This window comes from Neomonachus schauinslandi, chromosome 14 (genome assembly GCF_002201575.2).
Source record: "Neomonachus schauinslandi chromosome 14, ASM220157v2, whole genome shotgun sequence".
In the NCBI taxonomy this organism is placed as follows: domain Eukaryota; kingdom Metazoa; phylum Chordata; class Mammalia; order Carnivora; family Phocidae; genus Neomonachus; species Neomonachus schauinslandi.
This window is the reverse complement of record NC_058416.1, coordinates 48,581,245-48,645,970: the sequence shown is the minus strand read 5'-3', so window position 1 is coordinate 48,645,970 and position 64,726 is coordinate 48,581,245. Positions and strand designations below refer to the sequence as shown.

The window sequence follows — 64,726 nt, the reverse complement described above, 5'->3', positions numbered from 1 at the left end:
GCAGCCCGGGGCTGCGGGCCGGGGGCGGCCGGGCCCGGCCTGCAGCCGCCGGGCGCCGGGACTCGATGCTGACCGCCCGGGCCCGCCGTTGGCGCAGCGAGTTCCTTACCCGAAGTGACCGGCGGCGGGAAGAGGGGGCGGGGAGCCGGGCCGGGGGCAGGAGCGGGGGGCGGCCCAGTTTTCTAGGCTGCGCAGTTTTCGCGCTTCCGCCGCCACCACCTGACATTTCTAACCAGTATTTTTGGGCTTTCGAGAATTAAAAAAATAGAACAAAACAACCCTCCCTCCCCCACCCCAAACACCGTCCGGGCTCTCTGGACGCGACTGCATTGGGTTGACAGCCGGTGAGTCGGGGGACAGGCCGCCCCGACCCGCTTATTGGGCCGGGAGGATGGCTGGGGTGGGGGCACCGGGGTGACCCTTGTCCTTCGGCAAAAGCTTCCCAGGGACAGGAAGAAATCCGGTATAGGCGAGAAGGCCCTAGAGATCTGGCTTTGTAAAAACTCTCAATTTAAAACTTTAAGTCAGAAATTGTATTCTTTCTGAAACGTCGCTGGAGCAGCCGGGAGTTTTGGGAACTGACAACGTAAGGAGCTTAAGTTTGCAGGGGTAAAGGCGTGTCGTTATGCGGGTCCTCGCCCGGGTCTCGCAGCTCCCCTGGAAGCAGAGAGCGACTGGGTCCCCAAACATCCCTTCGCATTTGGCAACAAAGCCTCCGCCCCCTGCCCAATTGGCTGCTCTATTCTGGCTGGATTCGAATCGCGAATAGTAGTGTGGCGCGCCCCAAATAAATCAGCCCTGGGGACAGGTCGCGCCCCAGAGCCAGCACCTCTTCGAGGACGAGGAGGGCGGCTCAAGGACGGAAGGCTCACTCCGGAGGGGCTACTCCTTTCGTCTAAATAGTCGGGAGAGAAATAATTTCGTTTAAGATTATCACCCCCCCCCCCCAAAGGAGACAGGCAGAAGGAAAAGAAAAAAAAAAAAACACGAAGAAAATAGAACTTTTAAGAGCCTATTTACTGGGGAACCATGGGGGACTTCTCCAGTTCTTGGGTTCCTCCCTAGTTTAGGGTACACTTCCCTCCGTGTCCCCTATTCTCCCCACCTTCCCGGACTAGCTGGGGTGCTCAAAGGAAACTCAGAGCGCCGGACCTGGGAACCCCTAGGGGGTGGCTTTGAAAATGTGCCGCTCCCCCCTGGGAGTGGAAGTTTTCCCCAGGGCCAAATCCAGTGCATTGGGAAAATGATAAACTGGATGGGTCAGGCTTCCTTGCCTTTCTGTCTGAAGAAACTCTGCGGGTTAAACAGTTTTGTTTTTAAGCTAACTGAAAAGAAAAACATTGTACTATCCATTCCCTCCTTTAGTTGGAAAACCAATCTAAAAAAATTGTGACCGTGCAAAGGAGCAAATTACAACCTCCCACTCTTGTTTTAGGCTGTGTTAAAGAGAGATTGGGAATCTGGATGGTAAAATGCCGGGTGCCTTCTCGAGCCCTTAAAAGCCGCACGCTGTGGTCAGTGTCTGCCCCGCTGCTCATCTCTTTCCCAGCGGTGCAAGGGCCAGCGCACCCTCTCGCAGCTGCTCTGGAGCTGCGGGAAAAGCAGGTCCCTAGGGCTTTAGCTATTGTCCAAGGAAATTCACACAGACACCTTCATACTTGCTAATATAAAGAAACACACACAACAGGAACCAGGTTCGGGGCTAGGTCTCCGCAAGGGCTCAAGGCTTGGAGGCCGTTCGCAGCTTGGAATCTAACTTAGCCAGAGGATTTTAAAAAAAAAACTCATCTCCATTGGAAATCACCTCACTGAGATATGAATTAAAAAAAACAAAACTGCTTTTAAGAATAAAACTGAAAAAGCATTTCAAAAACAGTTGGACTCAAAAGAAAGGCAAACGTCTACAACGTTTCTGTATCTGCTTACAAATGAGCTTCTGAAAAACTCAAAATTTGGTCGGAACTCACGCAAAACCCAAAAGAGAAAGGCTTTGGAAGCTGTGGTCGGAGTTAAGTGGGAGGCAGACGCCGGGTCATCTCTTCTGCTAGTACCGTTCGATCGAACCTAGGTTAAACTTTAAAGCCCTGAATCCTGCTCCGGTCGCCAATCTCTCGGTTCCAGAGTTTTCTACCTTCACTCCTCCCGAACTGTGGCCACATTGAAACTGGGAGCCGCCACAGTGATTGGGGGAAGCAAAGAGGAATATAATAAAAGTGACTAAATTGGATAAGAACGGTTTATGGACCGTCGTAGTAGCAATTTAAAATTCAGAAGCGTTTAGCAGCAATTTACAACGAAGAATGGAAAAAAAAAAAAAAAAAGAATTCTCGCCAACTTCTTCGATTCAGTGCTCTTCCCCTCACTGCCAGGCCCTGTCCCCTTCTCCCCCTAGGATACACAGGCTCACATTCACAATTATATTGAGAGGAAACATACTTTTAACGATGAGGTCTCACAATCTCTCAACTCTGCTTAGGCTCCTCTCCCTTCCCCAACTGGAAAAACACACACACACAAAAGAGCCCAAATGCTTTCAGGGAGACTGACCTTTAGAAAATCATTTACTTCGATTTACCTGGGGGGGGGGGGGAATTGTAAAATCCATCCTCACAAAGCAACTCCTCCTGCCCTAGTTAAAATTCTCTCTCCGCGGCCTTCTGGGGTCACGTCTGTCGGAAGAAATCTTTTTGTGAGTGAAAGGGAGCGAGACATAGATCACCGCTGCTGCGGCGGACGAACCTGCGGCCGCGCGCCTCGCTGCTGACAGATCCGCGCTGATAACCTCGCGACGTTCATTTCCAGTCCCTTTGCCGGCTCAGGACCGTATCAGTTTGTACACAGTTGTGATAACCATTTGGAGGGAGCGAAGAAGGGGTGTGTATGTGAGGGTGGGGGTGGGGAAGCGGTATTTCCCGCTGGGTCCAGTGAAGGTGAACCCCCTCCCCCCTTTCCAACGACTTATCCGAGACTTACCTGAAGTTCTCCAGGATAAGCTCAGAGCAAACGGGACACCAATACTTGGAAAGCATCTCGGGGCGCAACTGGGGTGGAAACACTTTTCATTACGCGCACCTTCGGGGACTAGCCTTTACGTATACCACGACCCCGAATTAAAAGTTCCCAAAGGTTAGCTGGTGAGTGTCGACGTGAACTCCCCGAAACCTCCTAGGGATTTAGTCTGTTTCTAAAAAGCAGGGCAGAGATAGGGAGCTGGGCACCTGAGTTCCTTCTTTTCCGTATCTTTGGAGCCTCGATCCCCGACGGTCACCAGGACCCGAGCCCCAGGGTCTCGATTAGAGGTCGGGGAAAATTTAAGGTAGTTCACATACAAAGGCAGAGCATAACGCTCTTCTAACGTGGATGAAGGAGCGGGGAAGGCCCGTGGAGCAAAGCACTTTCCCCCTCATTCTGGGGGCACGTTGACCCGATAGCTGGCGCGTCCTTCCCGCTGCGGTGGCTGCGCAGGGCTGTACACAGCCAACTCCTCTCGTGCCAGCACCCCCCCCCCGCCCCCGTGAGTGCGTGTGTAACTGGGGGCGGAGGAAAGTGCTGCGCCGCCGGATGGGTGTGGGTCGTCAGCCAGGTCAAGCGTTCCGCCACCTCCGCCCCTCCTCGGGCGTCCCAGGGCTCGGCGCCCCCTCGATGGACTGGCCCCCTCCCAGGAAGGTACTCGCAGCTCGGCCCACACCCGCAGGCTGCGCGGCGCTCATTGTCTGCTGGGGTGGCGCGCTCCCCTCCCCCCGCCGCCCGCGGTCCCCTCCCCACCCTCTTTCTCTCCTCCCCTCGCTCCCTCCTCCTCCTCCTCCTCCTCTTCACCTCCAGCGCCCAGCTGCTCGCACAGCTCAGTTCCGACCCACAGCCTGGCACCCTTCGGCGAGCGCTGTTTGTTTAGGGCTCGGTGAATCCAATCAGGAGCGCAGGCTGCAGTTTTCCGGCAGAGCAGTAAGAGGCGCCTCCTCTCTCCTTTTTATTCACCAGCAGCGCCGCGCAGACCCCGGACTCGCGCTCGCGCCGGCGCCCACAACCTCTCTCCGCGCTCGAGAGCAGTCTCCGCCGCGGCCGTTCTCCATGCGCAGCGCGCACCCGAGGTTCGGCTGCTTTCTCGCTTGCTCGGGCTCCCCTCTTTCCTTCCCTCAACCCCCCACCCCGTCGCGAGCCCCTCCGCCCCGGGCCATCCGGCCCTCTGCGGGCCCCGTCGGCTCTGAGGGTGTCTCCCTCCTCCTGTAGCGGCTGGCTGTAGCGGCTCCCAGGTTCCCGGGACACCGCGGACCAACTTCTGCTGTTTCTTCCTCTCCCTGAAGCGCTTATCTGCGCGCAGCCTTATCTCCGAATTATCTGGCGCAAAGGGGCGGGAGCCGACAGTCAGGCGAGCAGAGAGACTTCTTTCTTGCTCTCTAGCCCGGGTCTGTGTGTGGGTATTAATTTTAGTATGGTTATCTCCGAGGAGCCGAAGCGATTTGGAAAAGCAGCTCGGAGGAGGCCCGTCCGGCTGCATTTCGCCTTCCTACCCCACTCCTTCCGAATCTCCCCGTCTTTCTTCCTGCTCTCCCCTTTGGGGTGGCCTCGGCCCCAGGGCGGTCTCACGCCCCCCCCCCGCCCCCCGCATTTCCCCCTCCTCCTTTTCTCTGCGCTCCGCTCCACCCCGCTACGTCCGACTCCGGAACGGTCCGGCCTTTCCGTGGCTGCGGAAGATCTCGGGGTGGGCGGGGGTGGCCCAGCCGGCGTGAGCGCACGCGCTGGTGGCTGCAGCCACGAGCCTTGTCGAAGGTGTGCAGCGCCACGGGGAGGAGGGTTGGGCGTGAGACTGAGGCCCCGCGGGCACCCAGCAGTGCCCGGGCCCGGAAGGTCAGAGACTGGTCTCCGCCTCGGCGCCCCACCTTCCCTGGGCGCTGAGTTGCACTTCTCTGGAGCTCGCGTTCCGTCCGGTCAAGCGCAGTCCGGGAAGCTCTGGGAAAGCCAGTGTGGGAGAACGCGGCGGTTTCGTTTTCGGGGACAGGTTGCCTTCCTTAAGCTAATGATTTTCGCGCGGGCAGACCTCACACCGAGGCATTCCGGGCGGGGGCACCCGTAGGGAGGCGGGAGAAGGCAGCGCCGACAAGCACAGCTGCTTAAAAAAATTCTTTTGTGTGTCGGCCGAGAGGGAGCCACTTTGGGGGCGGAATGAAAACCTTGGCCAGTCTCACCGTCACCCCTGGGACCTGGCGCGCGCAGATGGAGGATGCTGCGGAGGGGGTGGGCGGGAAGGCGAGGGGATCCGGGCGGTGCAGGCGAGGGAGGGCGGATATCCCGGTCCTGGGAGGACCCTGCGGCAGCCACCCAGGCTCCGTTCCCTTCTCCTTACCCAACTCCCGCGCCTGGGGCAGAAATGGGATTTTAGAGGAATCCCATTAGCTAGAAAAGTGGGAGTGAGATTTTGTGCGGCCTGCGCTTTTGTTAATCCTTCTTGATTTTCTCCTCCCGTCCCTGCCTCCCCTCACCCCGCCTCAGGAGCTAGAAGTTAGCTTGGAGAGGCGCCGGACCGTGGATGGCCTTGACTGACGGCGGCTGGTGCCTGCCGAAGCGCTTCGGGGCCGCGGCTGCGGACGCCAGCGACTCCGGAGCCTTTCCAGCGCGGGAGCCCTCCACGCCGCCTTCCCCCATCTCCTCCTCTTCCTCCTCCTGCTGCTCCCGGGGTGGGGAGCGTGGCCCCGGCGGCGCCAGCAACTGCAGGACGCCGCAGCTCGACACGGAGGCGGCGGCGGGACCCCCGGCCCGCTCGCTGCTGCTCACCCCGTACGCCTCGCATCCCTTTGGGGCTCCCCACGGACCTTCGGCGCCCGGGGTCGCTGGCCCCGGGAGCGCCCTGTCGAGCTGGGAGGACCTACTGCTCTTCACTGACCTCGACCAGGCCGCGACCGCCAGCAAGCTGCTGTGGTCCAGCCGCGGCGCCAAGCTGAGCCCCTTCGCACCCGAGCAGCCCGAGGAGATGTACCAGACCCTCGCCGCCCTCTCCAGCCAGGGGCCGGCCGCTTACGACGGCGCGCCCGGCGGTTTTGTGCACTCTGCAGCCGCCGCCGCAGCCGCCGCCGCCGCGGCCAGCTCCCCGGTTTACGTGCCCACCACCCGCGTGGGCTCCATGCTGCCGGGCCTGCCGTACCTGCAGGGGGCGGGCAGCGGGCCCGCCAACCACGCGGGCGGTGCAGGCGCGCACCCCGGCTGGCCTCAAGCCTCGGCCGACAGCCCCCCGTACGGCAGTGGAGGCGGTGCGGCCGGCGGCGGGGCCGCGGGGCCCGGGAGCGCCGGCTCGGCCGCTGCGCACGTCTCCGCGCGCTTCCCCTACTCGCCCAGCCCACCCATGGCCAACGGCGCGGCGCGGGACCCCGGGGGCTACGCCGCAGCTGGTGGCGGGGGAGCGGGCGGCGTGAGCGGCGGCGGAGGCGGCAGCCTGGCGGCCATGGGCGGCCGCGAGCACCAGTACAGCTCGCTGTCGGCCGCGCGGCCGCTGAACGGGACGTACCACCATCACCATCACCACCACCCGAACCCCTACTCCCCCTACGTGGGTGCACCGCTGACTCCCGCCTGGCCCGCAGGACCCTTTGAGACCCCAGTGCTGCACAGCCTGCAGAGCCGCGCCGGAGCCCCGCTCCCGGTGCCACGGGGCCCCAGCGCAGGTAAGGGGTGCGCCGCCGCGTGGGAGTGGGGGCCTGAGGCGCTGGGGTGTACGGGGGTGTGGAACAGCTAGTTGACTCGGGCCTTGTTCCTAGGGTTTTTCTGTCTGGGTGCCTAGAGGTCGGCGCGGCCCCAGGGAGGATTTGCAGAACTCTGGCAGGGCCACCCAGAGTCTGGCAGTGTTGATGAGGTGCTTTATTTTGCGGATTGTTTTCAGTTCCTTTCCAGGCTTAGGGCGCGTGTAGGTCTCAGTGCCTTGGAAGAAGCTCAAGGGACTTGAACAGTGAATGGGGTGGGTAAATCGGAGCAAAAGGTCCTGGGAAGGAACTGATAGGGCCCGAGACCTGTCACCGAGCCTAATTTGCCTAAGTGGAAGAATGAGACTCTGTTGGGGTGGGGGGGTAAGTTAGGAGAATGCTGGGCACTTGATTCACCCTCTTCTCAAATACAGTCTCACCCAGTTCAGCTCTCCAGAGGGGAGGAATTGTGTTTTTCTCCTGGAGAGTATTTAAGAGCTCCACGGTGGAAAAGGAGCTAAGGCGGGTATCTGGACTGGCCAGCCTCGTGCCGGAGGGAAAGCTGGTGGAGGGGTCCTTCTGCTTGACATCAACTGGGCCGAGGTGTCTGGAGCTGTGCTGCTGCTGGTCCCTGTCAGGCTGGGACCCAGGGATCCTGGAGGTCCCCCATCAGTTCTTGCTCCAGAGTTCAACCCACCAGTTTTTTAAGTTTTCCATGCCACCCATACTTTCCTTGCAGTATTTGGGGGCAATGTGGAGTGAACTGGGAAAACACAATTGTCAAAATATCTGGAAACACCCCATTCTGAAAAATGTTTTCTGCTCAAGCAGAGGAGGTTATGAACTATTGTGTCTGGGGCTTCTTTTTTCGGCTGCTGCAGCATTCTTGGTCCTATGTGCTTTTGTGGGTCTCTCTTAATTTTGTATTTAACCCGTTTGATAATCTGACAGACTCCTAAGACAAAACCTTTTTTTGGGGGGGGCAGGGGCTGTTTGTTTGAGGGGAGGTGTGAGAGTCAGAGGTGGCAAAGAGACATGGGTCAGCCTAAATTATCCTACCTGGTGTCTTCACACTCCAGGTCCGGGCTCTTCCCAGCCTCAGTGCTCCGTTTTGGGACAACAGATCTTTCAGGGGCCCTAACTAGTAGGATGAAGTGATGAATTGCCAGCCTTGTGTTCAAAAGACATACTGGAAATGCCAGTGACCCGAAAGGGAAGGATCTGACTTGAACAGCCCTCCTGGTAACATTGGGAGGGGGACAACAGGCTTTTGGTATCTCTACCTCCTAAGATTCTGGTCTCAGAATTCCCTCCTCTTCCCTCTGCGAAGTTGGCCCTGGAGACCATCTTCAGCATTGTGTACAGTGGGTGTGGAGGACCCTGTTGAGTGAGAGCAGAGCACTGTCACCCCGTTGTGCAGCATGGGGACCCATAGCTGGTTCTCTGGCTGGAGCTGAGAGACCGAGAGATGAGGAATCTCCAAAGAATGGGAAGGGTTAGGGTGAGGCTTTTGTCAGTCAGGAATCCAGCAGGGAATCTGAAAGGGCCTGTGAGTTGAGTAGGGGGCAGCTCCCATTGGAGCGAGATCCTGCAGCTTCACCTGTTCCAGGACACACCTTAGTGTGGTCTCCAGATCCCTCTCCTCCAGTCTTCCGGCATTTCACAGGACTGAGAGAGTAGTCCCAAAAGACATCATCAGAGTCTTCCGATGTTTAAAGCAACTTGTTTTGTATAAAAAATCTTTCCAGAGGCAGGAGGGTGCCGTTGTAGGCGAGTTACCAGTTTCATTTTAAACCTAGCTTATTCTTCACCAACTTTTCACCTTCTAGATGGGACATTGCAAAGTTAGGAAAATCATCTGTAGATCCAGAGTATGTTAAAAAAAAAAAAAAAAAACCAAAATGGGAAGGGGCTTGGGAACACCCAGCTTTTGCATAAAGAGTCTTTTAAGAAGGCGGGAAGCTACTGAGAATCAGCCAGTCTGGGGGTGGGGGAGGCGAAAGACCTAATTTTGGTTGTCCTCACAGGTGTTCTCGGGGTAAAGAAACCTTGACCTCCAACCCCTCTCCTCCCAGCTTCCTAGCTAGATTCCCTCCTTCTCCACTTTGATTGTTTTAAAAAAAAAACAGCAACCATTTTTGAAGGCACTCTTTAATTGCTTTGGGCAAACAGCAGGGCTAAAACCGGAGCACTGAGCTTTTTCAACGTACACAGTGTGGAGGCCTCTGGGAACCTGCTCCATACACCTCTCCGATTCTGGTGGTGGGTGGGTGGGAGGGAGTCCTGGGGTGAGTCTTCACAGCGCTTCAGTCCCTGAGCCCAGCGCCCTCCTAAGCTCCCGCTGAACTGTGTTCCATTCTTCGGGTCCTGGGACGGCATTTGCTGGCCGTGCCCTTCTCCCCAGAGCTTTTTATTTTCTACAGGGGACCCAAAGCAGTCGTGTTAGGAGGCGATGATGAGTAGGGGGAAACTGATGAACAAAGGTCCAGCACAATTAGGTTTCCTAATTGTAAGTTTTTCTTACGTTAGTCCGTTGTAGGATTGTAGCTGCTGGGTAAGTGGTAGGGAGAAAATGAGAGCTGGAAATTTGATTTAATTAGACATAAGCAAACTTACTAAATTTTATTTATCCAAAGTGGTCTTTAAGTTTTGTCTTTGGGTTTTTAGATGACTAAAGAGATTTACCTGGAGAGTTCACACTGTCTTCTCTAGGGAGTCTTTATTGTTTCCCGCCTGGGGGAAGGAGGCCAGGCGTAGGGCTGTGTTCTCCAGGGAATGCCCCACTCCTCTATCGAGAGGGTCTCTGATAGGTAACATTTTAAAGTCAACAACTAAGACAAATACCTTGTTTAACTTCAGTGTCCTTGAAGTCCTGAGCATTTTACTGATTACCGTAGTCAATAGTGGCTTTTAGGTTGGAGAAGAATAAATCTTTGTGATGTGTTGTAAGTTGCGGTATCCCTGTGACAACTTTGAACTCCAGTTATGTAGGATGCTAGTTTCCTTTAAACTTAATTCTTGAGGAGGAAGGAGAGGAAGGAGACCTGTTTTGTAGGGTAAATAGTATTAATGGAATTAAAGAGTATTCACGCCAAAGACACATTTAAATATCTTTACAACAAGTAGCTGATGGTAGAAACAAGCTGTAAACTGCCCGGGAATGAGAAAGAATAGAAAGGTTTGCTAGCACACATCTTCAAATAAAGCTTTAAAATGTAATGTTTATTTACTTCAAAAATTCAGAAATGCTTCTTAAAGCAAGCCAGATTTGGACATTTAAATCCTCTATAAATAACCCTAAACAGAAAGATATTTTTAATTTTTATGAAGTCTATTTTAAAAGTACTCAATTAGTACCTATCTCATTTTAGACAGTATTTATTCATTCATATTTAACAAATTTAAGCGGAAGTAATAAATGTTACAACCATTTACTCGAGATTTTTTCCTTATTAACAGATTTAGGCTAGTTGTAAACACCAAAAACTAACCAAATAGCAAAGTGACACAATTGCATAAATTGAAGTTTAGTGTATGAAAATATGAAACAGTTTTATTGCGCACCGAGACGGTTTTAGTAATGTTCTGAATCAATAAAATATCAACTGTTTGTAGAAATTTTGCAGATAGAAGCAGTTAGACCCATGTGGAACTTAAAATATTTTAGCGTTTTGGTCCTTGTAGCATGAAAAGAAAACTTAATATTTATCTCTGTGCTTGTTAATGTTGGTGCTTTTTTTTCCCCTGGGGAGACCTGAGTCACTTTCTAGCACTTGCCCAAGAACAGTATTTCTAATTTCACTTGTCCATTTTTTTTTTTTAATTGGAGAAAAGGGTGACAGATACGGTAAATTCTTTAAAAAATAATTACTTGGGATAAAAGTAATAAGGTAGCCTGACTGTGTCCCAGGATATTTGCAGGTTTGGTGCAGGGGTCAGTGATCAGTGTTGATATTGTATGGTTTGCTCGGCTTGGCAAGTGGCACACTGTAATTATGATGGATTTCAGTTTTGAAACGCTTGGGAACAGCCGGAAAGGAGGGGTCAGGGGACCCAAACCGACTTCCCCACAGCTCATCTCAGCTCCGAGGTCCTTGGAGACTGAAGGCAGATGATTCGGGCTCGGCCTCCAGCACCATCTCCTAGTACTTTCCTGGGGTTTTACTGGGCGCACCCGGGGCTGCAGAAGTATTGGACAAACGCTCAGCAGATCGATAGCGACAACGGGCGGCTCCTGGCTTGGCTGCTGAGCAGCAGAAAGATCGTGGGGAAGGGCGCGGGCGGGGAGGCGGGCAGCACGTCGCCAGCACTGGGGCCAGGAGTGCCGGAGGTCTTCCCGGGAGCCCGGGGAGGGGCGGGAGCGGCGCCGCCTCACCGGGCCTCTTGTCCCCGCTCTCGCCGCAGACCTGCTGGAGGACCTGCCCGAGAGCCGCGAGTGCGTGAACTGCGGCTCCATCCAGACGCCGCTCTGGCGGCGGGACGGCACCGGCCACTACTTGTGCAACGCCTGCGGCCTCTACAGCAAGATGAACGGCCTCAGCCGGCCCCTCATCAAGCCGCAGAAGCGCGTGGTGAGTGCGAGCGCCGCCCTCCCCTGCGGCCGGGCCCCGAGCGGCGCTTCTCCTGTGGCCCCGGCGCTGCCGGCTCGCCCCGGGCGCCCCCGCGGCAACAGGTGCGGCGCGGCCCGGGACCGCCGGGGTCTGCCCGAGAGCGGGGACCCAGCTGTCCCTTTCACATCCGCGAGCGCCCGAGTGGAGGTTGTCCCGAAGAAACCAGCCTTTGGGGAACGAAGACAGCCTTTCCCCACCTTTACACCCAGGGCATGATGTCTATAAATGGGGGAGGAAGAAGGTGTAGGGAGCTATACCATTTTTTAAATATACAAAAGTCTGTGTTGACCTATCTCTACCGTACTTGTAAATGCACTAGAAAAATTCTGGAAGGACACAAGAAATTAGTAATGACGGTAACCTCCGGCTAAAAAAACTGGGTATACCAACCCAGATCACCTGAAGGAGGGAGATCTTTTTCACTTCACTATGTACTGTTTGCTCTGGTTTGGATTTTATTCTTGAAAAACCTCCCTCCCTTCCCTATAGAATATGACAATCACAAACCCACACTCCCTTTCTCCCCACAGCCTCATTCAGGGTTCCTTTGATTCTGTTCCTTATACCTTTGGGTCCCTTCTACCTCTTCTCCTGGGAGTGAGACAGATTTTAGCCCCAAATTCCATCCGTCTTTTGGATTGTCTTTGAGTTTGATGAAAATTTACTCTACCCTTTGTTATTTTGAAAATCTAGCTGTTCAGAACACTACATAGAACTTGAGGGGGAAAAAAGAAGCAGTCTTACGTGCTTCTCAAGTTGGGATCCAAACGCCTTTTTTTACTGTGTTTTAAATTATGGGAATTCTCATTTTCTTCAGGGATAAATCTTAGAGTTAGGTGTGGTTTTAGGAGGGGGCATTTACTGCTGTAGTGATTAGAGAAAATAAATGAAAGTGTTCACAGGCCCCACTGTAGGGTTAACATTTGTTTAACCAAGCACTCATACTCTTAATTTAACCTTTTAAAGTAAAATATTTTACAGTGAGATGCCAGACATCTTAAGTATCCAAGTAATCTATTTAATTGTTATACTCTTAATTAGCAGGAACAAATGCTACACATGTTGTTTGTGTTAAATAGATTAGGGTGATATTGCATCACAATGGAAGTCTGACACCTTAAAGAGAAGCAATTAGTTTTATGGTTGTTTTGTTTTTAATGCATTTAAAATAAAGTGGCTGAGGCTAATTTAATGTATGTGCCTTAAACTTGTTACAACTTCCAGCTTAAAATTGTCTTCAAAGGGCATCCCTTTCACTTGAGTATATGACTCCCTATGGTTTTCATTTCTTGTGTATCATATTAAGAAAAGAAAAAGTAGTGGCCAGAAAATATTCCGAGAAGTTTGTTGTTTTCATGTCTGAACAGTGAGACTTTTTTTTTTTTTTGGAAAGGTATATTGAGCTGAGTTCTAGCTGAGTTCAGCACGGTAACCTTTTCTTGAGATTGAGGGGAAAACTGGTAGAAGAGTAGCTGATTAGGTTCTAGTTGCATTCTGAATTTGATCTAGAAACATCCATATTTAGATAGTGCCATCTGTTTTGTGCACTTACCAGAAAAGAGTTTTTAACATCTCTTAATCTGTTGGTTTTCCTTGTGTGTGGCAGGTGTCTTGGCCGTGACCAACCAAGGTCAGCCATTGTGCTTTGTAAATGGGTTATAAATGATACCAATTGAAGGGCGTGTTCATCAACTAGTTCTTGTGGGCTTCTTATTTATGGTTTTGATGGATCTAGCTTAGTTCTCAGAATGCTGAACCCAAGTTTGTTTAGCCAGCAGTCCAGAACCAATCACTGTGAATTTGAACTTGTAATACATTGCAAAATAAGAGATTTATGGTGTAACTTGAATTCTTGTCAGTGATGAATATAACTGAGATCACTTGTTACAAGGAACTTTTATAACCCATTCACCTTCATTTCTCATGTTTATGGAGACTGGCTTCACTTATGATTTGCAGTTGACAGTCATAAAGTTCTTTGTTATAATGGCAAATTCTGATAACAAGGTTACTTCACGTTGGCTTCAAATTCCACTGGAAACTGTCATAAATGACCTGTTTATAAAATGAACCTTCTTGTCCCTAGTTAACTGATTTCACATTTATGAAGAGAAAGGGGTGCTCTCCTAGGAAATTATTTTTTCCATAAAAGGAAAAAGAAACAAACAAATCCCGATGTGTAAGGTTTTACATGTTTTTATCATTTTAACAAAAACAATCCCGCAAATGGTTTGCCTGTCAGCCAAGCATGTTCATTTCAGCCAAAAGTGAAATCGATCTTAGCATTGACTTAAAAATGTTGTAGTGCTAAGAGGTTTACCACTGTCTTTGTTTTTACGATTTGTCTGTAAAGCATAGTGCTACAGTAATAGAATAGGATGTGAATTGTAAATGCAAAATTCAATTTTATCTTTTAAATATGGCAGCAAAGGGTTTGATAAATCTGTCCTTTAACCTGTGAATATTCAGTACACCCTCAATTCCTATTTTTGTTTTACATTCTTTAAAACTGTTCTTTTCTGAAATTAATCGGTGTAACTAACTTCCCAAATTCTTCCAATATTCAGTACACCCTCAACTCCTATTTTTGTTTTACATTCTTTAAAACTATTCTTTTCTGAAATTAATCAGTGTAACTAACTTCCCAAATTCTGTCGAAAAATCATCCAATTTATTTTGGTCCTTGGATTTTCCCTCACAGCTTTTTTACTGAAGTCATGGTGCTGTTTTTTTAGTTGCCTATCTAGGTAATTAAAAAAAACAAATTTAGATTTTGGCATTTGGGGGAGGAACTTAACAGTACTAGCTTAAACTCTCCTTTATAACGCACACATAATAGTTCAGATGAGAGAAATTCCTCTGAGGATGTGATGGGCATAAAAGGAACATGGAAATCAGAATGACAGTGCCTTTTCTGATACCATTTAATCCTTTGTATGAACAACAGTTGGGTACTGGACTAACAGGGTAAAGAAAATATATCCTTATCACCGTCTGTAAGACAATGCCTCCGTTAAAACAGTGCCATAAAATTTGCTTATCCTTTGTAAAATGAATAATGCAAAAACTCAGGCGGCAGGGAACCATGATAATTGAGATGTATCAGAATATATTTCTTTATAAAAATTTTGTATATTTTACAAGATCCGTTTCTATCATCTATCTATCTATCTATCTACCTATCTATCTGTCTACCTTTCTACAGTTTTTGGATTATTCCTCTGCACATACCTGAGAAATAGACCTGATTATCTCTGGCTTCCAGGTGAAGTAGAGACTGCCCAAAGCCACTTAGGACACCACTGGGGCCGGAGGGGGGGGGTGCTTGTGATTGAGTTTCTTGACTCTTACATCTCCTCTGACAACAGTGAGCACAGTTATTGGCCAACGTTGTGACTCAGTCCCGGTTATTCTATAATCTGCATGAATATGCTGGAGCAACCCAAACATACATGTGGGATGGAGCACCCTATGTGAAACTTCAGTGTCTTGGTTCAGGAAGGTCAATCGAATTATAGTTTACATTTTTTTTCTCAGGGGACCTTTCATTTGTTTTTAATAAAAGGTCCATGCTTGTTGATGACAAGGAAAGGATACATTGATGCATGTAGCAGATACATAGTCACTTATATCTGTACACTTAACTTTTCTTGTGCTACTTTTTAGCCTTCCTCCCGGCGGCTTGGATTGTCCTGTGCCAACTGTCACACCACAACCACCACTTTGTGGCGCAGAAATGCCGAGGGTGAACCTGTGTGCAATGCTTGTGGACTCTACATGAAACTCCATGGGGTGCGCCACCTGTTTTGCTCATGTGTATAAGTGTTTAGTCTCTCATTTGTACATGGTGTCGGTTAAAAAAAATCAGCCAGGGAGAGTGGATGAAAGTGAAGAATCTGATGTTTTATATGCACGTTATTTAATTGAGGATGTTATTATAAGATAAACGATTACCTTACATACCAGTAAGAAACAAAAAATGCTGCCAATTAAACTGTCACATCCATGGTAAGAATTTTAGAAATACTAAATTTTAGTAATTTTAGAAATACTAAAAGGTGAAAAATGTGCATTTTAGAATCTAATGTAGTAGTAACCTAGTAACCTTTTAAAAAAAACAAAACAAAAAAACCTGTATACTCAAAGGAAAAAAAAAGCATGGAACCAACTAGAAATGCACACAACTAGTTTATATCTTAACTTTAAATTTTTTTAATGCAATCAAGTCCATTTATGCAAAGGAGCAATAATATATTTGGTAGTTGTAGTTAGCAACATTCTGTCCTTCATTTGAAGGATAGCATGAAATACTAGAAGCACATCAGTCTTAAAAAGGAAATTAACCTTGTATGTGTAGGAGGAAGAGAATACACAATCTCTTTGAAATAAAAATATGTACCCAGTGGTTTTACTCTATAATTGAAGTTGTTTAAAACAAACAGTAAGTTGAAGGAATAAACTTTCCCTGGCAAGTCATCTCGTTTTCTCTGAAGGAATCTGCATTTGATGGGGAAAGTGTAGTCTTTGTATAGATTGGGATCTATTGAGCATGTATAAAAATTGGACTGAAATTTATGCCAACTTGAGGGCTTTCAGTACTTGATGTTGTTTGGTTGAAGTTGGGTTTTTCTTCAATATAATATTTATTTATTAAACTTAAGGCGTATATGAAAATTTTTCTAGGTGCCTCGACCGCTTGCTATGAAAAAAGAGGGAATTCAAACCAGGAAAAGAAAACCTAAGAACATAAATAAGTCAAAGGCTTGCTCTGGTAAATACAACAGAATGCTATTTGATTGTAAAGTATTGGCCAACTGTAAGAGTAGAGTATGTGTATATTTATGAGGTTAATTTTGACTGTTGCAGGTAGTAGCAATAATTCTGTTCCTATGACTCCAACTTCCACCTCTTCTAACTCAGATGATTGCAGCAAAAATACTTCCCCTACAACACAACCGACAGCCTCAGGGGTAAGTGTTAAAAAGCAGCATAGACTCTTTCTAAGCTAGGAGGTTGCTCTTTAGTATATTATCTCAAATTTTATCTTATCTGGTAGTACAATAATCTAAACCAACAGTTCAGTTTAGTTAGCTGATACCTAAGAATAGTTTTCAGAGGAGATTACATTTGAATGTCAACAAAATGACAAACTTAAGTACTTTACAAACTCTTAATTAAGATCTGTATCATTTTTTTATGGTTAAATTAACCCAAGTAAAAGCAAGAAGTTTTGGTTTGAAGTGCTTGAAGTTGTTTTATTTCCAGGTTTCTGTCTGAGCTGCTATATATATGTATTTCTGATGTAGATCAGAACTATGAACTCAGAGGTTTTATATATCTCCGTGACCGTGGCCTTTAAATTGCTTTTGCTTATCATAGCGACTCCATCTTTTTTCCCTTCTCCTTCTCTTCCTTCCTTCCTTTAAAAAAATCATTTAAAAAAGCAAAGTTCATCATAATGTGTTCTGTGCTGCTGTATTCACTGATCTTCCTTTACCCGCTGGCCTCTTGCTGGGGGCCCTTGCCTTCTAACGCACCTTCATGGTACCCCAGCTTATTTCAGCCTTGCCACAAGCCTGGGAGCAGTTCGGTTTGTGAAATTTGTGAGTAATTCATGCCCCTAAGGATAGGGATGCCAGGGCTTTGTAAGGATCCCAGTTAGTTTCTGTTAAAAGTGTGATTCCTACCCTAAATTTGTTCTCCAAATTTACCTGGAATGCTCTTGAAGAACAGCTGGGCCTTACCCTAGACCCCCCATGGGATCTGGGGCGAGATCTGGGCCACAGGACTTTACAGCAGGCCCTGGTGATTTTTTTAGGATTATGCGGAGACTAGTTTAAGGCAAAACACCAGCATTAAAACCCCTATTTACTTAGTAGTTGTTTTTTTTACATTTAGCTTTGCTCTGTTTGGGGTACTTTGAAATGCTACGGATTCCTGGGCCCCACCCTGGATTTTCTGAGTCAGAGTCTCTGGGGGCGGGGCTTGGAGAGTTGTGTTTTTGAACTAGCGCTCCAGGTAAAATTGAAGCTTGTTGCCCTTGAGGTGTCTTCAAACCAGGGTTTGGGAACCACAGAGCTGGTTTCTTCATCATATTTCAAATGGCTTAAACAAGCAAAAATGAAACTTTAAAAAAATTAAATGTGATATTTCTGTTGGTCCTCCATCCCAAATTCTTTTGGGCTTTTTCTTTTGCTTTAATGACACAAGAAGTATGTTCAGAGTTTCACAAGGCAAAAAGCCTTTCCGTTGTTTCGTTTGTTGACAGATGTTAAAGAACGTTTCTAACCTTTATAAAGGTGGACTCTGGTGTAAGATGTTGTTGTTCTTTGTTTTTTTTTTTTTTGTACAGAAGGCTTGGTGTAATTTTAAGGGACTCGAGTGGTAAATAGAACAGTTACTTGTGTGGAAATGGAAAGATGAAGATTATTTAAAATATTCTTTATTATGCCCTAAGTCCTCAGCAGCACTTCGGTAGCAGCTAAGTGAGGCAGAACAAGGTCCTGGTTTTTGAAAGCACTGGGGAAGCAGCCAGGTTTTTGGCTTGGGTGTCGGTCTTTTCTAGTTGAAATGGAAATTGCTGCCAGCTTCAGGTCACTTTTGTTTGTTAAGGCCAGCTGAAGCCTGGAAAAAGCCAAATTTGAAAGATAAATGGCGCAGAAATACAGGTATTTCCCCAACAATGGACTTTGGGGACTTGGCGTTCGTTTTGCTTTCATGGTTTTGTGATGTAAAATTTCAAAATGGGGCATTTGCGAGTCTGATCGGTCTTCCTCCGAGGGAAGAACAGTGGAAGGTCAGTGACGGGGTCTGGCTCTGGCGCTGGCCTGCCAGGAAGAGGGACCTCGGGAGCTGTGCCGGCCGGCCTCTGGCTGCTCGGCTGGGCATCTCTCACCTGAGACCCAGCACGCGGGAGACCGCTAGCCGGCCCTTGCTTTTTGGTGGAACGCGCCGTTCCCTGCTAGGGCCCAGGCGGCAGAGCAGTAAGGATTTGGGAGGTTGGTGGAGTTGGAGAGCAGCTCCATGCAAGGTTTTGTGCTGTGAGTCCCCAGCACTCCGTAGCCCAGGCAGCCTCCACAGGAGCCGGCTGTGTGAGCTGCTGACCAGACGGGGGTGGGTGGGTGGGTGTGTGTGCGTGTGCGTGTGCGTGTGTGTGAGCTTGCAGAGCCCAAGCGGCCTCAAAGGCTTCCCAACACCTTCCCAGGGCAGGGGGCGCGGATTGCCCGCCCTCCTCCTCTCCCTACAGGGACCCACTCCCCCAGGGTTCTCTCACCAGGTTAGTGCATCACAGATGTCTCCAGCAGCCCCGACTTGACGTGGCTGTTGTGGGGGACCAGGCGCACATGACAGAAGCCAGTCTGCTGGCTGCCTTTGGAAACTGTCCCCCTCCAGGAATACTTGTTGTCTACCCAAGCGGTGTCCCCAGGTGACTACCGAGGAGTACCAGCATGTGCGCCCCATGGTCCCTGAGTACCTTCAGAGCCTCTGTGGGTGGGTTGAGGCTTGGCGTGTGCGGCCGGGGGCCGAGGGGCCGTGAGGGGGCCCTGGCTGGGGGAGCTGTCTGTGAGGCACTGGCGGGAGCATTTGTGAAAGGTGGCTGTGCTGACAAGGTGTGTCATTTTCCCATTTGGTCACAGTTTCTATGATGTTGGAAGGCAGCAGGTGTGGTGACTGGATGACTGTAGGATTTGGGGAAATGCTGTAGGTGAGGAAAATGTTCCATCGGCATCGCAGGGTTGTGCCTGGTGCGCAGCACACAGCCAGCATCCTGGTTGGCTCAGCGTTTAAGTCTCCTTTGATGATGGGTCCGTCCCATTGATCTCCAGTGGCGCCTGTGGCTGACGTGGTGGAAAGTAGTAGTTCAGCGTTACTTCACTTGCATAGGGTCATCCGAGCTACAAAACAGGGTGATCTCAGGCATACTCCCAGTGGAAGACAGGAACTGGGGGCCATGTGATGTAAGTGGCAATAGCTGCTTTGCCACCTTAATGACGATTGTAACAGCAAGGAAGTCAGATTGTTGGAGCAGTCCACAGCAAACCTGCTGTCCTTTTAAGTCCCCCCTGAGAAAGCAGTGTAGGAGATGATCAGTAGGCATTCCCAGCCCGCTCCTTTAAAATCCTGACGTTCTGCCCTCTCCTGCATATGGGGGCACCAGGTTCCTGAGCTAGCCTGGCAGGAGCTGAGTATTGTAGAGGGAGGGTAGTCTTCTGCTGCTGTGAGCAAAGGCTTGACAAGTGTCTCGGGGCCACAGAAACCATTTTTTGTGGTGCTCTGAGGCCTCATGTCTTCCCTTGTTATAAAGCTACAGTGTCTTAGCTTTCTGTACTTGTTGCTAATTTTTGTTTAACTCAGACTCAGTTTCTTGTTGTTGTAGGTTTTCTGTGTGGTGTGTGTGTGTCAGGGACGGAGGGCAGTGTTCCGGAAGGCTGACTGCCATGCAGCCTCATATTGAAATAGCCCCTGTCTTGTTCCTTTCAGATTTCTTGTGTTTAAGAAATGTGTTAAACTTAAATTTTGATAGACAGTTGATCAATTTTTGTGCCTTTTGAACTTAAAAGATTTTGAACTTAAAAGATTTTCCAAGAAAAGTCTTCTATGCTGAAATTTTCTTACACATACAAGTTTACTGAAAAATACGTATTTGGTTGACTTAAAATAGATAACATTTTCTTTGGCATTTATATTCTCTGGTGGATTGTAAGAATACTTAAATCTTTCATTGAACTCCATGTATTGACTAAATTACATTTTACTGGTTTGTTTTTGTTATTTAGGAGGGAAATACGGGAACATGTTCTATTTTAGCAATTCCCAAATAAGATTATTTATTTGCCAAATAAGATTTAATAAATCTAGAAATATTCTTATCCCTCCTATGATTTGTAACTAAAGATTAGTAAAACTGGAGAATTCTTTACATATATGTAAAATGTGTGTGTAATAGATGTATGTAGTGTATAATATGTATATATCCTATATAAGCTTATATATGCGTTTCATAGCTCAGTTCCCAAATTTTATAAATGAAAGGGTATTTCCTTTGTGACAGGAAGGATTAATTTGGGGATGAAATTAGCAGTAAGACTTAATATCTGAGAATAAGAAATCACTGAACATATTTGCCTGCCTAATAACTCTTCTAAAAAATTAAAAGCTACTTAAGTTTGTATTAAAACTGCAACTATAATGTTGAAGTCATCATTAAACATATAACGTTGGAATAAATGGAGAACCTTGCTTTTTGGTCATTGTTCGATTTAAAAAGTACTGTGCTCCGGGAGGCCCTATTTACAATTGAGTAAAACAAGGTACCTGACCTCAAATTGTTGATAATGTGGTGGTAGGGGTGGGGAGCACGTGTAGACGACAGAGCTCACTGCTGGTCAGATGTGGAAGTGCCTTAAATGAGGGACACCTTGGGGTAGGAGTCGAAAGGAGGGAGCGGTTAATTCGGACCTCAGAGTTGGAAATGGCTTCACAGAGTGCGTTTGAACTAGTGGAGTAGGATTTTTGCAGGGCAAAGGAAACACTGGGCTGGAGCTCTCCAGGAAGAAGAGCATGGGCATCTATGGTACTTAACGTTAGTGTCCAGTGTTGCTGGAGCATAGGGTTTGGAGCCAAAGCAGGAGGTGAGACGGGTGAAGTAAGTGGAAGGTACACCTTTGAAACTGGCTCACATCAATATAAAGGCAGCCTTAAGTGGGGCCCAAAGTACCTTCATTTCTAAATAATGGACCTTCTCTAATCCCCATCTGTGGTGACAAATGTGTTTCTTTTTCTATGCTAGAGTCCCACAAAGCATTCTCCACAGAGTATTTTGATAACTGATGTAAACAAACGGTAGCATGCTCCATTTTACCAGCAGGGTTTCCCCTCATAATTAGTAAGGAAAGGACTCCCCCTTGGAGCTGGTGGCATGCACTGGCATCATGGCGTATGATGTAGGCCTGGGCTTTTGTTCCTCTGTCCTCAGGGCTTCTGAGGGCAAGATGGTTTGGGGTGGTGCCTGGTGAATCTTCTGAATGGAGACATATTAGGCATGGTGTGTTGGTGGTAGGAAATGTTTCCGCACCTTTGTGGTTCGTTGCTGGTAATAGACAACTTCCACAGAGAGGCAGACGTCCGTCCTCAGACTGAGACAAGGACCTCATCTCAGATTTGACGCTGGCTGGTTCTGCGCCTTTGGAGTGGGGTGGGGGGGCTTACCTGCTGATTGGTCATTTTCTTGATACTAAATAGGTGTCTTCATTCCTCCCTCATTTATTCAACTCTGGGATGCTATGTGCCTGGATAGACCTGTTTCCCGACTGCGGACCCTCCTTGGTATAACTTTATTCAACGACCGTGTCAGAAGAAATACTTCTCTGAGCTGTGTGGTGCTAAATCTTGGGCTATAAGTGGTTTGAAAGAGTTAATGTGCACCCCTAGTGCTTGTAGGGTCTCTGGGTGTGCTCAGAAGGCCTTCTGAAGAAAGGCTAGGTACTTTGCAGGTTAATATCTAAAGTTTTTTTTATAGATTTTATGTGTTAATATTTGCATCCTATGCTGAACATTGGAAAACACCACTTTATAGTCACATAGCTTACTTCTGTATTAGCAAATTTATACTCCAGTGTCTTTCTCCAAGTGATTGGATCACACTGGATTTACTATGGCATTATGGTTGGTGACAAAACAATAATTCCTGCTATTATTAATTATTCCTACAGTAGTTAAGTAGCTGAAAGGTACATTCGTGAAGGACTCACATATACAGTATAAGTTGTTTTTCACTCTGCAGAGCAGTTCTGACTCAAGAGGCTCCTCCTGGAGGGGGACAAAAAAATTACTGTTCATCTCTTTAAGTTGAATATGATATAGAAGCCTTTAGGTTGCGGGAGAGCAGGGCATTAGTGTTAGTCTTGCATTTTATCATTGTACTCTTGCTCTTGAGGAGATCTCTCCCTTTTCCATACTTTTATCATTTACAAGATACTGGACATAGGAAAGCAGAAACCTACTTCTCCCAAGTACTTTTTACGTGTCAGGTGTTCTATGTACACTTTCTCTTTTATTCATAATTACCACTCAACCTGTGGTGTTATATTTCCATTTGGGGAGGGGGAGTAGTGAGACTCAGAACAAAGTAACAGGCCCAAGGTTATATACGTATTAAGAGGCAGGATTTGGACCCAGGTCTGGCAGTGTTTTATCATTACGGTATACTAGATTTTTTTTTTCACTTTGTAATTTAATTTTTTATTTAAATGCAATTAACTAACATATAGTATATTACTAGTATTAGTATGTCATCCTAGATTAAGACATGATAAACGATACTGAAATCTTCAGAGAAGAAATAATATTTTCTTAAATCTGACTAATTTTCTTTAGGAATTTGAGCATCAAAAATCATCCTGCAGGTGGGAAACAGGTGGGAAAATGATGCCAGAGAAGTGATTTGCTTGTAACCAAATATATAAGGAACATTGTACAAATTTTCGTGTATTTCTAAATAAATTGTGTTATAGTACTAAGACTATGTTAATTGGATAATAAAAAGGTAACAGGTAGTGAAATTTACTGTGGTTGAGGTACCTAACGTGATTATTAAAAGGCTCTCTTACAACAGCAAATACAAGGTTGCAGTACTAACATCCTTCTAATGGTGTGATTTCAATCTTAATACACCGTGAGTGCCAGGTTAGTTGGAATTGTTCAGAATGTTCAAATTGCCATACAGTTAGTTTTTATGAAATCATTGAAAAAGCATTTAATAGGCAAGTGTCCATTTCCCTGCAGAGTTTATGGTCCACGACACTGTTTTCTAAATGAATAAAAAGAGAGTTAAAAAGTCATTAATCTCCCACCAGGGTCTGTTAGAGTGCTGCAGTTAGGTTTTATTATTGCCTCATTTATAAGCCAGGATCCAGAATGACTCCATAAGGTCACAAAACCAGCCGGTGTTGAAGCCGGGACTGGAACCGATGTCTCCTGCCTCCCCGTCCCAGGGCTGTTACCACTCCCAGGGAGTTGACCAGTCATCACAGTTATTAATATCCCACTTGCCACTCGCTATAAGCCATGAACGTAAATATTTTGTTGGCATTTTATCTTCACCCTCCCTACGTGCCAGGCTCCCTTTCTTCTTTCAGTTCCTTCTAATAACTCACGTTCCTGTCTGACCACATTGGCCTTTGCTGAGAAAGTCACACGCCAACCTGGCAGGGAACATGGAAGCATGTGGAGTTTGCATACTTTCATTTTGATCTCAAGGCCTTTTCTAGACTTCCCCCCGTTTGTCTTGTGTGCACCAGAACGCGCGTGCATGTGTGTGTACGTGCACACCTGTGTGTTACGGGGAGGATAGTGAGGAGGAAGAGTTAGAGATGCATTGCACTACATTAATATCCAATGCCTTTATATATATGTTAGGAGTCAGCACAACTGTATCATCCTTTAAATGGTTTATAATATATATGTCCATCCAATTTATCACAGGACTGTGGTCTATTTAATAAGTGACTCATTATCACAATCTGAAAGCCAGAATGCTAGGTAAAGGAGTGTGGGCAGGGTGTCCTGCGCCTTCTCATGGCCTCAGGTTAGAAGGCTTCATCTTAGAACACAAAGTTTCTCTGTAGATTACAGATCCCTTGCAGTTTTTTTTTCCACCCTGCCTCTGTAAGAATATACAAATTGTCACAAAACATGAAATAATGTTACGGGAAAACATGGCCAAATTTAAGAAATGCTGGCTTAGAATGTTATTGCTAAATTAATCTTTGAAGAAAATGAATTCCTTTACTGGAACAAAAGTAATTTATTATGCATTTCATGGGTGTCTGCCAAAAGAGTTACTAGCAATATGAAGATCTAATGGATATGAATTAAATACAGTCTGTTAGCTTTGTTCATGTTGAGATCTACCTGTTAATTTTTCCTGAAATTATAATAATTTTAAAAAGCATCTCCAAAGATAGGTGTTGGTATATGCGATAATTCGTAATTCAGCTACCTGTGGCCCCGGACCCAGCACTTGGAATTTGTGGGACTGAGCACAGATTATTCTGTTGACCTCAGATTTTAAGAAAGATTTGAACAAATAGACAACAGGTATTGATCTCGGTGTCCTGTAGGAGTCTTGGGAATAAATAGTCCCAAGTCAGTATCCGACGGCTCTGCTGCTGGTTTCGTTGTTAACGTGGCATGGTTTCACCAGAGCTGGGGCACACACTCCGGAATCCTATTTTTATCTTACTAAGGACACATACTTTTTAATTTAAAGCTCTGATTAAGCTTGTTTGTTTGATTCATGGTGAAGCCTCGGCATGGTCTGAAGTTCATTCTGGGGGTTCACAGATTAGCAGCTGGGAGGAAACAAATTCAGGCAGCCAGGGGCTAGATCCTGCTCTGTGTGTGACTACAGTAAGCTGCCAAGGTTTTATAAAGCCTCTGTTCTCCTCCTCCTAAAAGGGGAAAGTAATTCCTACCATCTGGTCCTTCAGAGCATTGTGTAGCGTAAGTGGGAGATGCCTGCAGACCTCTTTGAAGCTCAAGGAGAACAGCACTATTTAAATATAATCTTGGAAGCTAATAGTGATGTGCTTTATTTATATGGCATTGTTTTTTTTCCATCCCAAGACATTAGAAATAAATCCTTACTTTCCTGATGGGGGAAATTAAGAGATGTAGAGCTGTTGCGTTAACAAAGCAACCATGGGTTTTTGTTTTTTGTTTTAAGATTTTATTTATTTATTTGAGAGAGAGAGAATGAGTGAGAGCGAGCGCGTGAGCATGTGTGGGGTGGAGAGGGGCAGAGGGAGAAGCAGATGCCCTGTTGAGCAGGGAGCCTGACACGGGGCTCAATCCCAGGACCCCGAGATCACGAGATCGTGACCTGAGCTGAAGGCAGACGCTTTACCGACTGAGCCACCCAGGCGCCCCCAAAGTAACCAGGTTACAAATATTTTTATTTTTCTGATAGCCACAGTTTTTCATTCCTTGTGACACTTAGTACTTCCATAATGCTTTCTTGTAAATGCTGCTTGGTTCTAGGACCATGGTCTGCTTTCTCTGATTGAGATGGTGAGATTAAGATACTCACCCAATTTGAAAAGCCAGTTTTGTTACAAAAGATAATTCACCAGGTTTTAAATCTTTCCCCAGGATCTTTTATGACTTTGGCTAGAATAGGGTCATCCATTTTGATGCATTTTAGAAGATACACTTTTTCTTTAGAATGCCAGTGACTTCAAGTTTTGGGACAAACCCTCCCCGCTACCATTTATGTTTGTAATCAGCATTTTAAAAAAAGATTTTATTTCTTTATTTGAGAGAGTGCAGAGAGAGCTCGAGAGCAGGAGGAGGGGGAAGGAGCAGAGGGAGAGGGAGAAGCAAGCTCCTCACTGAGCAGGGAGCCCAATGTGGAGCTCAATCCCAGGACCCTGAGACCACGATCTGAACTAAAGACAGGCACTTAACCGACTGAGTCCCCCCAGGAGCCCCTGTAATCAGCATTTTACTATTAGTCCAAGGGCACTTAAACTTCGGGCTCTGCCTTTCTTCACCATTACAAACCTGCTATTTGAATGTGTGCAGATGTATAAAACAATCTGCTCCTTTGCCCAGGGTAGATTGTGTGTGTAGAATTGTTCTTCCCTCCTTAAAAAGGGCAGCATCCTGGGTTATGGGTAGAACCTGGCCTACTCAAGCCCAGGAGGGGCGGGGCGATAGGGCCCAAGGGGACAGCGAGTGAGCTCTGCATTAAATTTGCTTGTTAAATTACAAAAAAATAACGAAAATACTCTGCTAAACGCTGAATTAGGTCATTGGCTACAGTGATCGTACCCTTCCTTCTTGTGAGAAAAGGTGCTTATGTTCTTTTGCATTATTTGAGCTGTTAGGGGAGACATAAAGGGTTTTGTTGTGATTGACGACTTTCACGGGTCCTGATGGAGACCGAACCCTTGTGTGTTTGTGTATCTTCTTGTGCCACTTCCTAAACTCTTAGTGAGGCACTTTCGTGTCTCCCTCCAAACTGAAATGAGTATAGTTTTTTAGAGTGAACGTTCACTTATCTAAAAGTGTTTCTCCTTCGTTGGAATTTACACATAGTTGTTACTTTTTTTTTTTTTTTTTTTGAGGCAGGCCGCTCTAAAGCACTGCGAGAGCCTAACCTAGAGGTTACAAAAGCAGAGAAGAGAGCGTTGGCAGTGAGGGATGGTTGGCTTCCCCTCACACAAGAAAAAGCCGTAACCACAAACTTACTTAGATGTAGGGAGGGACAGATCAGAGGCCATGGAAGCCGGCAGTCTGAATTCGAGCTAAGGAGGCAGTGTGACCATCATCAAAGTCTTAAGCTCTGGGAATGATCACACACTCACCCTGGGGTTGCTGTGTTTTGTTTCTTCAGCTCAGGGCTCCGTTAAGAGAGATTACAGCACAGAGGACTGAACATATCCCAGTTGACTCCTTTTTGGTTTCCTTCCTCAAAGATGAAATTGATGTTCACAAGCTAGAGAACCTATGCTGTTCTGGAATGGCTGTGTCCTTTAAGGGTTTCTTTTTGCTTGGAAGAGTTGCCTATCCAGAGGTGCCTTAGGAGCTGTCTCTGGGCCTGCCTGTGAGGCAGTGGAAAAGAGAGAGAGCTGACAGGGTTGGTGAGCCCACTGTGAGCCAGACACTGCTGGGCACTGACTCCAGGAGTTTATCAAATTAGAAATCCTTCACTTTTCAGGGGGCGCCTGGGTGGCTCAGTCAGTTAAGCGTCAGCCTTTGGTTCAGATCATGATCCCGGGGTCCTGGGATCGAGCCCCACGTCCGGCTCCCTGCTCAGCGCGGAGCCTGCTTCTCCCTCTCTCTCTATCTGCCGCTCTGCCTGCTTGTGTGCTCTCTCTCTCTCTGCTTCTCAAATACATAAGTAAAATCTTTAAAAAAAAAAAAAAAAGGAATCCTTGACTTTTCAGATACGTCCAAAAGTTGTTTTCACAGGGAAAAAAAAATTCATGTGATCTAAAGATGAACTGTGCCTACTTCACAGGCTAGTGGACATTTTCCATGTCCCAGCCTCGCAGAAGCCCGGGTTGTCCCTGAAGTCATTTATTCCTTTAAGAGGGAGATTTCCAGCCAGTCACTCAGCTGGGTCTCCCACCTAACCTGGCCTGAGTTCAGTGCTAAGCCCCAGCCGAGTCTGGAGCTGATAACACATTCTTTCAACAGGAAGTGCCTCCATTTTCAGTTGTCTGTGGGAGGGTGGAGGGCAGATAAGCTGTGAATGGAAACCCAGAACAGATTTCTGCCCCACCCTTATAATGCACTTTGATCAGAGAACGAGTTAGGACCTCCGCCTGCGTGAGCTGCCCACCAAGAGGAGGAAGGATGGTTCAGCTGTGGGCATTCTGAAACGCTCCCTTCAGAGCGCCTGTTCAGGAACACTGGTGGGGTTAGGTTGGTTTACGTTAGTGAAATGCCTGCTTTTGCTGTGTTTAGATGTCTTCCATATGAACTAAAAGTCCTTTCAAGGGTTTAACTAGATGTGGGAAAACATATTCATCAATCGAAATTTATGCTTATAATTTTCTGTGTGTGTACTGGGTCCAGGGTCGTAAGTTTTCTCTCATTTTTTTCCCCCCAAGTTGTACTGTACTGATTCTTGATAGGGTAGCTCTTGAACATCATCAAAGAAGGAAAGGCACTTTAGACAAACAATGATGTGACAAGCCAGGTTTCTTAAGGAGAGTTGTGCCAGTTCTAGATTTTGTACACAGTTAGAATACCGGTTTCAAGAGCTCAGATGACACGGATGCACCCAATTGTAGCGTGTTTGCTGTTTTAACGTATGTGGAACCATGTTTCACATCAGCCAGCTTCCAGACGGTGGCAGATAGCATGGATGGAGGTGACTTCCGGGGGGCATGGGTGCCCATTCTGGTCCTCCCTTCTCTAGCTTAGTACCTCCACTCGGATTCCTCCCTATTTTTTCATGCTACTTTATGACTCTTTCCAGGCTGGCTTACCCCTCAAGTGCTTGTGCGTGATATTTCTGGTGCTAATGTTTTCTGCCTTCCCCAAAGTTAGACTGCACTACGCCATTCAATTAAAATATTCGAAGGAAGGTACTGATGACTAATAGATGGTCCCCTGTCCCCACACACTACTTACTGGGTTCCCTTGAAATACTTTTGCGTGTGTAAATTGTAATGATGACAGAATTTATATCCTGCTGTTTTTCAGTTAACATTGCGTTACAGGATTTTTTCCACTTTGCTACATGATCTTACTATTTTTAATAATTGCATAATAGTTCATTGAGCGGATGTACCTTGCTTTTCCAAACCATCCCATATTATTAGGCATTAGATTATTTCCATGGTTTCCCCTATTATAAGTTACCCTGAAATGGATGTCTTCCCTTGTGGAGCCTTTCCCTTCCTTTGAATTCTTTTCCTTATAAATACATTTCCAGAAGTGAGATTACAGAGCTAAGTAGTGTATAAAGTTCTTGATGGGCTTTGCTAATTGCCTTCTACGGAGTGTACCAGAATATAGCCCTGCCGCCCGTGGATGAGGGGACTGGGGTTATCATGGTCTCATCAGATATCATCACTATGATCTCATTATGTATCATTACATAAACATTTTTATTTTTTATTCAGGTATGACTGATACACAAAAAAGCTGTACATTGCAGTATTTCATGTTTAAATAGTGTATCCCCAATTACAAACAAGGTTCTTAACAGCGTTGGCATAAGCACTTGTTCCATCTTTTCCTCAGAAAGCCAGATGTTGCTTTTGATTTCAAATGAGCCGAGGTGAGTCACTCATGTAATTTGGGGTTTGCCTGCCCTTTGGCGCAGGAGTCTTGGTCTGCCGTATAGCTTAACAACATTTTTGACTGAACAAAGAAGACAATAGGTAGTTGAGTTGGTAGCTTTTGGAGTTACTGCTCAAGGGTTAAGAATAATGTTCAAGGTACTAGGATTTCTTCAATGTAGTTTATTTGAAGAAGGCCCATGAACCTTTTGAAGGGCTAAGGAAGCACCTTGGTTTTTTTGTTTTGTTTTGTTTTTTTGTTTTTGTTCTGAAGAGTTGTCAGAAACAATTAGAAGGTCATTGCTGAGGTAGATGGTTTTCACTTAGCTCTGAATTTAGTTCCACTTCTCCCACTAAGTGATGGGTTGTAACTCACCTGGTGAAGGGCAGACTTGGGGAGATTAAATTAGGTCTATGCTCCTTAACAAGCATAATAAAATAACTAATAGTGGTGTATACTGGTATCGTCCTTCCTGTTGTCAGATACTGTTGGAAATGCTTTATGTATGTTAATGAATTTTAGGGGTGCCTGGGTGGCTCAGTCGGTTAAGCATCGGCTCCGGATTTCGGCTCAGGTCATGATCTTGGCGGGGGGTGGGGGGGGTCCTGGGATCAAGCCTTGCTTTGGGCTCTGTGCTCAGCGCAGAGTCAACTTGTCCTTCTCCCTCTGCCCGTCCCCCTGTTTGTTCTCTTTCTCTCCCTAAAATAAAATCTTTTAAAAAAATTTGCATTTTTCTAGGTGAGGAACCTGAGGCATAGAGAGTTTTCAGTCTGGCCTTCTAGTTTGCCTCTCCCACATTGTCTCCTTGCCTCCTTTGCTTATCCTTCTGTTTCAGAAGGCCTCTGATATGTCCTACATGCCTCCCATGCTGCAAACCCTTTCCTCACCAGTATCTTTACCGTGGCGAAGCATCATGCTGATCCTTTACGAGCACTGAATCATCAAACCCTACCTGATGGGTGACGTGAAGGCGAGTTTACCCAGGAGGAGGCTTGGAGAGGTGACCTTACTCAGTAGGTGGCTGAACCAGAGTAGTGCTTGGAAGTCTGCTTGCGGCCCATCCCCCCAGGAATCCTTTCCGTCTTGATTCCTTTTTTGATCTATTGCTCCACTCCATATCTCAGCCACTCATTTATCATTCATGATAGACAGTTGATCATTGTTACTTCCACGTGTGTATGTGGCCTAGGAGCTCATCCAGGGAGTGACTGTCTCTTTGGGGCTCATGGTCCCAGTGCCTGGCTCTCATAAGCACCTTGCTAATGTTTCCTGTTGCTGACTTGAGGTGGTGACTGACCCCTCTGCTATCTGAGCATGTCTGGCCAGGTGAGGTGGGCTGCTTCCTGGGCCAATTCAGGTACCCTTTTTGTTTCAGAAAATTAACACTTGCTGTGGTGAAGTCAGATTTAGTTTGATAAATGCACATGCGCTTTTTCTGGGACTAGGTAGATCAATATGAGATTGGATGTGACATAAATCATTTATAATTGCACTCACTTTTTTTAAAAATGTTTTATTTATTTATTCATGAGAGTCAGAGAGAGAGAGAGAGAGAGAGAGGCAGACGCAGAGGGAGAAGCAGGCTCCCCACCTAGCAGGGAGCCCGATGCAGGACTCGATCCCAGGACCCCGGGGTCATGACCTGAGCCGAAGGCAGACGCTTAACCATCTGAGCCACCCAGGTGCCCTGCACTCACTCTTTTTATTAGTAGTATGGTAGCTCCTTTCTCAAATGAGTCCTTTTGTAATTGAATATCACCCTTTGTTTATTTCTTTGGGGGATAAATCTGGGTCTATGTTGAGTTTGCTCACAGTGGAGTTTCTGGAATTAATGGCTATTGTTAATTACCATATTTATGGGTAACCAAATCATCACTTTGGTGTGTTTGACAGGATTATTTCAGCCATTTCAAAATCTGTTTTTAAGTTTTAGGCATCTCAGTGACTTCATGAAATTTGCTTTTTTATGCACCCAGAGCCCTCAGTTTAGGTCTTGTGTTAATTTAAAAAGAAGTTGGAGTGTGGTGGTACTGTTGTGGCTGGATTTTTACATACCCTCATTTTCACCCGGAAACAGAAGGATTGGTTACCTGTGATGAGGGGCTGGATTGGGAAGTTGGGATGGGCAGATAGGAATTCCCACAGTCAGACCTCCTAGAGCCCTCCTTCCAGCCTCATGCAGTTATCTTGAGGATGAGAGAGAAAAGCAGATGTTTTGTTCCAGAGAGAGCAGGACCACATTGATTCCAGGCCCCTGTGTGGAGCCAAGGGGGGCTCAGCGTGCCTTCCGTTCAGTTCAGCCTGTGTCTGGTGCCCCATGTTTCTCTGAAGTAGATGTCACATCAGCTCAGACAGACAAAGGGATGTTTTTGAAAAGCGCAAAACATTCTACTTGTGTCAAAAAGCAAATAGCCAGTAATTTATGGGACGAAACCCTGAAACCTAGGAAGAAATAAGAGACTCTGAGCTTTTTAGAAGGAAAAAACCATGATTTAAGTATGGAATCATGGCTAGATTTTTTTTTTTTAACTTTTAATTATTTTTAAAAAGCTTTTGTTTGTCAGAGACGGAGACAGAGAGCACAAGCAGGGGGAGCTGCAGGCAGAGGGAGAAGCAGACACCCCGCTGAGCAGGGAGCCTGATGTGGGGCCCCAGTCCCAGGACCCCAAGATCATGACCTGAGCCAAAGGCAGACGCTTCACCGGCTGAGCCACCCAGGCGCCCCTAGATCCTGTAACTTCTTAACCAAGCACAACATATTTATAAATCCTGAGGGAAACACCCGTGTGTTTCCTGTACCTGGCAGTGAGCACCGCGTGTTGCTGGAGAGAACGGTGGAATGTTCTGCAGGTTGGAGTTGTGGCCGATGCACATGTACGAGTGGAGTTCTGATACCAGAGGTGGCGTGTGCCCGAACTCAGATGCTCCAGGAAGACGTGTTATTTTTGACATGTTGGAGCTTCTTTAACCTCCGGGGGCACTGTGTGTGGACGGCCACTGTGTCTCTGGGTGTCGTGCACGTCACTGACCCGTCCTCAGAGCCGCACCGAGCAGCCTGGGCATCATACTGGTCATGGCTAGGTTTTCTTTTTTTTAATTTTTTTTAAGTCAAAGGCAACTGTTTCCTCAAACTGTAGTCTGAACATGATTTTAGTTATTTTGGTTTGATTCTACTAAGTTATATCGTGTTTTCTATTTGGCCTTTCTCATTTGGATGGAAGGAAGGAATGAAATAAGAGAACAGTGATCTTCTGCTTCAACAAATGTTGCCACAACCACAGATACTGGATGTTAGCATTTTCTTTATAATGTGGCCTGCTCTCAAAATGGCCCGTTCTCCTTGCAAAGAATTAAAGATAAATGCGGTATATTAAAACCTGTGTACGCATGAGTTAATTTTCCCCGAAGTCGGTGCTCAAAAATTTCATTTCTTAGGTCTTACTGAGCTGTGTAGCTTTCCATCCTAGACTTCGGCATAAGTGCTCAGGTTGTGGCTCTGCTGTGTGTGTGTGTGTGGGGGGGCGGTGGCGCTCTGTGCTTTCTCTGGAAATGATGAGATTGTGTGGGCATCCTGAGACCCGTTTACCTGGGTGGTGTGGTTTGTTTCGCTGTCAGAGAGCTGGGAGTTGGGCCGGTCTTACAGACGGCCTTCGGCAGTTGCCCTTTCCTACCTTTGTCCAGCCGAGCAGCTTGCTGGGTGGTTGCTGCCGTGAGCTCTCAAGGGTGAGGCCACTGGCGCCGCACGGCCGGCCCCGCTGCCCACTGCCTTTGTCCCCAGGTGTTTTCCTTGCAGGAGAGTGCCGCCTGACAAATTTATCGATAACTGTCTCTCCCCTTCTCTCTTCCCTCTCTGTCCCTCTCTTCCGCCAGGCGGGCGCCTCAGTGATGTCTGGTGCGGGAGAGAGCACTAACCCCGAGAACAGCGAGCTCAAGTACTCAGGTCAAGATGGGTTGTACATAGGCGTCAGCCTGGCCTCGCCGGCCGAAGTCACATCCTCGGTGAGACAGGATTCCTGGTGCGCCCTTGCCCTGGCCTGAGCCTGCTGCCAGGGAGCAGGAGGGCGCGCGGCCCGCGGGGATTTTTGTCAAGCTGGCCACACCAGGGCGAGTATGCTGACGGAACATTCCTCTGATGCGTGATTTCCGTGCCTTTATTTTGAAAGAGATGTATTTCCTGAGAGGCCTGCTCTGCCTTCACCCTGCCCCTATCTCTGAAGAGCCAGAGAGGAGATGGAGAACTTCCAGGGAAGGGCCAGTGCAGCCCACAGCATGTCGCCTCCTCCCCGGCCACGGTCCTTTCCAGCCAGCCAACCTGCCTCTGGGCCCGCCAGGGGATCTGATGTCCGCCGTGCCACTTCCAGAAAGCGGGACTAGGACCAGGGCCTTGCCCGCTAAGGAATATTGAGAGAGATTTTTTTTTTTTTTTTTTAAAAAGGCTTTATGTGTATTGCCCCAAATCATGTGCTTCTTCTGATCGGTTTTGGTTGTTCCAGAATTTCTTTGTACCTTTTCCACACCTGACTTTCACCTGCTTTCATGGAGAAGACCATTTGGTACACACCTCTGGAGGCTGAGTCAGGACTGTGACTCAGTTGGCAAGACTGCATTATGACTGTAACGTACACTGTGACTGACGTTTCTCAAAGTGCATATTGTGTGACTGATCTGAAGTCAGTCGGGTTTTGTAAACAGGGTAGCAAACAAGATGTTTTTCTTCCATGTAAACAATAATTTTTTTTTAAAAAGTGCAATTTGCGTTGCAGCAATCAGTGTTAAATCATTTGCATAAGATTTAACAACATTTTTTATAATGAATGTAAACATTTTAACTTAATGGTACTTAAATAATTTAAAAGAAGAAAATGTTAACTTAGACATTCTTATACTTCTTTTACAACCGCATCCCATTTCTATATTTCCAATTGTGTGAAAGAAAAATATTTCAAGAACAAATCTTCTCTCAGGAAAATTGCCTTTATCCATCTGTTAAGGATTTTTATACAAGAACACCAGTATCCCCTCTTTATTTTACTGTGGAATGCGTGCTGGAAAAATTGCAACAAAACTTTACTACCTAACAGGTAACATTTGTAAATACTGTAGGCATCTGTACACACTACGATGAAGTCTATAGTGTGACTAACCCACAGGCAGGTTGGTTTACATTAATTTTTTTTTTTAAATGGGATGTCGTATGGAAACCTATTTTCACCAAAGTTTTAAAAATAAAAAGGGTATTGTTTCGTCTTCTGTACAGTGAGTTCCTTCCCTTTTAGTTTCATTTGGATACTGTATGTGGCTGGAGATGTTCATATAAAACAAATGCATGTGATGTTTGTAAATTGCCTTTTGGCTTTCCTTTCAATGAATTGTTCTTTTGGAGCTGCTTTATACCTTGGTTTATTTGAAGTTGGCACATGGAGTTATCACCTTCAGTTTGCATTGGGGACACTTTTTATAAGTGAAAAGGACCCAGTATTCTGTGACAGTATCTGAGATTATAAGCATTCTGTGTAGGGCTAATCCTTGAAAACATTTAAATTAAGAGTCCAGAGTTTCTTTCCCTCTGAATGAAGTATACTCCCAGAAACAGAACAGTTTTCCTTTCTAGTTCCTTCTTTGCAAAGTGCCACCAAGTCTCCCAGCTCATCTGAGGTTGAAGTCCTTAACACTCACCAGAAGGTAGGAAATGATCTGAACAGTCTCTGTGGATTTCAGAAAACCAGGAGACTGTTTCACAACACAATGGTGGCATTTCATTTTGGATCCCGAAGTGTGGGACATTTTTTGCTTCTTTGATTATCAGTCATTCTAGGGGGCCAGTCTGAGTCTTCCAAGAGAGGGGAAGTCTTGCTTTGTGGTGGGTAGTATTGCAAGTAAGACTCAGAGCTGGGGGGCGGTATATGGGTCTGGGGAAGCCACTGAGTCCCACATATACCCTGATAACCATTAAGGTGGGCTAGAACCATGGTCTGGGTGTGGACTCAGACTGCTAGGCTTCGGGTCCCTGCTCTGCATGCACGAGCTCTGTGACCTTGGGCAAGTGTGTTGACTTTGAGGTAAGGTGGCAGGAGCTCTTATCACATGGGTGTTCTGAATGCCTTACTCCCTGTGGGGTATTCAGAAGTTTATGGTCTGTGAGGGTCTGGTGTCCCTTGACTCACTTGCACTTTGTGAACAAGGCTGGGGTGAGTGAAATGAGGGATTCTCCCAGCCCAGGGGGTGGCCGAGTTGGAGGGAGGGAGCACACGAGAGACACCAGTCTGAGTTTGGCTGACTATTTTAAAAGAAAAGGGTTAGTCTGACAGCAGAAGAAAATTGTTACCCCAATTTTTTTCCCTCCTTCCTCTTCCAGTTCTCGTTACTTTGAGTGCTTTCTGGTGGGTTGGGAGTTTGTTAGAGTTAATACAATTTGGTGGGAAAATGAATTTTTCTTATTGGGGCTTCCGAATAATCTTTTCTGGGGATGGTCTCGGATATTGCTCCTTCCGAATAATCTTTTCTGGGGATGGTCTCGGATATTGCTCCTTCCAAACCCAAGACACCACTGAGTTGCTAAAGCTTTTTTTTTTTTAAGAACACAAAAGGGAAAGAATTCAAGCTTCCATAAAATAAAGTACAAGGGGCAAGAATGAGGGGAACGGGGCTTCTTGTATCTAGCCTGTCCTAACACCATGAGCTCTCCTACACTAGGCCTTTCAATGCTAACTTTCTCACCTGTGATGTATAAACAAGTTTGATAATTTGTTCCAAATACATGATCTCAGCACTGCTCCCCCAAAGTGTGACCTACAAAAAACAAGTCATATCTCAAAAGGGGGAGTGCATTTAAATAGATGGTGCATCTCAGCTTCAAGAGTCCTCAGACCCATTACCGTGGGTTGCAGAATTTGTCACCCATGGCTGATTTTAGGCCACCTTACATAATTGAAGGCTCTGTCTGGGGTCTCTCTTCGGGGTCACTTTGTGGTGTTTCCTGGTGCCTATGGGAGGGTCAGGAAAGCAAAGGGAGCCGTTCATTTCCCCCCTGCAAGTAAATTAACTTCTTGCTCATGGGAAATGTTTTCCTCAGTCCTTGGAATAATTTCAGATCATAGATTAGCTGCTGGGAGGGCAATACAGCAAGTCTTTGGTGGCTATGCCAGATTTCAGGCTGCTTTTAATTCGGGGCAGTGTGGTAGCTTGGTGCTTTCAATTCTACGTACTGGCATTTTCCATGGGGTCTTCAGATCCTATGACTCTGAGAAGGAAATAATTGTGTAGGCAAGGCCAGGTCGGGGAGCCGGATCAAACATTCATTCAGGGTAAGGCAGCTCTTGCTAATTAAAATGCGTTTTGTTTCTGGGTTGAAATACCAAGTCAGCTTGGCACCTGTTGTTTGGAAACTCTAAGGGGCAGTCAGGTATGAATTTGATTATTTTAAATGAGAAACATCAGTACATTTGCTAGACCAAATCTTTCAAAACAGGGTCTGTGGTAAAAACTCGGTACCTATAGCTCTGGCTACTTGAGGCATTCGAGATGGATTTTGTGTGGCTGAACCTTCAGCTGCAATGAAAGCAGACCCCTCGGGTTGTGGTGCCTGGAGGTGGGTGGGGGCTAGGGGGTGCGGGACAAGGTGGTAGCCAGCTGTAGGACCTGCAGAGGAAAAGAGTCCTATGGTGTCTATGACTGGTTCAAATGTCAAATATTAGGAGGCTGAAAGCCTAAGTAAGTTCACAGGGGCTCTGGATAAAGTAAATTATGGTTGATACTTAACGCACAGCTTCTAAAGGAAAGTTAGGATGTGGCAGGTACACGTTGAACCCCTGAGTTAGACGTTTGAGCAAGCGACCATGCTCCCACCAAGTACTGCGGCATCTCCCAATCTGCACCCGAGAACTGGTGGGTCAGCTGGTCTGTGCTGTGCTTCCCCACTCGGGAGCCCGCCCAGGGAGGTGACTGCTCACACTATTCTAATTAAAGAGATACTTTGCTTGGAAGCTTTTTTTTTTTTTTGCTTGTTTTTAAAGAATGGGCATTTAAAAGATGGCTTAAATATAGCAGAGATGAAATAATGTTTTAATTGGTGGAAGGGCTTATATTTCAGTCATCGGTGGTTCCCTGTGGTAAGATAATCATCTCGATATCCCTTCACTTTGGGGCAAGGCATTTCCTCTCTCTGGACCTCCGTCTCCGAAGCAGCCATAAAATGCAGAAATCAGGCAGTGTGGCTGCTCAGAGGTCCCTCCCATCTGCATTTGCTGCCCACGGGCCAAGGTGCAGATTCAATGCAGAGGTGATGGTGTGTCTGTGGGAAGCTGGTGGAGTTGGACTCCCCTTCTAGCTCTCCTCTGGTACCCTTACCAGCTCATCCTGCTGCCTTAGGGCACAGAGGGTGAGAATCCTGGTCATATTCATGAACACAGGGGCTTTGTAAGAGGTGCTGCCCCACCCCCTCATGCCAAACCTGCTTGGTCTGGGGCCCCTGATACAAAACTTATACAGCGATACGGACCCAGACCGGAAAATGGAAACGTCTGGCAGCTGAGCCGTCCACAGAACAAGGAAAAAACAGCTTTGCTTTGCTTGGCCCATTGCTTCGATATCTTGTAGTTGGTTTTTTATTTCTTGGAAACAATCAACTTTTCATTGTTTGCCTTCTGTGTCTTCTCTTCAGCCATCGAGTTTTCCTCCCTGTCTCTCTACCCCTTCCCCAGGTTTTACCTCTGTTTTTGTGAATTCTCTTCCTTTAACACTCCAAGACTGGTCTGAAATAGCAAATATTTATCTAGCACTGACTACATACCAGTTTCTATACAAAGCGTTGCACATATGTCGATTTATATCATGAATGAAGTGGTGCTATCCCCATTTTACAGATGTGTCTGCAGAGGCACAGAAAAGTAACTTGCCCAAGGTTACATAGTGGCACAGCTAGGATTTGAGCCCGGGCAGTCCTGCTCCAAAGCACCTGCTCTTAATCTCGCCATCATATTGTCTTTTCATCTTGATTTAAAGGGGAAGAAATTGGAGAATGCAGAAGGGAAGCCAGAATTGCCTGAGACTTGAGGCTAGGTCCTTCCTCTCTCCCCCAGCATCTCAGAAATAGGTAATTGTGATCTGCAATACAGGTATGCCTTATTAAAGACACCTAGTTAAATGTATGTGTTTCTTCCAATGACAAGTTTCTTTAGAACACGGAAGGTAGGGTGTAGTTGTTAGCCGTAAAGGAAGGGCAGGAGTTTGCAGGTATTGTGCGGAGTGTGAGCAATTTACTTGTCGTCTTTACATGGAACTCCAAGTGAGGCTTGTTATGCCCTTACCTGGCACAAAAGATGAGGCTAAAGCATTTTGCAAAGTGTAAAAAGCTGGTAAAATTATTAGTAGCGGTTAAAACTGAACATGAGAGAACAAGGAATGCATCATTGTGGTGTCAAATCTTTCTATGCTTGGTTGTGCCAAGGAATTTTTTTCAGAAAAACTTGTGCAAGATGTTGGCAGTGGTGTCTTAGGCTTTATCTTTTTAAATAAGTGTTCATTAGTGCTTACATCATTGTTGCTATTATTACTTTGATAAGTGTACATTACTAATGATGCTCTCTGTCAGGGTTCTCAGACTTCTATTTGCATGAGAATCATGCATAGTGTTTGTTAAAATTGCACAGCCCCTGACTCCTTCCCCAAAGAATCTGATTCTGCAGGTCCCATGTAAGGCTGAAGAATGTGCATTTTTTGGCCTTGCATTAATTAAAATTTCTTGAATAGTACAAAACTCAAAAGTTATAAATTGGAATACAGTGAAAAACAATTGCCCTTCTTACCCCTATTCCCCAGCCACTCTGTTCTTCTCCCAGATGTAACTTCTTATTTCTTGTATTGATTATACGCATTGACTATCGGTGCATACACAAGCATATACAAGTATATATACTCATTTTTTTTTTTTTTACACACCTGGTAGCATACTACACACGTTGCATTTTGCTTTTTTCACTTAGTATGTCTGGGTAGTTCATTATTTAATAAGTGCCTTACTGAAGAACATTTGTTTCCCATCTTCTGCTATTTGAGCAATGCTGCAATTATTATCCCGTATCTGTGTCATTTCACTCATATGCAAATATACCTATGAAGTGAGTTTCTAGAATTGGCATTACTGAGTCAAGGGGTATCTCTACTATTAATTTTGATAGCTTGGCCAAATTGGTCTTACAGAGGTTGGTTCCATTTGCACTCCCACAGGCAATGTACAAGAGTGCATGTTTTCCCTTAGCCAAACATGTTTGTTACCAAACATTCTGATTTTTGTCATTTTTGCATCTCTTAGTTTTGTTTTGCATTTATCTTATTGTGAATGAGGTTGAACATTTTTTCCAATGATTAAGAGCCATGTGTGTAGTTCCATTTATGTGAACTCTTTGCCCGATTCTGTTCATATTCTTTACCTATTTTTTTCTATTGGGTTATTGGTTTCATTGATTTGAGAAGCTCTTTGCATATGAAGGACATTAGCCTTTTGTCTGAAATATACTTTAAAGATATTTATTCCTGGTTTTTCGTTTGACTTTGTTTATACTTTTAAAAAATCATGATCTTTTCTTTTTTAAAGGTATTTCAGTTTATCAATCTTGTCTTTTATGGCTTTGGAGTTTTGTGTAATATTTAGGAAAGCCTTCTTCACTGTTAAGATTTTTTTTTAATCCCATGTTTTCTTCTAGTACTTCATGGTTTTGCTTTTGAGGTTTACATTTTGTTTCCATCTGGAATTTTTGTTTTTGGTGGTTGTAATATGTGTAGTATATATTTAACCTTATGTTTTTCCAAATGGGAACCGAATTGTCCCAGCATCATTTCTTAATAATCCATTTATCTCCCACTGATTCAAAATGGGAATTAAAAAAATATGTAGATTCTCATATGTATATGTATTCTTGTATAAATTCTTATGTGGATATATATAATATAAATTTTTATATATATTTGGCTCTATTTCTGGATTTTTGTATTCTGTATCAGTGATCTGTTTGTTCATGCTTTGATCCCAAATTGCTTTGACTGTTCAATATACTTAGAGGGCTAACCCCTTCTCATTAATCTTTTAAAAAATGAGAACTTGATCACTATTTTCACTTTATTTTCCATACAAACTTTAGAATCGACTTGTGCAGTAAAAACACAAACAAAAAAAACCCTATTGGTATTTTTATTGGGATAATATTAAAATTTTGAATTAACTTAGGGAGAATTAATATATTTTGTTGACTTACCTTTTCATTTGTTTAGATATTTTTTTGCATCCCTCATTAGCATTTTAAACTTTTCATTTAGATCCTGTGCATGTTTCTATTTAAGTTTATCCCTAGGTGTTTCACACTTCCTGATGTTGGTCTTACTTTTCTAATTGGTTGTTACATACACTAAGTGTATATTAAGCTTGTTTCCCAGAATCATTCTGAATTTTCATATCTTCTTTCGACTGATTATCTGGTGTCTTCTGGGGGATCATGCAGTTTTCCGTTTGCACTGCTGATGGCTTGGGTGTTGGTGGGAAACCCTGCTCTTGGTGGTGTTTGAATAAGGAAATACATACCTTCTAATGTACTTGTTCAATTAAATCATGGATTCACTTAACTTTAGAAATGGAAGGACCTTCCTGAGGTCCAGCAGAGGAAACTGAGTCTTGAGGTTAAGTCCTACTGGTTAGTGTGGACCCTGGGTTTCCAGACTCCTGACTCAGTGGCCTTGGCTCTGGGCTAGGCTGAGAGGTCACTAAAGGAAACTAAACTAGAGAACCGGACACTGTGAGCAAAAATTTGGCCTTTGGCAGAGGCTAGTAACTTCTACTACTCTGAGCATTGCTTCATTAATCAGTTTAGAAATTAACAAGGTACTGAGACTTGGGCCAATAGAGTTGTTCAAAGATTGCATATGTCCCCAAACACCAGCTCAGAGTTACCTCCAGGGAGTAGCACAAATGACCATTGGTCTCCAGTGAATCATCAGGCTGCGTTTGCTGGAATAAATGAAAGCATTGTGAGAGCAGGAAATTAGGACAAACACCTACACTTGCTAACCCAAACAGCTTCCCTTTCTGAGCCCCCGGAGATCACTTATCACCAAATGGACAGATACACTCTGCGAAGTTTTTGTAGGCCTCACAGCTTGTAAATAAGAGACTGCATTCTTTATGCTCCCTTCTTGTTGAATCTGGCAGAGGGAGGATCTCTGGCTCCAATCAGCTGGGCAATGACCAGTAGCTAGGCTGGCTGAGAGTGATGACTCCAGTCAAACGAACTTTGTAAACCCTGTGTATTACATTTTGAGGACACAAGCCATCTTATTCATGGAAAAGGATGTTGGGAGCATCTGCTGTGTATTATCTATAAGACATACTGAATACCAGTTGGTCTGTGGGGAACACACTGGCGTAGATTACATAATATTTAACATTTCTATAACTCTTATCTTCCCTTTACTCTTTCTTACACACTTATTATTCCTTATATACTTTTACCAGAAATGTCTTTTTGTTTATTCTGTTCTTCCATTTACATTTTGTTGACTACTTGGGTTTACAACAAACATTTCTGATACTTTGATACTACTAGATTCATGGGTAAAATTTTTAGTTGAGTCCTTCCAGGAGAAATTCCTAGATGGTGCCTCCTTTCCTTTCCAAATGAGTGAGAGGTTCTTTTATTATGGAACTGACCAGAGAAGGCCTTTGGTTAGTGGCTGTATCTTTTATTGGGGCAGTGGAGGTAGCTGCTCCTCAGTTCAGCCTTCCTTCCTCGACCTCTTTAAAGCATTTGACATTGTGGCCGGCTCCATTTTCCCTGAAACCTCCCCTTTTGACTTGTCATGATGTTATAAATAAATCAGGATTGTGATGAAGTGGGAAGGACTGTGGACTTTGGAGTCATGCAATCATGAGTTTTAATCCTGGCTCCACACACCAGCTCTGTGGCTTGACCACGTTGCTTGAACTCTCCAGGTTGCAGTGTTCAGTGTTCAACAAAAAGGAGAGCGATATTACCACTTCATGGCCCTGTCATCAGCCTTGAAGCCTCACTCAGCTTGAGCTTTGTGGAGGGAGGAGCCGCGTATGTAACTCTGGGCATGGTTCTACTATAGTGCATTTATGAGATAGACACTGATTTAGTTGCTTTTTATTTCCCATGTGCAGCCTAGAAGAACCTCATTCATTCATTCACCATCTATCAGTCAAGGTTCTCCAGAGAAACAGAACCATATACGTATTATGTACATGTACATATATATGTACTTTTATATGTGTATTTGCATGTGCATGTATATGTATCTCTATGTGTGTATATTACCTTCTCTACTCTCTCTCTCTCTCTCCCTCCCTTTAAGGAATTGGCTCATGCAGTGATTGTGGGGGATAGCAAGTCTGAGATCCATAAGGCAGGCCAGCAAGCTGGTAGCTCAGTTTAAGAGTTGATGTTGGCTCAACACCCATTTATGATAAAAACTCTCAACTAAGCAGGTATAGAAGGAATGTACCACAACAAAATAAAGGCCGTGTATGACAAGCCCTCAGCTAACATCACACTGAGCAGTGAAAAGCTGAAAGCTTCTCCTTCCAAGGTCAGGAATAAGACAGGGATGCCCACTCTTGACCATTTTTATTCACCGTAGTATTGGAAGTCCTATCCAGAGCAATTATATAAGAAAAAGAAATAAAAGTCACCCAGGTTGGAAAGGAAAAAGTAAAACTCATTATTTTCAGATGACATGATACATATAGAAAACCCTAATGACTCCATCGAAAAACTAATAAACGAATTCAGTAAAGTTGCAGGATACAAAATCAATACACAAAAATCTGTTGTTTCTTATACACTAATAAGAAACTATCAGGAAGAGAAATTAGGGAAGCCATCCCATTTATAATTGCATCAAAAAGAATAAAATACTTAGGAATAAATTGAATCAAGGAGGTGAAAGACCTGTGTATTGAAAACTACAAGACATAAATGAAATTGAAGAAGACACAAATGAACATCTCTTACTCATGGAGTGGAAGAATCAATGTTGTTAAAATGTCTATTTACTCAAAGCAATCAACAGATTTGGTGCAGTTGCCATCAAAATTCTAAGGGCATTTTTCACAGAAATAAAACAATCCTAAAATTTGTGTAGAACCATGAAAGACCCAAATAGCCAAAGCAATCTTGGGAAGGAAGAAAGCTGGAGGCATCATGAGCCCTGATTTTAAACTATATTACAAAACTATAGTAATTAAAACAGTGTGATATTGGCAGAAAAGCACATAGATCGATGGAACAGGATAGAGAGCCTAGTAATAAACCCGCACATACATGGTCAATTAATTTACAAAGAAGGGGCCAAGAACATATAATGGGAAAAGGTCAGTCTCTTCAGTAAATGGTGTTGGGAAAACTGGACCACTATCTGACACCATACACAAAAATGAACTCAAAATAAAGACTTGAATATAAGAACTGAAACCGTAAAACTCCTAAAAAAAAAACCCCCAAAAACATAGGTGGTAAGCTCCTTGACATAGGTGTTGGTGATGATTTTTTGAATCTAACACCAAAATCAAAGACACAAAAATGAAGATACATCAAAAACTAAGAAGCCTCTGCACGGCAAAGGAAGCCCTCAAACAAAATGAAAAAGCAACCTACTGACTGGGAGAAAATATTTGCTAATCATATCTCTGATAAGGGGCTAATATCCAAAATATATGAAGAACCCATACAACTCAGCAGCAATAGAACAACAGATCCAATTAAAAATTAGGCAGATCTGAATAAACATTTTTCCAAAGAAGACCTACAGATGGCCAACGTGCCCATGTAAAGGTGCTCAGCAGCACTAGTCATGAGGGAAATGCAAACCAAAGCTGCGTGAGATACCACCTTGCACCTGTCAGAATGGCTAGCATCAAAAGATAAGAAACAACAAGTGTCGGTGAGGCTGTGGAGGAAAGGGAACCCTTGTGCACTGTTGGTGGGAATGCAAACTGGTGCAGCTAGTATGAAAAATAAGACGGAGCTTCCTCAAAAAATTAAAAATAGAACTACTATATGATCCAGCAATTCCACTTCTGGGTATTTATGTGGAGAAAACAGAAACATTAACTTTAAAAGATACATGCACTCCCGTGTTCACTGCAGCATTATTTATAATAGCCAAGATGTGGAAGTAACCTAAGTATCCATCAATGGATGGATGGATAAAGAAAATGTGGTTATATGTATCTATGATTACTCAGCCATAAAAAAGAAGGAAATCGGGCGCCTGGGTGGCTCAGTTGGTTAAGCGACTGCCTTCGGCTCAGGTCATGATCCTGGAGTCCTGGGATCGAGTCCCGCGTCGGGCTCCCTGCTCGGCGGGGAGTCTGCTTCTCCCTCTGACCCTCTTCCCTCTCATGCTCTCTCTCATTCTCTCTCTCAAATAAATAAATAAAATCTTTAAAAAAAAAAAAAAAGGAAATCTTGCCATTTGTGACAACATGGATGGACCTTGAGGGCATTATTCTAAGTGAAATAGGTTGGGCAGAGAAAGGCGAGTACCATCTGATCTTTCTTATATAAAACAAAAACAAAGCCCTCCCCAAAAGACCTAAGCTCATAGATACAGACAAGAGATTGGTGGTTGCCAGAGGCAGGGAGTGGGAGGTAGGAGAAATGAGTTGAAGATGAAAAAAGAGTCGATGTTGGAATCTTGAGTCTCAGTTTTGCAGGGCAGTAGTCTGGAAACTGGCAGCATTTCTATGTTGCATTCCCGAGGAGGAGTTTTTTCTTTTTCTTTTTTTTTTTTGAGATTTTTATTTATTTGTCAGAGAGAGAGAGAGAGCACAAGCAGGGGGGAGCAGCAGAGGGAAAGGGAGAAACAGGCTCCCCACTGAGCAGGGAGCCCGATGTGGGACTCGATCCCAGGACCCTGGGATCATGACTTGAGTCGAAGGCAGACGCTTAACGACTGAGCCACCCAGGCGTCCCAAGGAGGAGTTTTTTCTTTGGAAACTCTGAAGGCCTTCCATTGACTGGATTAGGCCCACGCTTCTTATGGAGGGTAATCTGGTTTACTCAGTTTACTGTTTATATGTTAATTACATCTAAAAAATACCTTCAGAGCAACCTGTAGACTAATACTGGGGACTCCCACAGGCTTCTCACTGGGCAGGGGACGTTCTGTACAAGGGTGTTTTCCTGAAGTATAGGAGCTATCGACTCCTGTCCCCTCAAGTCCTGAGCCTGGCTTGCCATGGTCAGGCTGTGTGACTCTGGGCAAGTCACTGGGCTCTTCTGGGCTTCCGCTTGGACATTTAGACTTGATGCACCTTACGTTTTCTTCTCACTTTTTAACACTGCGTTTCTCTTCTCCTCTAGTGTTGGTACAAGATTTGCAGAGACTTGTTAGGAATTCACAGCTTGTGATTGCTTCACTTTTTTTGGATATGGCATCACATGTTTATGAACCAGAAAAGGGGTGTCTTTTTATCACTGATGTGATGATATCATTCATCTAGTCAGTGCTTGAGAGGTGTTTTTAGATTAAAAAATATTTTTAAAAAGTATGTCTCATTAAAAAGACATGTACCCGCACAAGCTCGAGGGTAACGATAGGCAGACTCACCCTCTATATTAGCTTTCTTGAAATTTAGGGGACTGTAGAGTATACTGGAAAGAACCAAGGCTTTGGAAGAAGACAGATCTTAACTTAAACCCTGCGTTTCCACTTACCAGCTGTGCGAACTTGGTCATAATATTTAACTTCCCTGGGCCTCCGTTTATACTCACCTGCAAAGTGAGAGTAATGGGATATCTTCTGGGGTTGTTGGAAAATTAAATAAAATGCTATATGTGAACTGCCAAGCATAATACTTGACACCGAGGAAACTTGAAATAAAGATGAGCCCCTTGGTCTTCCCCTCAATTGTTTCTGAAGTTCTGGAACCCAACGGTGCCACTAGTAAGTGTGAGACAAGAGGGTAACTTTCAGGGGTGTGGAAGTACACGACCCCAAGACCCCACATCAGGGTGTGGTTACCATCTGAGTCTATCAAATGAGAAAGGGGAGGGTTAGGCTGTGGAGTGCTTTGCTTTTTTAAAAAACAGACAAGCTGTACTCTAGGAATCGGCTGTTCTTCCATTCTAGGAAGAAGTGATTAATCATTACAGGAAATAGTTTTGTACTGTGTTTTTTTCCTTGAGTACCTTACCAATGAAAGTAATTAAGACTAGAAACTTCATTTGAGAACAATTTTGGGAGAAGTCACAATGGAGATGGGCATCCCAGGATTGGCGTTGACCTCCTAAGAGTTATTTAATCCTATCATGGTTTTATTTATTTATTTATTTATTTATTTATTTATTTATTTATTTATTTTCCCAGAGAGAGACACAGCGAGAGAGGGAACACAAGCAGGGGGAGCGGGAGAGGGAGAAGCAGGCTTCCCGAGGAGCAGGGAGCCCGATGCGGGGCTCGATCCCAGGACCCTGGGATCATGACCTGAGCCGAAGGCAGACGCTTAACCGCTTAACCGCTTAACCGACCGAGCCACCCAGGTGCCCCCTATCATAGTTTTAATCCCTGTCATGATGTCTCCAAGGCCACAACGGGCTTGTATATTGAAAAATAAATTTGTTCAATGCTACTTCATAGCAAAAGACTTAGAATACCATCAGCAATAGGAATAATGGCAAATAATAACTAACTAAAAACCGGCCTCTATGGGTTGCTGGAGAAAAGCTCCCTTCCAGCTGGGGAAGATGGGGAAGGTTGCTTCTGGAACCCGAGGCCGCTTGTGCTGCCCTCCAGCAGGGGTGAGCCCAAGGGTCTGAGCGTTTTCCTTACAGCATTTGTGCCTGAGCAAGACACACTCACCCTCTAGTTGCACCTAGTTTCATTCAAGCTCTAAGTTGCTGTTAATTACCATTGACAAGTTTCTTTCAACTGTTCTCCTCTTCAAAGAAGATAAATTGTTCACTCTACTACATTCTGAATGGGATTTTTCATTGACACTCCCCAAATGGCTGCAGTTGGGAGTTGGTGTCCTGTGTACCATTAGAATCATGGCTGCTTTGGGTTGGTTACTGCAAACCAGTCAGGTCAACACGGCCGGCCACTTGCTTCAATTCCACTTTCACGTGGAGCACACAAAGCTGTTTCCGGCAGGGCTGATTATAACCTGGGGCCAAGGATCTGGGGCTCCTTGCTCTTCTTTTCCAAAGTAGAAAGGCAAGCTCGCTTTTCCCTGCAGTGGACGCTTCCCTAGGCCTCGAGCCCAAGCGGTTCTATCCAAACTGATGGCTGCCATTTATTTATGGTGAGAGAAAGAATGAGAAAAGAGAGAGAAATAGCACTAAAGATGCCTTGAATGAACTGTTTCTGTAGAGTCTGTGCCCTTTGGCGTCCCTTCGGGTGCTGGGCTGGGCTCCGAGAGGCTGAGTTGGTGGCCCTTCAGTCCATCAGCTAGCTTCCAGTCTCTCACCTGGGGCAGGTGTGCCCTCAGGAGGGAGTCTTCTGTCCCACCGACCTGATGTGTCTCTCCTTCCAGGCAGTGGAGGGCAGGGGGCCTGTGGCTCAGCCTCACCCCTGAACGCACAAAGACGGAGACTGGCCTGAGTCCTGTTCACAAATTCTCTTCTTCAAGATTTGCTGCTCACATTCCAGCAGAGACCGGAAACAGGAAGCCACACAGAGGAAAGAAGTACAGAGGGAGAGACTTTACAGAGAAAAGATAAACTCTCAAATCTGATCCACTAATTGGCTCATTTTGTTAACTTCAGGTAGAGTAGGCAGTGGGAATAGAGAAGACTTTAATTAAATGTTTTGTTTTAATGAAATATATAACCCAAAGAGCATATGTATCTGCATATACTCAGTTCAAAGAATAATCATGAGATACCCAGGGACCCACCACCCAGCTTAAGAAATAAAGCATTACCAGTATTTTTTCATCCCTGTGGGGCTCCAGGAACTGAAAACACCATACGTTTACATTTAAATATTGTCAGATTATCACCTCTTTGGGCATTCTCCAGATAAGAATGGGTTTTATTTTATTTTATTTTATTTTTTTCAAATAAGCTCTACTCCCAAAGTGGGGCTTGAGCTCACAACCCTGAGATCACAAGTAACATGTTCTAGGACTGAGCCAGCCAGGCAGCCCAGATAAGAACTGGTTTTAATGATTTGCAGGATTCCCGACTTCCGCCAAATCTTTTCATTAGCCTCTCCCCCACCCTAGCCACCATTAGAGAGTTTCCCCAACCTATGTCTGCAAAACAAAACAAAACAAAACAAAAAACAAAAACAGGTTGATAATCCATCTAGGGAGACCATTTCTATGAGTAACATCACTTAGCTACCTGACTCTCCCTAAAGTCTGCAGATATTAGAGCTAGGAATCCTACAGACTTAAGGAAGAAGCAGATGCCTTTCTTTCAGGGTAGGGGGATGGAAGGAGAGGTTGCAAGTAAATTTTCCTCTCTGTATTTTATTTTTTTTAAAAGATTTTATTTATTTATTTGACAGACACACAGCAAAAGAGGGAACACAAGCAGGGGAAGTGGGAGAGGGAGAAGCAGGCTTCCCGCTGAGCAGGGAGCCCGATGCGGGGCTCAATCCCAGGACCCTGGGATCATGACCCGAGCCGAAGGCAGACACTTAAGGAGTGAGCCACCCAGGTGCCCCTGGATTTTCCTCTCTTTAATACACAGTCATTTAGCTTGCAGCCAAGATCACTTTTCTTTGGCCTTTTCCTGAGGGATACTGTAGAATGGTATCGTATGTTCTGTGTGGGCCATTTCAGAGGGATACTATTGAATGATATCATAATGTTCTGTATGGGCAACCTCAGGAACTGCAAGCTGGGTGGATGGATGGTGCAGGTAGGTCTGATCATATTAAGACAGACATGGCTGAGAAGCCATTCTGAGTAGTCTGCTTGCCTCTGAAGATCAAGAAGCTTCTCCCATTGCTTATCACTCACAAGCAGGCTGTAATGATTTTGTCACCCACATCATTTTCTGGGTGACACCGGATACTGTTCCTAGGATATTTAGGTGCCTTCCACCCCATTCCTATAGCACAGACTGATGGACTGAACCTGGACACACTTTAGCTGTCCTAACTTCAGCTGTATCCTCCACGGGGCTTTGAGAATGATCTGGATGTGAGACCCAGAGAGACCTAAATCTGTATTCCTTGGTCTTGTTTCAGAGAGACTTTTCCTTTTTTTTTTTTTTAGTCTCCTTCCCAGAATCCCATGACCTTACCCTCCCGGGGGGGGCTTTTTGGTCCTGGACCCAGGGGAATTTTTTGTTTTGGGTTTTTTTTGGGGGGGGGGGGGGGGGGGGGGAGAGGATATTTTTGAATTTGGTGTTACCATTGATGGGCAGAGTCCAGGCAAAGGAAGAAACTCCTTCTTACTACCCTCATGAAAATTCAGGCCACTGTGCAGAAGTTTAGTCCTGAGAGCCTTAGAGCCTGAGGGTGGGACCTTGTCCTGAGTCTCCTGCAGTTTGTAGAGGACCTCAGACCCATCTCCTGCAGTTTGTAGAGGACCCCTGACCAGAGGCTGAGGTCACTAGTGAGTAGGTAGAGACTAAATTACCAGCTAAGAGCAGGTGATCTTGACCTAGGGCCTGCAAATACTTGGACTTATTTGAAAAAAATATATGTATGTAGGTATGTACATTTTCCTGGGAAAACGTCCATTATTTTCATCATATTCTCAGAGGCACTTGTGACTCAAAGTAGATTAAGAAATCAGTGATCACTTCTGGGTGCTCATTTGCAATAAAATGAGAAAAATAGGAGCTGTAATTGAATTTTTCATAAACCTAAAATTATAAGAAATGCCCTTTATTCTGGGATTCTGTCCATTCTATTCTTTTTGGCGTTGAAATGTTTTTGTCCTTTTATGGGATAGTGGTGATAGTGAATGATAATGACTACAGGAAAAAGTTCTTTCTTGACAAAGTCAAAAGTTGCTAATACCCCCAATTATAATTTCTTTTTCCTTTTTCTGACCGGTGAATTCCCACATCTTGGGAATCATTAATAGAGCCTTGCTGTTATACCTGTATATGGTTTCAGAGTGTGCTGTTGTCTATCACTCTCCCCCATCTGTCCCCTGTATGCGAGAGTTGACTTTTACTAGGTGCACAGTTGTCTTAAAGAAAGGATTAAAAGATAAACTGAGGCATGTTAAAAATTTTAAGACTTTATTTGAACAAAAATCGATTGGAACTGGGCCACAACAAATTGGAAGTGGCTAGGAGTGCTCCTAAAGTCTTAGGGCAAGAATTTTATAGGGAAGATGCAGAAGCAAAGCAAGGAAATTATTTGATTGGTTAAAGCTTAAGTGGTTGCCTTGTGTGGAAACCCTGCTTGGCCATTTGTGATTGGTTGCCCAGGTTTAGATTTGTTAAACTTGAGGCATTCCAGGCTTTGGGATTGGTTTGCTTGCGGAGGCTATTAAGGTGTTGGAATCACCTCAGTCTAATGGCCTTCTCCTCTAATTAATTTAACCTATTCAAACCCAATTTCTTCTGGTTCTAAGAGAATGTAACTGTCACTTTGGGAAAATAACCTGATCTTCCTGGGCCTTAATTTTCTTACTAAAATCAGAGAGTTGGACTGGTACCTCTCAAAATTTTGTCCAAATCTAACACTATGTAATTCCCATGAATACGTGTGAGGTCAGGGGCGAAAGGCTGATATACAGACCAGGGCCTTGAGGGAAAAGGGTAGAGAGAAAACTCTTTTGATTTTTCTCAAAAACCACAGTGGGAAAAAAAACCGGGGGATCTATTTTAAAATTCTGGGTTATATGATTCTTTTAACTCATATGCTAATCTGGTTTTATGAGGTGTTCTTAGTGAGATTGTATAGCTTTTGTCTAAAAGGGGTTAATATGCTTTTTATACAAAGATGGGTAAAGCAGAACTGATCAAAACAGATATAACGGGCACCTGGGTGGCTCAGTCGGTTAGGCGTCTGACTCTTGATTTCAGCTCAGGTCATGATCTCAGAGTCCTGAGATCGAGTCCCAGGTTGGGCTCTGTGCTCAGTGCCAGTCCGCTTGAGTTCTCTCTCCCTCTGTCCCTCCCCCTGCTTGCGAGCACTTTCTCTCTAAATAAATAAGCAAATAAAATCTTAAAAAAAAAAGCAGATATAACACTGATACAAGCAATGAAAACAACATAATGGTAATTACTGCTCAGTTCATTGGGTGCCAACTCTAACTGAACTTTGCAGTCATTACCTCATAAAATCCTGCAGGGTAAGTTTGATCATCTCATTTTTATAGATCCAATCATTGGCTGGCCAGCCAGGAAGCGGCAGAAGCGGCAAAGCTGTGATCCGAACCCAAATACACTTAACTTGAAAGCTCCCAACCCTTTTAATACACCTCAAATTCAGTTTCTCTTCTCAAGGTGGGGTCCAATGTCCAGGAGCATGGATATCACCTAGGAGCTTGTTGGAGCATCTTGGGCCCCCCGCTACCCCATTCAAGCAAAATCTGGATTTAACAAAACTCTTAGGGTTATATATTCATGGGAAAGTTTGAGAGTCACTGGCTTAGACAACTTGATTTTTTAAAAAACTTGTCCTACATATTAATACACATCAAGTGGTCCCTTGCTTGATGGTTGAAGGAAAGCCTTCTACTAAGGATGTGAGAGACCTTCTACTAATGATTCTTCTGTTTTTGGAGCCCGGAGTCCTTGCTTACTGACTGGTTTGTGAATTTCTGATCTCTTCCTGCCTATTTCCTTCCTTGAAAACTGAATATATCATAGAATGCACAACACCAAGAGTGAATCCTGTTGTAAACTGTGGACTCTAGGCGATGAGGAAGTTCGCGGGGACTCTAGGTGATGAGGAAGTTCGTGGACTGTAACAAATGTGTCATTCCAGCATGGCTGTCCATCGTGGGGGCGGTTGGGGGAGAGGGAGTATACTGGAACTCTCTGTACTTTCTCAATTTTGCCGTGAACCCAAAACTGCTCTAAAAATATATATTAAACAAAACAAAACAAAACAATACAATTGAATATGTGAGCTTGTGGGCCTTGCCAAAGATGGGACAGCCAGAAAGATAAAGCCTGTTAGATTCTTTTTTTATCCATTTGGATAAAAGGTGCTTTTGAAAGAGAGGGTTTTGTCAAGTGCCATGATCTCATCATCTGGCAACACCGGTGGGAGAGGAGCCAAGGGAAACCCAGGGCGTTGACGTGTGGGTGACTCAGGGGCCCACACCGCTGACAGTGAGCAGCCCCTGGTTTGGAGCTGGTGGGAGGGGGCAGGGGACGTGCTGTTCCTTTTTGGGTTGTGCTGATCAGTCATGAGAGCCTGGAGGCTCCCACCTTGGGCTTTTGCCTGCCCAGAAGTGCCAGGCGCTGGCTTTTGCTTCTCTCTGTTGTTTTGGGCTGTGTTTCCCCCTTTGTTCTTCCATAGATGGTTGTGATCTGCGGTGGCTCTTTCAAGGGCTGTGCTGATACTGGGGAGTCCTGGATCTCAGTGTACAGACGTTCCAGCCCCCTCCCCAAGCTGTGCCCTCACTGGCAGCTTCGAGGGGCAATGAACATGCCCGAAACACAGCCTTTTATGTGTTTTGCTTGTGTGGTTTTTTTGTTTGTTTGTTTGGTTGGTTGGTTTATTTAATAATATTACTAGCCTGTGTATAAAGCTTTTTAAAACTTTTCATTCCTGTACCTCATTTGATTCTTATGATGGCATCTGGTAAACGGATGGGTGAATGATGGGGGTAGAGAGGCCGTAGGCTTGTCTTCCCTACTGCAGAAAAATTCAGTGAGCGAAGTGACTTGCCTCAGCTCAGTGCCGCAGGGCGACGTGGGTAACACGGACCATGGTTCCGGGACTCTTTCCCATCCCAACGTTTCAGGGGTCTCACTCACGCTGCTTAAGTACTAACGAGGTCAGCAAAATAGGTGATACTTTTCTTGGTAGCCACTGAGGGAGAAAATTAACCTTGTGTATTTGTGATTTTCCCCAAAGTTAGCACTTTCTCAGGAGATTTAGGACCCGGGTAGAAAACAATAGGCAAAATGATTCTTTAAGAGGACTTCCCCCCCCCCGCCCCCCCCTTTTCTGTGCTGTTGTGGCTAAGCACTTAACCAAGCCTTTCTTATTTTTATCCATAGTGCTACATTTTAAGAAACAAACTGCACAGGAAAACAAAGCTGAGTGAAATGGCTCGGCTCTGGATGCCCAGCCCAGGTCACATCTGAGCAGCGAGGAAACCATGGCTCGTGAGGAGCCATGATGCCCTCAGGGATGCCGGGCTGTTGCTGACAACGGGTTATCAGAATTGCAGGCAAATGGTCCAAGTGGCTGTTTAGTGTCTTTGGCTTTCACAGCTTCCATTCCAAGCCAGTAACTCCCTTAGGCCCCCCAGTGACCTGTGTTACATACTTCAGGTGCCCCCACCCCACCTCTCCAGGTGGCTCTTTCACCAGCAAATGTGAGAAACGACTCATTAGCACCCCTCCGCCTGCTGAAGCAGTGTAGGTTATAGGTGGATGTTTAAAAAGAACAACTCTCATCCCATTCTGCTCCCTCGGAGATACTTGGATTAACACTGGAAGGATGTTTCCATTAATGAAACCACCATAGCACTGAAGAGTTTTAAACTGGAAAGGTGCATGTAAAAACAATGCTAACAAAGTTTGGAAAAAATTGTAAAAACCTATAATGCTACTATCTTAATGTGACTGCGGTACTTTTTTTTATATTTGCATTTTTCCTAGTCTTTGTCCACGTATACGTTTGTTGGGCATTGTGGCAGGTTCATTCTAACATACCAGTTTGGTGTCTTCTCCTGATACTAACCACGTATATTCTCCATGTTTATATACTGTCTTAATAATGATCTTTTCCACAACGTGTCTGCACAATACTGACCACACGGACACCCTCCATGTACTAAGCAATCTCTTTGATGGACATTTTGATTGTCTCTAGTTTTTCTGTTATTGAAATGGCGAGGAACATTCTGGCGTGTAGAAACTTTGTCCTCTTTGAAAATGTTTCCTCTAGGAAATAACAGCAGTGACAATTGAAAAAAGGTTGCTGGAAAAATGGTTCCCGTCTTCTGCTGCTGTGGCCACGGAAGGGGACCCTCAGTGCCTTTGAGCCATCTCACAGGCGCTGCTCTCTGCAATACCTTCCCAGTCCCTTTAAAACATCCCTCAGAGGAGGGGGCTCCTGGGTAGCTTAGGCAGTTGAGCATTAGACTGTTGGTTTCCACTCAGGTTATGATCTCAGGGTTGTGAGATCGAGCCCCGAGTCAGGCTCCGTGCTTAGCGAGGAGTCTGCTTAAGACTCTCTCCCCGCCTCGGCCCTTCCTCCTGCCAAATAAACAAATAAACCTTTAAAAAAAAAAAATGATCCCGCCTCGGTTCCTACTTATGCTTCTGCCTTCTTTTCCTCCTGGTCCCTTCCCCAGCCATCTTTCCTCTTCCCCAACCCACCCCTCGGACTCTCTGTGAATATCCATCGCTCCATCCCCAGAAGGGTCTCCTCTGAATGATCCATCCTTCTCTCCTGTCCTGGCTCCTCTTTGAAGAACTACCCTCCGAGGGATGGAGGGGGAAGGAGAACAGCTCGCATTCGAATCTTATCAGCCCCTTGATCTGCTGTCTTGTCTGAACATTGTTTCTTGTGCTGCATGTGTCACAAGCCCTCCAGGCAGGGGCCATGCCTCTGCACGCACAGTGTCACTGTAAGGTGTTTACGGCCGGGAGGTGTGAGGATGTTCTCGGAGGTAGGACCTGTGCTGGAGGTGAATGGGGCTTCCTGGGAAGACCACTAAGGAAAAGGTCTTCCCAAGAAGGGGGTGATTCCGAGCTTTCACCAACGTGCTCAGAGCAGAGTCTGGGGTTTCTGCTCCTGGGAGATACTGCCATGCAAGTAGGCACTTGGATGGGGCGCTGTGCACCTGGACCACACTTCATGGTGCGTTTTGTGGCCCAAGTTAAATTCAGGGCTCAGGGCCTTAGACAAGGGAGTGACACAAAAACACGGCTGAGATACTCCTTCGGTGACATTGAGCAATGGGACTGGAACTCCTCAACAGTTGCTGTGTTTTAATATTTGAAGTTTCTGAATGGAGGGCAGAGGATGTTTCAGGTATAAGAATACCTTGTTGGGACTGTCCGTTCTCCGTGACATCAACAGAGCGTAAACGGTTATCCTTTTTTACTTTATTCTAAGATATTAGGGCTATATACCTAACCTCCCTTGATGATTTCAGCTAAGGTCTTTCATTAGTTAAATAGGAATTACAAACAGGATAGAAATCAAAATCCTGTGTGGTCACAGCCTTTCACATCAGGTTTTCAAACAACACAGATGAGTAGAATGTTTCTACAAATGGGGGCTTTTTAATGCAGAATCTGTCTTTGGATTTGAAATGTGTTGATGGTTATGAATTTATGAATTTTTTAAATACAAATTGCATAGGAAGGATACCTAGAACTCTGTTTACATATTGTTGGATAGCTCGGCAAGCACGTCAATACTACATTTCTCTCAAGTCTCATAACAACCTATGAAGTAGATGTAGGTCTACTTCTTTTTACAGACGTGGACAGGGAGGCAAACGAGGGTGAGGGATTCAAGGCAATACGTTGCTGGATCAGAATTTAAACTCAGCATTATGTATTTGTCTAGGGTCAGGCTGTCTCTTGGATATGGAAAATAATGGTAATTTCTGGTGCAACCTCATCCTTTTTCTGTCTTTATTTCAGTGATTTGCCCTCATCATCCCTTCTTACTGCCCGCCTCGTGGGCATTCTTGTGTTGTTAAAATTCCAGAGAACTCATTGGACTTTGTATTAGTGAAATAGTCAATACCTGCAGCCCACAAATGGCAGCCTCAGGGACTTTCAGGAAACAGAACTGGAAGAGGGGAGGAAAGGGGAGCCCAGTCAGCTGAAAGCATCCGTTAGACACCATGTGAAGCCCACACGACGCGTTTAAACAGAGTAGTTCCAACGTGTCACTTGGAGAGTTGGCACTACGAAGTCATTTTTGGAATGCTAGAACTGCCCCAGAAATACCGCAGGTCGTGCTGCCCTGAGAATGCTAATTGGAATCTCCAGATTTGGGTTCTCCTTGATACACATTTTGGTGCCCTACCAGGAGCGAACATTTTTTTCGACAGCTAATAGATAATCCATAAGTGTTCAAATTACCTTTTAATCAAATTACATGAATGGCCTACATACATCTTTAGAGTCTCTTGGTACATCCACTATTACTACTGTGTGACTTTGGGAAAGTGACTTTATCTCTCTGTGCTTCATTTATGAAATGGAGATGGTACTAGTCTCTACAACGTATGTGTACGTATGTGGATTTATTTATCTTTTTATTATTCTTTTTCTTTTTTAAAAATTTTATTTAAATTCAATAACCAACATATAGTACATCATTAGTTTTTGATGTAGAGTTCAGTGATTCATTAGTTGTGTATAACACCCAGTGCTCATCACAACCTGTGCCCTCCCTAAATGCCCATCACCCAGTTACCCCATCCCCCCACCCACATCCCCTCCAGCAACCCTCAGTTTGTTTCCTGGGGTCATGAGTCTCTCATGGTTCTCTCCCTCTTTGATTGATTATTATTATTATTTTTTGATACATTATCTTCTTTTATTCAAATACCAGTCTGATCACACATGGTTCAAGAACACTCAAATAATAAGCCACATATAAATAAATGTTAAAGATTGGTCTTCAAACATTATAACCAATGATGCCCCTTGCCTATGATCTCGCCGACATAAAACCACATCCACAGCTCGGTGGCCACCAAACCATTCAGCAGAGCTTCCTTAACTGTGAGCTGTTTGAGGCTACCAGTTTGAGCACTCTTGACTATTTTTTTCAAGCTCTGAATAGCTGTAGGGATCTCAGCAGGGGTTGGAGGAACCAGCTCAACCTTGGCATAGTGCCACAATGTGGCCAGTCGAGGCTTTGAGTAAGTCACAGCAGCGTTCAGCAGCGCCGGGGCCTTCTCCGTGAGGTTACGGACAAACTGGCCATGGTTCCAAGCTGGAAGGTCCTCTGATTGATTATCTTTTTTTTTTTTTTTTTTTTTTTTTAAAGATTTTATTTATTTATTTGAGAGAGAGCACATGAGAGGGGGGAGGGTCGGGAGGGTCAGAGGGAGAAGCAGACTTCCTGCCGAGCAGGGAGCCCGATGCGGGACTCGATCCTGGGACTCCAGGATCATGACCTGAGCCGAAGGCAGTCGCCTAACCAACTGAGCCACCCAGGCGCCCCTGATTGATTATCTTTAAATGAGAGCCCTAGTGAGGGCTCAGTAAATGTTAGCTATTATTATTATGATTAGTGTTAGTATTAAGGCGAACTTTTCTTCAACCGTGTTACAGATACTAGGTGTGCTCTTCAATTGGTAATGAGTACATCTCTTTTTTCATTTTTAAAAATTGTGGTAAAATATGCATAACATAAAATTTACCATCTTAATCCTTTTTAAGTGCACAGATCTGTGGCTTAAGTCTCTTCACACTGTTGTGCAGAATATGTTCTTTTAAGTGGGGAGTGGACCAGGGAAGGCATGGTTGTGGATGGGTGTGGGGGCTGTGTTTGCAGCATTCAGAGTCCTGCTCTGGGTACAGCCCAGTGCGGGAAGCGAGCAGGGTGACTAGGCCATACGGAGGAGAGCCAGGCAATCGTTGTCCAACTGTTCTGTGAGCAACTGAGAGGCTGACACTCAAATATTTATGTCGTGTCATCTCTCCACTTTGTTTTTATCCACTTCACGGGCTTCATTTGCTCAATCAGTTCTTTGATCCTGGGAAGTAAAGACCTGGGTTCAGATCCACTTTGCGGATGTCATTTGTTTGAAATGTCAGCAAATTAGTGGCTAAGAGAACATTTAGAAGTGCAGTGTGCCACAATTCAGAGGTTCACGACTCAGGTCTTAATCTAGACAACTGGATTAAACGTGGAACTGAACTCAGTCATCTTACTGCATTCTTTGAAATGGACAAGGCCAGAAGTTTAGAAGATCAATTTCTGAAGGTCATAAGGATGTGAGAGTAAACAGACTTACGCAAAAATGGCAAGTCCATACCCCTAGCTCCCTGAGATTGTTTCTTGAATTTGTTGGTTGTAGAATTTACTGGAATTCTACTTAAAATGATCTCATCCTCCCCCAGAACAGGTTTATTGTGAGGAGTTTCTAACGTGTAACTTTTCAGGTAAGTGCCTGTTATCCCTAATGCTGAATTTGTTATTTAGCTCTTCTGCGCCTGTTTAGCTTACCGGTGTCAAAAAGACATAAGCTTTTAAATACATGGGGAGAGAGAGAGAGGTCTTAGGTTGGCAGACTGGAAACAAAGAGCATCATTGTCTCCAAGGTGGCTACCCTAGTTGTTACTTAGAGCTCACAAAGAGAATATTGGCAACCTAAAGGTTCCAGGAGAGCACACCTAGGGGCAACCACCTACAGATTATTATTTTATTTTTCAGCTTTATTGAGATGTAATTGACATGTAACATTGTGTATGTTTAAGATGTACAACTGCAGTGATCTGTGTGGATATTGCAAAATGATCACCACTATAAGGTTAGTTAACACTTCCGTCCCCTCACATAGTTACAATTTTTGTGTGTTGAGAACTTCGAAAATCTACTCTCCCTTAGCAGCTTGCAAATACACAATACAGTGCTGTTAACTATAGTCACAATCTGGTGTGGTATATCCCCAGGACCTGTTCATCTTCCAACTGGAAGTGTGTTCCCTTTGACCACTTTTGCCCGTTTTCTGCCCTGTTCCTCACCCCATGTCCCTGGCAACCACCGGTTTTTGTGAGTTAATTTTTTTAGACTCCGCATAAAAATGAGATCATACATTACTTGTCTTTCTCTGTCTGACTTATTTCACTTAGCATGATGCCCTCAAAGTTCATCTGTGTTGTCACAAATGGCAGGATTTCCTTGTTTTTTTTTAAATGGCTGGATAATATTTCTTTATTATTTCCTTTATCCATTCAGTCAGTGGACACTTAGGTTGTTTCCATGTCTTAGCTATTGTAAATAATGCCACAGTGAACACGGGAGTGCAGATATCTCTTCAAGATAGCAATTTTATTTCCTTCAGATAGATATCCAGAAGTGGAATTGCTGGATGGTATGATAATTCTATTTTTAATTTTTAGAGAAAACTTCATACTCTTTTCCATGGTGGTTGTGCCAGTTTATATTCCTACTATTGGGGCACAAACGTTCCCTTTACTCCCTGTCCTCACCAACACTTGTTAGCTCTTGTCTTTTTTGATATAAAGATTCTAATTTAGCCATCCATCCACCCAGAAAGCATTGAATATGCTCACAGACACTGGGAATTTTCAGGAGGGGGAATCCCGTGTAGCGTTTTCTCGTGTAGTCTAACTGTGGAACCCTAAGTAATCTGTGGAGCAAAGTTTTGGAAACACTAAATAGCGAACTGTGCAGTGCCCTTGAATTCCCTTTGGTGCCTCTTCTATAACCCTAACCTGATGAACCTTTATATCTCCTAGGGAAGGGGACACCTGGGTGGCTCAGACGAATAAGCATCTGCCTTTGGCTCAGTTCATGATCCCAGGTTCCTGGGATCGAGCCCCGCATCTGGCTCCCTGCTTGGTGGGAAGCCTGCTTCTCCCTCTCTCTCTGCCTCTCCCCCTGCTTGTCAAATAAATAAATACATCTCCTGGGGTATTTTGCAAAGAGTAAGATTTGGGTAAGCAGTGGCTAGAATTTTTTAAATCCACAAGATTTTGTGAAAGCCCGTCTTTCTCCAGTGATTCGAGGCGTTGAAATTTTAGTTTGGTTGAAAAGAATAGAGAAACAGGTATCTGAGAATGCCAGGCCTCCCCTCCTGCATTTTCTAGATAAACAAAAACTGCCACCTTCCTTTCATGCAGAGCCACCTGGCCTCTGGCCTCACACCTGGGATGTTTCATCTTTAAGTATCTGATTGACCTGCCTTTCCACTCTCTACCTCCTACTCCCAATTGGAATCCAGGGAGTTGTGAACGTACGTGTTTGGGGAGAAGGCAGGAATTGCAGTACCACCTGGAGGCTGGGCAGGCACACCCCTGCATGCCATGTTTATGTTTGTGTGAAGGTGTAGAGGTCCTGGCTGGAAACTCATCTCTTGGGTTGGGTCTAAGAGGCTGTTGATGCCTGGGGAAATCAATCCCCAAGTTCCTGGGTCCCCAGCCTCCACCTCTCCCCGAGATCACTTCTCTCATCCCACCCTGGATGGGGTAAGGTTCTGATGGCAGGGGGGTCCTGAGGAAGAGGGTGAGGAAAGCTATCTCCCTTCTGTAGTCCTTGAGGATCAAAGAGTCATAAGCATTTCCTCTGAAGAACACTGCTTCCTGACATGTTGCTTGTCTTGCGATCAGGTTTCTTAGCAGGAAGAAATAGCTTCTCCTTCCCTCCCACGAACATTCCAAGGTGTGGGGATGGTCATAGTTGAGAGATAGAGAAGAGAGAATAAGACGAGAATGGCTTCAAGTCCCTTTCTGCCTGTCTCAGGGAAGTAGAAGAGCGAACCTACAAACAAAACAGTAGTTTCCCCAAATTTGTAAAAATTGCCTTTAAAGAAACTACAAATACCTTCACTGTCCTGTCTGATAACATGCTAGTGGCATGTTTAGAGAGGCACTTAGACTCTAAGGCTCTATTTTCATACTTGTGTGTATCGCATCATCATTAGCAAAATAATATGTGTGAAAGTGCTTTATAAAGAATAAAAAGAAGGGCGCCTGGGTGGCTCAGTCGGTTAAGCGTCTGCCTTCAGCTCAGGTCATGATCCCAGGGTTCTGGGATTGAGCCCCGCATTGGGCTCCTTGCTCAGCGGGGAGCCTGCTTCTCCCTCTCCCTCTGCCTGCTGCTCCCCCTGCTTGTGCTCTCTCTCTCTGTCAGATAAATAAATAAAATCTAAAAAAAAAAAAAAAGAGTAGAAGAAGTATGTATAGGAAATGATTCTTGTTCCAACAGCCCTTATTAAAGCTTTGCTTTTTGTGGGGTGTCATGGCTGGCTCTTTACCAAGGTGGGCTTTAACACTTGAAGGTGGATACTTGCTTGCCTCATGGAACAACTCAGGCTCCTAGAGCCAAACTGCCTCTCCTTGTCAGGTTACGTCAAATTCTCATCATTTGTCCTTTTATGACAACTGGATGGGATAACATAGTAAGGCATGCTCATTATAATGCAGCTGATTTGAAAATTTACCAGGAAGCAGAGTTTTGAGGGGCTGGAGGAAGGGACAGTTCCATTTTGAAAGGGGAAAGGAAGGAGGTGCAGCAGATGACTTGTGGTCAGAGGTATTCTGATGTCTGAAAAGCAGCCTGCCCAGAGCCAAGGGGAAGGAAGGATGAGCACTCCATTTGCCTTATGGTTTTTCCTTGTTGTTCAATTTGAGTGAATCTGATAAGATCCTTGACATTTAGAAGCTCATACGATGGAGATATAAATAAACATATTGAAGACATTAATAAATACCTATGAGAAATAAAGTATTTCCATTATGGGAAATCCAGCCTGTGGGGGTGTTGCGTGATGGGGGAATTCTGTGAAGTTCATTTTCAGATAGGGTGCCTGAAAAGGGAGTCAGGGACTGCTTCCTAGGGACAGTGGACTTCAGGAGCTCTCAGAGTGACAGCATGGAAGTTCTAGATGTGGGGGAGGGGACAGCATGAGGCTCCAGAGTGGACTTGGAGCTTTGGAAAGTTTGCAGGTTGATCACTGAAGTATGCAGGAAATCTTATATAAATGACCAAGACACTGTCCTGGGTTAGCACAGAAGCACTTTAATGTATTCTAAGAGATCCTAATAAATATGTCTTTCTTTTTCTAAAATCAGCACAAATGCCAGGTCTTTAGTATAGTAGAGTCTCACTGAAGGCCTTAAGAGGAATGTGTGTGGTTTCTGAGTAGGGTTTCCCTGCAAGTAAAAATGTATTTGCTAACAAGATAGATGCCAGTCAGAGTTGGTCCTCGGAATACATACTGTCCAGCACTGCTGTGTGCTGTGATTTGGGCACAAGTTCTGGGCGGCTTCTGAATGTTCTGCTTTTTGTATGATTCCTGAAACGATACAGTCTATACCCTGAGTGAGAAGAGCTTCCACTCACTGGCTGGTTGTTTGATTAAGCTAATTTTTCTTTTCTTTCTTTGACCTTGGAGAATTTTCAGTTGGATTTCTCTTGAAAGGCTTATTTCTTCAAAGTTCGTTAATATGTTCAGTAAGATCTATGCTTCCAAATTCATCAGCACATTCATTAAAAACCACCAAGACTCTACAGATTTGGGGATCTGACTAGATGCGGCCTGTATAGAAGTCGATTCTTAGGAATATGGAGGACAAGATGGAGAAGAATGTTCAGATTCCCTCAGGCTGAGTTGTAATTTATAATTATGACTCCCATGTGGTTAAAATTCCAAACTATCCAAAGCCATTATTTTCATTAATAATTGTTTATTGATAGGAATCTGAATTCTTATACCTCAGAGTTAATGTCCAAAAACCAAGGACCCTTACTTCAAGGATCTTACATAACAAACCAGCCCATTGTTGAAACCTCAAACTCCTGCCATGTTGTCCCAAGGACTGCGGAAATACAAAAGAAATCTAAGTCTCTGTCCTTCAAGAATTTGTGGTCTAGGGACGCCTGGGTGGCTCAGTCGGTTAAGCGTCTGCCTTCAGCTCAGGTCATGATCCCAGGGTCCTGGGATCGAGTCCCGCATCGGGCTCCCCGCTCCGCAGGGAGCCTGCTTCTCCCTTTGCCTCTCTCTCTATCTCTCATGAATAAATAAATAAAATCTTTAAAAAAAAAAAAAGAATTTGTGGTCTAGTTGGATTTTAAGATCAGTACATAAGAAACAACGGGGCCTATCTCAGTTAGAATGCTTTTGACTGCAGGACACAAAAACCTCGGCTGGAGCTGGCTTAAATGAGTAGCTAGTCAGGTAACCAGACATCAGAGGTGGACTGGTGTTAAGCTAGAGGTCCAGAGGCTCAAAAACATTAGCTAAGACCCAGGTTCTGTGAGTCATTTCCCTTTGCCAACCCCAAGGCTGCTTCATCTTGGGCTGTAGGATGGCTCTGTCCAGTGGGAGAGTGCTGGCATCCCATAGCTTGCTCAGAAGAGCAAGGAAATTCCATTCTCAGAAACTCAGAAAGTCCCCTGTCACTTCTCATTGGCCCTAATGAGTTACACAGCCATCCCTGAATCAAGAAATTTGGCAAAGGTGATGGGAATAGTCTAATTGGCTTAGATTCTTCAGGGTTCACCACTGGAGCTGGGGTAAAGGTCAGCTTCCATGAAAGCATTGGACTGCATGAAGGGGAGGGTAGATACTAGAAGGGGAATATGGGTTCAGTTGAAAAGGGGTCAGATGGATGCTGGGTTGACCAATATGTATATTCACTATGGGATCCAAGCAATGCGTTAGGCTGTACTGGGGGAAATACACTCTAACATCTGTAACCACACCTGCCTTCCAATAATGCTGGATGTCATTAGATGGATGCCATCTTGCTGGTGCTGCCTTTGGAAATGTGCCAGGTTTGGACTGTGAAGTAGTGGGGGCTGGTCAGCTCTAGACCGTGGAGGCATAAAGAATTTAAAGTTGGGGGTTTGGAAAAGGAAAAATCTAACAGAGAGAGGAGCCATGCAGGACCAGGAATTTCCTTGGGTAGAAGCAGATCCAGAAACGCTCGGCGTGGTGGAGGGGAGTGGCAGATGAGAAGGTTGCAGAGAAATGTCTAATGAAGACTTTGAAAGTTGCTCCTGGCAGGTGCAATGAAAACTCTTCCTTCTATGAAACCCTATGAGCCCTTCTCCAAAATGCTACATAAAGCTTGTTACTCAATAATCCTTTTGCTTTAGTGTTGGAGTTTAGGAATATCCTGCAATTATGCTCTTAATCTCCAGTTTGCCTTTTTGTCACTTTTTGGTGTCATCTTTCCCCCCAAACAGGTTTCTGTAGTAGGGGGAGCTGGGGAGACTGAGACACTGTCCCATCCTCCCCAGACCTCAGTCTCCTGGCTTCTGTCCTCCAAGGGAGAAACAATGGCTGTGAGGATACCCAGTAGAGGGTCCCTTCCATCGGCAGAAGTTGGCCCTGACATCTCGCAGATGCGCCTAATGGCTTCTGAGGATGGTTATGACTTCTTCGCGGTGTGCAGGTGACACAAAGGTTCCTTGAGCAGGCTTGGGTTGTACGTACAGTACAACATGTCTGTATGCAGAGAATTGTCTTTCTTTTCTTGGTTTCTCAGGGCCAGTGGGATTACACGCCTTCCCTCATTTATTCTTACAACAGTCCAGTGTGGTAGGTACTATTACTATCCTCATTTTACAGATGAGAAACTAAGGCTCAATCATTAGAAACTTCGGGCCAATCATTAGTCATCGTGAATCCTGAATTCACTCTGAGCCCATAGTCCTGACCAAAATACTGCACTGCCTCCTTCCTTTCTGGAGGGGTTTACAGAGGCCCCTCCAGCTAGATGGCAGAGACTCAGTATCACGACTCCCTATTCAATGCTCACGCTATAGTGAGCTTGGCCTCCAATGCCTTAGCTGTAAGATACTTGTAGC

General features: G+C 45.1%; 1 protein-coding gene and 1 pseudogene across 2 annotated transcripts; one reads left to right on the top strand and one right to left on the bottom strand.

Moving 5' to 3' along the window:
* Positions 1-4,000: 4,000 nt before the first annotated feature.
* GATA6 (GATA binding protein 6) lies at positions 4,001-33,504 on the top strand. 2 transcript variants are annotated; one of them, XM_021686249.1, is made up of 7 exons: positions 4,001-4,088; positions 5,488-6,653; positions 11,073-11,239; positions 14,945-15,070; positions 15,962-16,049; positions 16,145-16,248; positions 32,948-33,504. In XM_021686249.1, the coding sequence occupies exons 2-7, from the start codon at positions 5,525-5,527 to the stop codon at positions 33,113-33,115; spliced, it is 1,782 nt and encodes a 593-aa protein (XP_021541924.1). In that variant the 5' UTR covers positions 4,001-4,088; positions 5,488-5,524; the 3' UTR covers positions 33,116-33,504. The 2 variants fall into 2 exon arrangements, with proteins under 2 accessions (XP_021541924.1, XP_044777044.1); XM_044921109.1 differs by lacking the exon at positions 4,001-4,088 and having other exon boundaries at positions 5,449-6,653.
* A 23,332-nt stretch (positions 33,505-56,836) lies between these two features.
* LOC110576936 lies at positions 56,837-60,757 on the bottom strand (annotated as a pseudogene).
* Between the last annotated feature and the right edge of the window lie 3,969 nt (positions 60,758-64,726).

Coding starts and splice junctions, on each gene's coding strand:
- GATA6 (XM_021686249.1), top strand. CDS start 5,525: ATGGCCTTGACTGACGGCGGCTGGTGCCTGCCGAAGCGCTTCGGGGCC. Junction 11,240..14,944: donor TCAAGCCGCAGAAGCGCGTG/GTGAGTGCGAGC, acceptor GCTACTTTTTAG/CCTTCCTCCCGGCGGCTTGG. Junction 16,249..32,947: donor CACAACCGACAGCCTCAGGG/GTAAGTGTTAAA, acceptor CTCTTCCGCCAG/GCGGGCGCCTCAGTGATGTC.